This window comes from Phyllobates terribilis, unplaced genomic scaffold (genome assembly GCF_046119375.1).
Source record: "Phyllobates terribilis strain yellow unplaced genomic scaffold, ASM4611937v1 Scaffold_11__3_contigs__length_659146591, whole genome shotgun sequence".
Lineage (NCBI taxonomy): Eukaryota > Metazoa > Chordata > Amphibia > Anura > Dendrobatidae > Phyllobates > Phyllobates terribilis.
This window is the reverse complement of record NW_027362771.1, coordinates 225,323,735-225,395,823: the sequence shown is the minus strand read 5'-3', so window position 1 is coordinate 225,395,823 and position 72,089 is coordinate 225,323,735. Positions and strand designations below refer to the sequence as shown.

The 72,089-nt window shown below is 45.9% G+C and overlaps 1 protein-coding gene across 2 annotated transcripts; it reads right to left on the bottom strand.

The window, feature by feature from the left end:
* Nucleotides 1-45,641: 45,641 nt before the first annotated feature.
* Nucleotides 45,642-71,381, bottom strand: LOC141165955 (hyaluronidase-1-like). 2 transcript variants are annotated; one of them, XM_073652078.1, is made up of 4 exons: nt 71,256-71,381; nt 51,654-52,619; nt 47,714-47,803; nt 45,643-47,624 (listed from the first exon to the last, which is right to left on the bottom strand). In XM_073652078.1, the coding sequence occupies exons 2-4, from the start codon at nt 52,584-52,586 to the stop codon at nt 47,193-47,195; spliced, it is 1,455 nt and encodes a 484-aa protein (XP_073508179.1). In that variant the 5' UTR covers nt 52,587-52,619; nt 71,256-71,381; the 3' UTR covers nt 45,643-47,192. The 2 variants fall into 2 exon arrangements, with proteins under 2 accessions (XP_073508180.1, XP_073508179.1); XM_073652079.1 differs by lacking the exon at nt 71,256-71,381 and having other exon boundaries at nt 45,642-47,624; nt 51,654-52,617.
* Nucleotides 71,382-72,089: the final 708 nt, after the last annotated feature.

Genomic DNA, 72,089 nt, shown 5'->3' with positions numbered 1-72,089 from the left:
GGGTCTGTCACTTTACACTTGGAGGGATGCTCCAGGGTCTCTCACTTTACACTTGGAGGGATGCTCCTGGGTCTCATAATTTACACTTGGAGGGATGCTCCAGGGTCTCTCACTTTACACTTGGAGGGATGCTCCTGGGTCTCATAATTTACACTTGGAGGGATGCTCCTGGGTCTCATAATTTACACTTGGAGGGATGCTCCTGCGTCTCTCACTTTACACTTGGAGGGATGCTCCTGGGTCTCTCACTTTACACTTGGAGGGATGCTCCTGGGTCTCATAATTTACACTTGGAGGGATGCTCCTGGGTTTCATAGTTTACACTTGGAGGGATGCTCCTGGGTCTCATAGTTTACACTTGGAGGGATGCTTCCGGGTGTCTTACTTTACACTTGGAGGGACGCTCCCGGGTCTCTCACTTTACACTTGGAGGGATGCTCCTGGGTCTCTTAGTTTACACTTGGAGGGATGCTCCCTGGTCTCTTAATTTACACTTGGAGGGATGCTTCTGAGTCTCATAGTTTACACTTGGAGGAATGCTCCTGGGTCTCTCACTTTACACTTGGAGGGATGCTCCTGGGTCTCTCACTTTACACTTGGAGGGATGCTCCTGGGTCTCTCACTTTACACTTCGAGGGATGCTCCTGGGTCTCTCACTTTACATTTGGAGGGATGCTCCAGGGTCTCTCACTTTACACTTGGAGGGATGCTCCTGGGTCTCATAATTTACACTTGGAGGGATGCTCCAGGGTCTCTCACTTTACACTTGGAGGGATGCTCCAGGGTCTCTTAGTTTACTCTTGGAGGGATGCTCCTGGGTCTCTCACTTTACACTTGGAGGAATGCTCCTGGGTCTTTCACTTTATACAGGGAGGGATGCTCCTGGGTCTCTCACTTTACACTTGGAGGGATGCTCCAGGGTCTCTCACTTTACACAGGGAGGGATGCTCCTGGGTCTCTCACTTTACACTTGGAGGGATGCTCCAGGGTCTCTTAGTTTACACTTGGAGCGATGCTCCTGGGTCTCTCACTTTACACTTGGAGGGATGCTCCTAGGTCTCTCACTTTACACTTGGAGGGATGCTCCAGGGTCTCTCACTTTACACTTGGAGGGATGCTCCTGGGTCTCATAATTTACACTTGGAGGGATGCTCCTGGGTCTCTCACTTTACACTTGGAGGGATGCTCCAGGGTCTCTCACTTTACACTTGGAGGGATGATCCTGGGTCTCATAATTTACACTTGGAGGGATGGATGCTCCAGGTTCTCTCACTTTACACTTGGAGGGATGCTCCAGGGTCTCTTAGTTTACACTTGGAGGGATGCTCCTGGGTCTCTCACTTTACACTTGGAGGGATGCTCCTGGGTCTCTCACTTTACACTTGGAGGGATGCTCCTGGGTCTGTCACTTTTCACTTGGAGGGATGCTCCAGGGTCTCTCACTTTACACTTGGAGGGATGCTCCTGGGTCTCATAATTTACACTTGGAGGGATGCTCCTGGGTCTCATAATTTACACTTGGAGGGATGCTCCTGCGTCTCTCACTTTACACTTGGAGGGATGCTCCTGGGTCTCTCACTTTACACTTGGAGGGATGCTCCTGGGTCTCATAATTTACACTTGGAGGGATGCTCCAGGGTTTCATAGTTTACACTTGGAGGGATGCTCCTGGGTCTCATAGTTTACACTTGGAAGGATGCTCCCGGGTCTCTTACTTTACACTTGGAGGGACGCTCCCGGGTCTCTCACTTTACACTTGGAGGGATGCTCCTGGGTCTCTTAGTTTACACTTGGAGGGATGCTCCCGGGTCTCTTAGTTTACACTTGGAGGGATGCTTCTGAGTCTCATAGTTTACACTTGGAGGAATGCTCCTGGGTCTCTCACTTTACACTTGGAGGGATGCTCCTGGGTCTCTCACTTTACACTTGGAGGGATGCTCCTGGGTCTCTCACTTTACACTTGGAGGGATGCTCCTGGGTCTCTCACTTTACATTTGGAGGGATGCTCCAGGGTCTCTCACTTTACACTTGGAGGGATGCTCCTGGGTCTCATAATTTACACTTGGAGGGATGCTCCAGGGTCTCTCACTTTACACTTGGAGGGATGCTCCAGGGTCTCTTAGTTTACTCTTGGAGGGATGCTCCTGGGTCTCTCACTTTACACTTGGAGGAATGCTCCTGGGTCTCTCACTTTACACTTGGAGGGATACTCCTGGGTCTCTCACTTTACACTTGTAGGAGTGGTCCTGGGTCTCTCACTTTACACTTGGAGGGATGCTCCTGGGTCTCTTAGTTTACACTTGGAGGGATGCTCCCGGGTCTCTTAGTTTACACTTGGAGGGATGCTTCTGAGTCTCATAGTTTACACTTGGAGGAATGCTCCTGGGTCTCTCACTTTATACAGGGAGGGATGCTCCTGGGTCTCTCACTTTACACTTGGAGGAATGCTCCTGGGTCTCTCACTTTATACAGGGAGGGATGCTCCTGGGTCTCTCACTTTACACTTGGAGGGATGCTCCAGGGTCTCTTAGTTTACACTTGGAGGGATGCTCCTGGGTCTCTCACTTTACACTTGGAGGGATGCTCCTGGGTCTTTCACTTTACATTTGGAGGGATGCTCCAGGGTCTCTCACTTTACACTTGGAGGGATGCTCCTGGGTCTCATAATTTACACTTGGAGGGATGCTCCAGGGTCTCTCACTTTACACTTGGAGGGATGCTCCAGGGTCTCTTAGTTTACACTTGGAGGGATGCTCCTGGGTCTCTCACTTTACACTTGGAGGAATGCTCCTGGGTCTCTCACTTTACACTTGGAGGGATGCTCCAGGGTCTCTCACTTTACACTTGGAGGGATGCTCCTGGGTCTCATAATTTACACTTGGAGGCATGCTCCAGGGTCTCTTAATTTACACTTGGAGGGATGCTCCAGGGTCTCTTAGTTTACACTTGGAGGGATGCTCCTGAGTCTCATAGTTTACACTTGGAGGAATGCTCCTGGGTCTCTCACTTTACACTTGGAGGAATGCTCCTGGGTCTTTCACTTTATACAGGGAGGGATGCTCCTGGGTCTCTCACTTTACACTTGGAGGGATGCTCCAGGGTCTCTCACTTTACACAGGGAGGGATGCTCCTGGGTCTCTCACGTTACACTTGGAGGGATGCTCCAGGGTCTCTTAGTTTACACTTGGAGGGATGCTCCTGGGTCTCTCACTTTACACTTGGAGGGATGCTCCTAGGTCTCTCACTTTACACTTGGAGGGATGCTCCAGGGTCTCTTAGTTTACACTTGGAGGGATGCTCCTGGGTCTCATAATTTACACTTGGAGGGATGCTCCTGGGTCTCTTACTTTACACTTGGAGGAATGCTCCAGGGTCTCTCACTTTACACTTGGAGGGATGATCCTGGGTCTCATAATTTACACTTGGAGGGATGCTCCAGGTTCTCTCACTTTACACTTGGAGGGATGCTCCAGGGTCTCTTAGTTTACACTTGGAGGGATGCTCCTGGGTCTCTCACTTTACACTTGGAGGGATGCTCCTGGGTCTCTCACTTTACACTTGGAGGGATGCTCCTGGGTCTGTCACTTTACACTTGGAGGGATGCTCCAGGGTCTCTCACTTTACACTTGGAGGGATGCTCCTGGGTCTCATAATTTACACTTGGAGGGATACTCCAGGGTCTCTCACTTTACACTTGGAGGGATGCTCCTGGGTCTCATAATTTACACTTGGAGGGATGCTCCTGGGTCTCATAATTTACACTTGGAGGGATGCTCCTGCGTCTCTCACTTTACACTTGGAGGGATGCTCCTGGGTCTCTCACTTTACACTTGGAGGGATGCTCCTGGGTCTCATAATTTACACTTGGAGGGATGCTCCAGGGTCTCTCACTTTACACTTGGAGGGATGCTCCAGGGTCTCTTAGTTTACACTTGGAGGGATGCTCCTGGATCTCTAAATTTACACTTGGAGGGATGCTCCTGGGTCTCTCACTTTACACTTGGAGGGATCTTCTTGGGTCTCATAATTTACACTTGGAGGGATGCTCCAGGGCCTCAAACTTTACTCTTGGAGGGATGTTCCATGGTCTCTCACTTTACACTTGGAGGGATGCTCCTGGGTCTCTCACTTTACATTTGGAGGGATGCTCCAGGGTCTCTCACTTTACACTTGGAGGGATGCTCCTGGGTCTCATAATTTACACTTGGAGGGATGCTCCAGGGTCTCTCACTTTACACTTGGAGGGATGCTCCAGGGTCTCTTAGTTTACACTTGGAGGGATGCTCCTGGGTCTCTCACTTTACACTTGGAGGAATGCTCCTGGGTCTCTCACTTTACACTTGGAGGGATGCTCCAGGGTCTCTCACTTTACACTTGGAGGGATGCTCCTGGGTCTCATAATTTACACTTGGAGGGATGCTCCAGGGTCTCTTAATTTACACTTGGAGGGATGCTCCAGGGTCTCTTAGTTTACACTTGGAGGGATGCTCCTGAGTCTCATAGTTTACACTTGGAGGAATGCTCCTGGGTCTCTCACTTTACACTTGGAGGAATGCTCCTGGGTCTTTCACTTTATACAGGGAGGGATGCTCCTGGGTCTCTCACTTTACACTTGGAGGGATGCTCCAGGGTCTCTCACTTTACACTGGGAGGGATGCTCCTGGGTCTCTCACTTTACACTTGGAGGGATGCTCCAGGGTCTCTTAGTTTACACTTGGAGCGATGCTCCTGGGTCTCTCACTTTACACTTGGAGGGATGCTCCTAGGTCTCTCACTTTACACTTGGAGGGATGCTCCAGGGTCTCTCACTTTACACTTGGAGGGATGCTCCTGGGTCTCATAATTTACACTTGGAGGGATGCTCCTGGGTCTCTCACTTTACACTTGGAGGGATTCTCCAGGGTCTCTCACTTTACACTTGGAGGGATGATCCTGGGTCTCATAATTTACACTTGGAGGGATGCTCCAGGTTCTCTCACTTTACACTTGGAGGGATGCTCCAGGGTCTCTTAGTTTACACTTGGAGGGATGCTCCTGGGTCTCTCACTTTACACTTGGAGGGATGCTCCTGGGTCTCTCACTTTACACTTGGAGGGATGCTCCTGGGTCTGTCACTGTACACTTGGAGGGATGCTCCAGGGTCTCTCACTTTACACTTGGAGGGATGCTCCTGGGTCTCATAATTTACACTTGGAGGGATGCTCCAGGGTCTCTCACTTAACACTTGGAGGGATGCTCCTGGGTCTCATAATTTACACTTGGAGGGATGCTCCTGGGTCTCATAATTTACACTTGGAGGGATGCTCCTGCGTCTCTCACTTTACACTTGGAGGGATGCTCCTGGGTCTCTCACTTTACACTTGGAGGGATGCTCCTGGGTCTCATAATTTACACTTGGAGGGATGCTCCTGGGTTTCATAGTTTACACTTGGAGGGATGCTCCTGGGTCTCATAGTTTACACTTGGAGGGATGCTCCCGGGTCTCTTACTTTACACTTGGAGGGACGCTCCCGGGTCTCTCACTTTACACTTGGAGGGATGCTCCTGGGTCTCTTAGTTTACACTTGGAGGGATGCTCCCGGGTCTCTTAGTTTACACTTGGAGGGATGCTTCTGAGTCTCATAGTTTACACTTGGAGGAATGCTCCTGGGTCTCTCACTTTACACTTGGAGGGATGCTCCTGGGTCTCTCACTTTACAGTTGGAGGGATGCTCCTGGGTCTCTCACTTTACACTTGGAGGGATGCTCCTGGGTCTCTCACTTTACATTTGGAGGGATGCTCCAGGGTCTCTCACTTTACACTTGGAGGGATGCTCCTGGGTCTCATAATTTACACTTGGAGGGATGCTCCAGGGTCTCTCACTTTACACTTGGAGGGATGCTCCAGGGTCTCTTAGTTTACACTTGGAGGGATGCTCCTGGGTCTCTCACTTTACACTTGGAGGAATGCTCCTGGGTCTCTCACTTTACACTTGGAGGGATGCTCCAGGGTCTCTCACTTTACACTTGGAGGGATGCTCCTGGGTCTCATAATTTACACTTGGAGGCATGCTCCAGGGTCTCTTAATTTACACTTGGAGGGATGCTCCAGGGTCTCTTAGTTTACACTTGGAGGGATGCTCCTGAGTCTCATAGTTTACACTTGGAGGAATGCTCCTGGGTCTCTCACTTTACACTTGGAGGAATGCTCCTGGGTCTTTCACTTTATACAGGGAGGGATGCTCCTGGGTCTCTCACTTTACACTTGGAGGGATGCTCCAGGGTCTCTCACTTTACACAGGGAGGGATGCTCCTGGGTCTCTCACGTTACACTTGGAGGGATGCTCCAGGGTCTCTTAGTTTACACTTGGAGGGATGCTCCTGGGTCTCTCACTTTACACTTGGAGGGATGCTCCTAGGTCTCTCACTTTACACTTGGAGGGATGCTCCAGGGTCTCTTAGTTTACACTTGGAGGGATGCTCCTGGGTCTCATAATTTACACTTGGAGGGATGCTCCTGGGTCTCTTACTTTACACTTGGAGGAATGCTCCAGGGTCTCTCACTTTACACTTGGAGGGATGATCCTGGGTCTCATAATTTACACTTGGAGGGATGCTCCAGGTTCTCTCACTTTACACTTGGAGGGATGCTCCAGGGTCTCTTAGTTTACACTTGGAGGGATGCTCCTGGGTCTCTCACTTTACACTTGGAGGGATGCTCCTGGGTTTCTCACTTTACACTTGGAGGGATGCTCCTGGGTCTGTCACTTTACACTTGGAGGGATGCTCCAGGGTCTCTCACTTTACACTTGGAGGGATGCTCCTGGGTCTCATAATTTACACTTGGAGGGATGCTCCAGGGTCTCTCACTTTACACTTGGAGGGATGCTCCTGGGTCTCATAATTTACACTTGGAGGGATGCTCCTGGGTCTCATAATTTACACTTGGAGGGATGCTCCTGCGTCTCTCACTTTACACTTGGAGGGATGCTCCTGGGTCTCTCACTTTACACTTGGAGGGATGCTCCTGGGTCTCATAATTTACACTTGGAGGGATGCTCCTGGGTTTCATAGTTTACACTTGGAGGGATGCTCCTGGGTCTCATAGTTTACACTTGGAGGGATGCTCCCGGGACTCTTACTTTACACTTGGAGGGACGCTCCCGGGTCTCTCACTTTACACTTGGAGGGATGCTCCTGGGTCTCTTAGTTTACACTTGGAGGGATGGTCCCGGGTCTCTTAGTTTACACTTGGAGGGATGCTTCTGAGTCTCATAGTTTACACTTGGAGGGATGCTCCTGGGTCTCTCACTTTACACTTGGAGGGATGCTCCTGGGTCTCTCACTTTACACTTGGAGGGATGCTCCTGGGTCTCTCACTTTACATTTGGAGGGATGCTCCAGGGTCTCTCACTTTACACTTGGAGGGATGCTCCTGGGTCTCATAATTTACACTTGGAGGGATGCTCCAGGGTCTCTCACTTTACACTTGGAGGGATGCTCCAGGGTTTCTTAGTTTACACTTGGAGGGATGCTCCTGGGTCTCTCACTTTACACTTGGAGGAATGCTCCTGGGTCTCTCACTTTACACTTGGAGGGATGCTCCAGGGTCTCTCACTTTACACTTGGAGGGATGCTCCTGGGTCTCATAATTTACACTTGGAGGGATTCTCCAGGGTCTCTTAGTTTACACTTGGAGGGATGCTCCAGGGTCTCTTAGTTTTACACTTGGAGGGATGCTCCTGAGTCTCATAGTTTACACTTGGAGGAATGCTCCTGGCTCTCTCACTTTACACTTGGAGGGATGCTCCAGGGTCTCTCACTTTACACAGGGAGAGATGCTCCTGGGTCTCTCACTTTACACTTGGAGGGATGCTCCAGGGTCTCTTAGTTTACACCTGGAGGGATGCTCCTGGGTCTCTCACTTTACACTTAGAGGGATGCTCCTGGGTCTCTCACTTTACACTTGGAGGGATGCTCCAGGGTCTCTCACTTTACACTTGGAGGGATGCTCCTGGGTCTCATAATTTACACTTGGAGGGATGCTCCAGGGTCTCTCACTTTACACTTGGAGGGATGCTCCAGGGTCTCTTAGTTTACACGTGGAGGGATGCTCCTGGGTCTCTCACTTTACACTTGGAGGGATGCTCCTGGGTCTCTCACTTTACACTTGGAGGGATGCTTCAGGGTCTCTCACTTTACACTTGGAGGGATGCTCCTGGGTCTCATAATTTACACTTGGAGGGATGCTCCAGGGTCTCTCACTTTACACTTGGAGGGATGCTCCAGGGTCTCTTAGTTTACACTTGGAGGGATGCTCCTGGATCTCTAAATTTACACTTGGAGGGATGCTCCTGGGTCTCTCACTTTACACTTGGAGGGATCTTCTTGGCTCTCATAATTTACACTTGGAGGGATGCTCCAGGGCCTCAAACTTTACTCTTGGAGGGATGTTCCAGGGTCTCTCACTTTACACTTGGAGGGATGCTCCTGGGTCTCTCACTTTACATTTGGAGGGATGCTCCAGGGTCTCTCACTTTACACTTGGAGGGATGCTCCTGGGTCTCATAATTTACACTTGGAGGGATGCTCCAGGGTCTCTCACTTTACACTTGGAGGGATGCTCCAGGGTCTCTTAGTTTACACTTGGAGGGATGCTCCTGGGTCTCTCACTTTACACTTGGAGGAATGCTCCTGGGTCTCTCACTTTACACTTGGAGGGATGCTCCAGGGTCTCTCACTTTACACTTGGAGGGATGCTCCTCGGTCTCATAATTTACACTTGGAGGGATTCTCCAGGGTCTCTTAGTTTACACTTGGAGGGATGCTCCAGGGTCTCTTAGTTTTACACTTGGAGGGATGCTCCTGAGTCTCATAGTTTACACTTGGAGGAATGCTCCTGGCTCTCTCACTTTACACTTGGAGGGATGCTCCAGGGTCTCTCACTTTACACAGGGAGAGATGCTCCTGGGTCTCTCACTTTACACTTGGAGGGATGCTCCAGGGTCTCTTAGTTTACACCTGGAGGGATGCTCCTGGGTCTCTCACTTTACACTTAGAGGGATGCTCCTGGGTCTCTCACTTTACACTTGGAGGGATGCTCCAGGGTCTCTCACTTTACACTTGGAGGGATGCTCCTGGGTCTCATAATTTACACTTGGAGGGATGCTCCAGGGTCTCTCACTTTACACTTGGAGGGATGCTCCAGGGTCTCTTAGTTTACACGTGGAGGGATGCTCCTGGGTCTCTCACTTTACACTTGGAGGGATGCTCCTGGGTCTCTCACTTTACACTTGGAGGGATGCTCCAGGGTCTCTCACTTTACACTTGGAGGGATGCTCCTGGGTCTCATAATTTACAGTTGGAGGGATGCTCCAGGGTCTCTCACTTTACACTTGGAGGGATGCTCCAGGGTCTCTTAGTTTACACTTGGAGGGATGCTCCTGGATCTCTAAATTTACACTTGGAGGGATGCTCCTGGGTCTCTCACTTTACACTTGGAGGGATCTTCTTGGGTCTCATAATTTACACTTGGAGGGATGCTCCAGGGCCTCAAACTTTACTCTTGGAGGGATGTTCCAGGGTCTCTCACTTTACACTTGGAGGGATGCTCCTGGGTCTCTCACTTTACATTTGGAGGGATGCTCCAGGGTCTCTCACTTTACACTTGGAGGGATGCTCCTGGGTCTCATAATTTACACTTGGAGGGATGCTCCAGGGTCTCTCACTTTACACTTGGAGGGATGCTCCTGGGTCTCTTAGTTTACACTTGGAGGGATGCTCCTGGGTCTCTCACTTTACACTTGGAGGAATGCTCCTGGGTCTCTCACTTTACACTTGGAGGGATGCTCCAGGGTCTCTCACTTTACACTTGGAGGGATGCTCCTGGGTCTCATAATTTACACTTGGAGGGATGCTCCAGGGTCTCTTAATTTACACTTGGAGGGATGCTCCAGGGTCTCTTAGTTTACACTTGGAGGGATGCTCCTGAGTCTCATAGTTTACACTTGGAGGAATGCTCCTGGGTCTCTCACTTTACACTTGGAGGAATGCTCCTGGGTCTTTCACTTTATACAGGGAGGGATGCTCCTGGGTCTCTCACTTTACACTTGGAGGGATGCTCCAGGGTCTCTCACTTTACACTGGGAGGGATGCTCCTGGGTCTCTCACTTTACACTTGGAGGGATGCTCCAGGGTCTCTTAGTTTACACTTGGAGCGATGCTCCTGGGTCTCTCACTTTACACTTGGAGGGATGCTCCTAGGTCTCTCACTTTACACTTGGAGGGATGCTCCAGGGTCTCTCACTTTACACTTGGAGGGATGCTCCTGGGTCTCATAATTTACACTTGGAGGGATGCTCCTGGGTCTCTCACTTTACACTTGGAGGGATGCTCCAGGGTCTCTCACTTTACACTTGGAGGGATGATCCTGGGTCTCATAATTTACACTTGGAGGGATGCTCCAGGTTCTCTCACTTTACACTTGGAGGGATGCTCCAGGGTCTCTTAGTTTACACTTGGAGGGATGCTCCTGGGTCTCTCACTTTACACTTGCAGGGATGCTCCTGGGTCTCTCACTTTACACTTGGAGGGATGCTCCTGGGTCTGTCACTTTACACTTGGAGGGATGCTCCAGGGTCTCTCACTTTACACTTGGAGGGATGCTCCTGGGTCTCATAATTTACACTTGGAGGGATGCTCCAGGGTCTCTCACTTTACACTTGGAGGGATGCTCCTGGGTCTCATAATTTACACTTGGAGGGATGCTCCTGGGTCTCATAATTTACACTTGGAGGGATGCTCCTGCGTCTCTCACTTTACACTTGGAGGGATGCTCCTGGGTCTCTCACTTTACACTTGGAGGGATGCTCCTGGGTCTCATAATTTACACTTGGAGGGATGCTCCTGGGTTTCATAGTTTACACTTGGAGGGATGCTCCTGGGTCTCATAGTTTACACTTGGAGGGATGCTCCCGGGTCTCTTACTTTACACTTGGAGGGACGCTCCCGGGTCTCTCACTTTACACTTGGAGGGATGCTCCTGGGTCTCTTAGTTTACACTTGGAGGGGTGCTCCCGGGTCTCTTAGTTTACACTTGGAGGGATGCTTCTGAGTCTCATAGTTGACACTTGGAGGAATGCTCCTGGGTCTCTCACTTTACACTTGGAGGGATGCTCCTGGGTCTCTCACTTTACACTTGGAGGGATGCTCCTGGGTCTCTCACTTTACACTTGGAGGGATGCTCCTGAGTCTCTCACTTTACATTTGGAGGGATGCTCCAGGGTCTCTCACTTTACACTTGGAGGGATGCTCCTGGGTCTCATAATTTACACTTGGAGGGATGCTCCAGGGTCTCTCACTTTACACTTGGAGGGATGCTCCAGGGTCTCTTAGTTTACACTTGGAGGGATGCTCCTGGGTCTCTCACTTTACACTTGGAGGAATGCTCCTGGGTCTCTCACTTTACACTTGGAGGGATGCTCCAGGGTCTCTCACTTTACACTTGGAGGGATGCTCCTGGGTCTCATAATTTACACTTGGAGGGATTCTCCAGGGTCTCTTAGTTTACACTTGGAGGGATGCTCCAGGGTCTCTTAGTTTTACACTTGGAGGGATGCTCCTGAGTTTCATAGTTTACACTTGGAGGAATGCTCCTGGGTCTCTCACTTTACACTTGGAGGGATGCTCCAGGGTCTCTCACTTTACACAGGGAGGGATGCTCCTGGGTCTCTCACTTTACACTTGGAGGGATGCTCCAGGGTCTCTTAGTTTACACTTGGAGGGATGCTCCTGGGTCTCTCACTTTACACTTGGAGGGATGCTCCAGGGTCTCTCACTTTACACTTGGAGGGATGCTCCTGGGTCTCATAATTTACACTTGGAGGGATGCTCCTGGGTCTCTCACTTTACACTTGGAGGGATGCTCCTGGGTCTCTCACTTTACATTTGGAGGGATGCTCCAGGGTCTCTCACTTTACACTTGGAGGGATGCTCCTGGGTCTCATAATTTACACTTGGAGGGATGCTCCAGGGTCTCTCACTTTACACTTGGAGGGATGCTCCTGGGTCTCTTAGTTTACACTTGGAGGGATGCTCCCGGGTCTCTTAGTTTACACTTGGAGGGATGCTTCTGAGTCTCATAGTTTACACTTGGAGGAATGCTCCTGGGTCTCTCACTTTACACTTGGAGGGATGCTCCTGGGTCTCTCACTTTACACTTGGAGGGATGCTCCTGGGTCTCTCACTTTACACTTGGAGGGATGCTCCTGGGTCTCTCACTTTACATTTGGAGGGATGCTCCAGGGTCTCTCACTTTACACTTGGAGGGATGCTCCTGGGTCTCATAATTTACACTTGGAGGGATGCTCCAGGGTCTCTCACTTTACACTTGGAGGGATGCTCCAGGGTCTCTTAGTTTACACTTGGAGGGATGCTCCTGGGTCTCTCACTTTACACTTGGAGGAATGCTCCTGGGTCTCTCACTTTACACTTGGAGGGATGCTCCAGGGTCTCTCACTTTACACTTGGAGGGATGCTCCTGGGTCTCATAATTTACACTTGGAGGGATTCTCCAGGGTCTCTTAGTTTACACTTGGAGGGATGCTCCAGGGTCTCTTAGTTTTACACTTGGAGGGATGCTCCTGAGTCTCATAGTTTACACTTGGAGGAATGCTCCTGGGTCTCTCACTTTACACTTGGAGGGATGCTCCAGGGTCTCTCACTTTACACAGGGAGGGATGCTCCTGGGTCTCTCACTTTACACTTGGAGGGATGCTCCAGGGTCTCTTAGTTTACACTTGGAGGGATGCTCCTGGGTCTCTCACTTTACACTTGGAGGGATGCTCCAGGGTCTCTCACTTTACACTTGGAGGGATGCTCCTGGGTCTCATAATTTACACTTGGAGGGATGCTCCTGGGTCTCTCACTTTACACTTGGAGGGATGCTCCTGGGTCTCTCACTTTACATTTGGAGGGATGCTCCAGGGTCTCTCACTTTACACTTGGAGGAATGCTCCTGGGTCTCATAATTTACACTTGGAGGGATGCTCCAGGGTCTCTCACTTTACACCTGGAGGGATGCTCCAGGGTCTCTTAGTTTACACTTGGAGGGATGCTCCTGGGTCTCTCACTTTACACTTGGAGGAATGCTCCTGGGTCTCTCACTTTACACTTGGAGGGATGCTCCAGGGTCTCTCACTTTACACTTGGAGGGATGCTCCTGGGTCTCATAATTTACACTTGGAGGGATTCTCCAGGGTCTCTTAGTTTACACTTGGAGGGATGCTCCAGGGTCTCTTAGTTTTACACTTGGAGGGATGCTCCTGAGTCTCATAGTTTACACTTGGAGGAATGCTCCTGGGTCTCTCACTTTACACTTGGAGGGATGCTCCAGGGTCTCTCACTTTACACAGGGAGGGATGCTCCTGGGTCTCTCACTTTACACTTGGAGGGATGCTCCAGGGTCTCTTAGTTTACACCTGGAGGGATGCTCCTGGGTCTCTCACTTTACACTTGGAGGGATGCTCCTTGGTCTCTCACTTTACACTTGGAGGGATGCTCCAGGGTCTCTCACTTTACACTTGGAGGGATGCTCCTGGGTCTCATAATTTACACTTGGAGGGATGCTCCAGGGTCTCTCACTTTACACATGGAGGGATGCTCCAGGGTCTCTTAGTTTACACGTGGAGTGATGCTCCTGGGTCTCTCACTTTACACTTGGAGGGATGCTCCTGGGTCTCTCACTTTACACTTGGAGGGATGCTCCAGGGTCTCTCACTTTACACTTGGAGGGATGCTCCTGGGTCTCATAATTTACACTTGGAGTGATGCTCCAGGGTCTCTCACTTTACACTTGGAGGGATGCTCCAGGGTCTCTTAGTTTACACTTGGAGGGATGCTCCTGGGTCTCTAAATTTACACTTGGAGGGATGCTCCTGGGTCTCTCACTTTACACTTGGAGGGATCTTCTTGGGTCTCATAATTTACACTTGGAGGGATGCTCCAGGGCCTCTCACTTTACTCTTGGAGGGATGTTCCAGGGTCTCTCACTTTACACTTGGAGGGATGCTCCTGGGTCTCTCACTTTACATTTGGAGGGATGCTCCAGGGTCTCTCACTTTACACTTGGAGGGATGCTCCTGGGTCTCATAATTTACACTTGGAGGGATGCTCCAGGGTCTCTCACTTTACACTTGGAGGGATGCTCCAGGGTCTCTTAGTTTACACTTGGAGGGATGCTCCTGGGTCTCTCACTTTACACTTGGAGGAATGCTCCTGGGTCTCTCACTTTACAATTGGAGGGATGCTCCAGGGTCTCTCACTTTACACTTGGAGGGATGCTCCTGGGTCTCATAATCTACACTTGGAGGGATGCTCCAGGGTCTCTTAATTTACACTTGGAGGGATGCTCCAGGGTCTCTTAGTTTACACTTGGAGGGATGCTCCTGAGTCTCATAGTTTACACTTGGAGGAATGCTCCTGGGTCTCTCACTTTACACTTGGAGGAATGCTCCTGGGTCTTTCACTTTATACAGGGAGGGATGCTCCTGGGTCTCTCACTTTACACTTGGAGGGATGCTCCAGGGTCTCTCACTTTAAACAGGGAGGGATGCTCCTGGGTCTCTCACTTTACACTTGGAGGGATGCTCCAGGGTCTCTTAGTTTACACTTGGAGCGATGCTCCTGGGTCTCTCACTTTACACTTGGAGGGATGCTCCTAGGTCTCTCACTTTACACTTGGAGGGATGCTCCAGGGTCTCTCACTTTACACTTGGAGGGATGCTCCTGGGTCTCATAATTTACACTTGGAGGGATGCTCCTGGGTCTCTCACTTTACACTTGGAGGGATGCTCCAGGGTCTCTCACTTTACACTTGGAGGGATGATCCTGGGTCTCATAATTTACACTTGGAGGGATGCTCCAGGTTCTCTCACTTTACACTTGGAGGGATGCTCCAGGGTCTCTTAGTTTACACTTGGAGGGATGCTCCTGGGTCTCTCACTTTACACTTGGAGGGATGCTCCTGGGTCTCTCACTTTACACTTGAATGGATGCTCCTGGGTCTGTCACTTTACACTTGGAGGGATGCTCCAGGGTCTCTCACTTTACACTTGGAGGGATGCTCCTGGGTCTCATAATTTACACTTGGAGGGATGCTCCAGGGTCTCTCACTTTACACTTGGAGGGATGCTCCTGGGTCTCATAATTTACACTTGGAGGGATGCTCCTGGGTCTCATAATTTACACTTGGAGGGATGCTCCTGCGTCTCTCACTTTACACTTGGAGGGATGCTCCTGGGTCTCTCACTTTACACTTGGAGGGATGCTCCTGGGTCTCATAATTTACACTTGGAGGGATGCTCCTGGGTTTCATAGTTTACACTTGGAGGGATGCTCCTGGGTCTCATAGTTTACACTTGGAGGGATGCTCCCGGGTCTCTTACTTTACACTTAGAGGGACGCTCCCGGGTCTCTCACTTTACACTTGGAGGGATGCTCCTGGGTCTCTTAGTTTACACTTGGAGGGATGCTCCCTGGTCTCTTAGTTTACACTTGGAGGGATGCTTCTGAGTCTCATAGTTTACACTTGGAGGAATGCTCCTGGGTCTCTCACTTTACACTTAGAGGGATGCTCCTGGGTCTCTCACTTTACACTTGGAGGGATGCTCCTGGGTCTCTCACTTTACACTTGGAGGGATGCTCCTGGGTCTCTCACTTTACATTTGGAGGGATGCTCCAGGGTCTCTCACTTTACACTTGGAGGGATGCTCCTGGGTCTCATAATTTACACTTGGAGGGATGCTCCAGGGTCTCTCACTTTACACTTGGAGGGATGCTCCTGGATCTCTCACTTTATACAGGGAGGGATGCTCCTGGGTCTCTCACTTTACACTTGGAGGGATGCTCCAGGGTCTCTTAGTTTACACATGGAGGGATGCTCCTGGGTCTCTCACTTTACACTTGGAGGGATGCTCCTGGGTCTCTCACTTTACATTTGGAGGGATGCTCCAGGGTCTCTCACTTTACACTTGGAGGGAGGCTCCTGGGTCTCATAGTTTACACTTGGAGGGATGCTCCAGGGTCTCTCACTTTACACTTGGAGGGATGCTCCAGGGTCTCTTAGTTTACACTTGGAGGGATGCTCTTGGGTCTCTCACTTTACACTAGGAGGAATGCTCCTGGGTCTCTCACTTTACACTTGGAGGGATGCTCCAGGGTCTCTCACTTTACACTTGGAGGGATGCTCCTGGGTCTCATAATTTACACTTGGAGGGATGCTCCAGGGTCTCTTAGATTACACTTGGAGGGATGCTCCAGGGTCTCTTAGTTTACACTTGGAGGGATGCTCCTGAGTCTCATAGTTTACACTTGGAGGAATGCTCCTGGGTCTCTCACTTTACACTTGGAGGAATGCTCCTGGGTCTCTCACTTTATACAGGGAGGGATGCTCCTGGGTCTCTCACTGTACACTTGGAGGGATGCTCCAGGGTCTCTCACTTTACACAGGGAGGGATGCTCCTGGGTCTCTCACTTTACACTTGGAGGGATGCTCCAGGGTCTCTTAGTTTACACTTGGAGGGATGCTCCTGGGTCTCTCACTTTACACTTGGAGGGATGCTCCTAGGTCTCTCACTTTACTCTTGGAGGGATGCTCCAGGGTCTCTCACTTTACACTTGGAGGGATGCTCCTAGGTCTCATAATTTACACTTGGAGGGATGCTCCAGGGTCTCTCACTTTACACTTGGAGGGATGCTCCAGGGTCTCTTAGTTTACACTTGGAGGGATGCTCCAGGGCCTCTCACTTTACTCTTGGAGGGATGTTCCAGGGTCTCTCACTTTACACTTGGAGGGATGCTCCAGGGTCTCTTAGTTTACACTTGGAGGGATGCTCCTGAGTCTCTCACTTTATAGTTGGAGGGATGCTCCTGGGTCTCTCACTTTACACTTGGAGGGATGCTCCTGGGTCTCATAATTTACACTTGGAGGGATGCTCCAGGGCCTCTCACTTTACACTTGGAGGAATGCTCCTGGGTCTCTCACTTTACACTTAGAGGGATGCTCCTGGGTCTCATAATTTACACTTGGAGGGATGCTCCAGGGTCTCTCACTTTACACTTGGAGGGATGCTCCTGGGTCTCATAATTTACACTTGGAGGGATGCTCCTGGGTCTCATAATTTACACTTGGAGGGATGCTCCTGGGTCTCTCACTTTACACTTGGAGGGATGCTCCTGGGTCTCTCACTTTACACTTGGAGGGATGCTCCTGGGTCTCATAATTTACACTTGGAGGGATGCTCCAGGGTCTCTCACTTTACACTTGGAGAGATGCACCCGGGTCTCTTAGTTTACACTTGGAGGGACGCTCCCGGGTCTCTCACTTTACACTTGGAGGGATGCTCCTGGGTCTCTTAGTTTACACTTGGAGGAATGCTCCTGGGTCTCTCACTTTACACTTGGAGGAATGCTCTTGGGTCTCTTAGTTTACACTTGGAGGGATGCTCCTGGGTCTCTCACTTTACACTTGGAGGGATGCTCCCGGGTCTCTCACTTTACACTTGGAGGGATGCTCCTGGGTCTCTTAGTTTACACTTGGAGGGATGCTCCCGGGTCTCTCACTTTACACTTGGAGGGATGCTCCAGGGTCTCTTACTTTACACTTGGAGGGATGCTCTCGGGTCTCTTAGTTTACACTTGGAGGGATGCTCTCGGGTCTCTCACTTTACACTTGGAGGGATGCTCCAGGGTCTCTTAGTTTACACTTGGAGGGATGCTCCCGGGTCTCTCACATTACACTTGAAGGGATGCTCCAGAGTCTCTTAGTTTACACTTGGAGGGATGCTCCAGTGTCTCTCACTTTACACTTGGAGGGATGCTCCTGGGTCTCTTAGTTTACACTTGGAGGGATGCTCCCTGGTCTCTCACTTTCCACTTGGAGGGATGCTCCAGGGTCTCTTAGTTTACACTTGGAGGGATGCTCCCGGGTCTCTCACTTTACACTTGGAGGGATGCTCCAAGGTCTCTTAGTTTACACTTGGAGGGATGCTCCTGGGTCTCTTAATTTAGACTTGGAGGAATGCTCCTGGGTCTCTTAGTTTACACTTGGAGGGATGGTCCTGAGTCTCATAGTTTACACTTGGAGGAATGCTCCTGGGTCTCTTAGTTTACACTTGGAGGAATGCTCTTGGGTCTCTTAGTTTACACTTGGAGGGATGCTCCTGGGTCTCTCACTTTACACTTGGAGGGATGCTACCGGGTCTCTCACTTTACACTTGGAGGGATGCTCCTGGGTCTCTTAGTTTACACTTGGAGGGATGCTCCCGGGTCTCTCACTTTAAACTTGGAGGGATGCTCCTGGGTCTCTTAGTTTACACTTGGAGGGATGCTCCCGGGTCTCTCACTTTACACTTGGAGGGATGCTCCTGGGTCTCTCACTTTACACTTGGAGGGATGCTCCTGGGTCTCTTAGTTTACACTTGGAGGAATGCTCCTGGGTCTCTCACTTTACACTTGGAGGAATGCTCTTGGGTCTCTTAGTTTACACTTGGAGGGATGCTCCTGGGTCTCTCACTTTACACTTGGAGGGATGCTCCTGGGTCTCATAATTTACACTTGGAGGAATGCCTCTGGGTCTCATAATTTACACTTGGAGGGATGCTCCTGGGTCTCTCACTTTACACTTGGAGGCATGCTCCAGGGTCTCTCACTTCACACTTGGAGGGATGCTCCCGGTCTCTCACTTTACACTTGGAGGGATGCTCCTGGGTCTCTTAGTTTACACTTGGAGGAATGCTCCTTGGTCTCTTTAGTTTACACTTGGAGGCATGCTCCTGAGTCTCATAGTTTACACTTGGAGGAATGCTCCTGGGCCTCTTAGTTTACACTTGGATGCTCCTGGGTCTCTCACTTTACACTTGGAGGGATGCTCCAGGGTCCCATAATTTACACTTGGAGGGATGCTCCTGGGTCTCTCACTTTACTCTTGGAGGGATGCTCCTGGGTCTCATAATTTACACTTGCAGGGATGCTCCTGGGTCTCTCACTTTACACTTGGAGGGTTGCTCCTGGGTCTCTCACTTTACACTTGGAGGGATGCTCCTGAGTCTCATAGTTTACACTTGGAGGGATGCTCCTGAGTCTCATAGTTTACACTTGGAGGGATGCTCCTGGGTCTCTTAGTTTACACTTGGAGGGATGCTCCTGAGTCTCATAGTTTACACTTGGAGGAATGCTCCTGGGTCTCTTAGTTTACACTTGGAAGGATGCTCCTGAGTCTCATAGTTTACACTTGGAGGGATGCTCCTGGGTCTCTTAGTTTACACTTGGATGGATGCTCCTGGGTCTCTTAGTTTACACTTGGAGGAATGCTCCTGAGTCTCTCACTTTACACTTGGAGGGATGCTCCTGGGTCTCATAGTTTACAGTTGGAGGAATGCTCCTGGGTCTCATAGTTTACACTTGAAGGGATGCTCCTGAGTCTCATAGTTTACACTTGGAGGAATGCTCCTGGGTCTTCTAGTTTACACTTGGAGGGATGCTCCTGAGTCTCATAGTTTACACTTGGAGGGATGCTCCTGGGTCTTGGAGGGATGGTTCCTACTTAAGGTCTCAGCAGTTTCCAAAAGGATTATTATAAAATTGGCTGTTAATTGTTTGTTTAGGCTTTGACTTGTGCTTTTATGTTGTGGCCTCCACATGCAGCTGCAACAATGGGCACGTGTGCTGACCGATAACAATACTGCATGCCAAATTTTGCTGCCTCTAGTTTCTTGATGTGGTTTTGGCTGAAGCCACAACATAAATCCCTCATATTTATTTTGAAGGCCAATGTAATTTTCACTATGGAGCCGTGCTTCTACCTCTCGGTGCTCAGGTGTTGCTGCACACTAATCATGTCATGTAAAAATAAAGTGACGGCCACCTCATTATTTGTTACGCTTTGCTTATATTCCGCAGCACTTTGCATATATTATAATCACTGTTCCCATTGGGGCTCACAATCCACATTCCCTATCAGTATGTCTCTCGAGTGTGGGAGGAAACTGGTGAACCCGGAGGAAACCCACACAAACACGGGGAGAACATACAAACTCCTTACAGATGTTGTCCTTGGTGGGATTAGAATCGAGCACTGCAAAGCTGCAGTGCTAACCACTGAGCCACCGTGCTGCCTTGTAATTGTGTGATAAAGTAAAGTTGGCTGCTTGTATGTCGCCTTTTTTATGGTAAGCACACCCAAACCTCAGTTTATTATCTTTATTGGACAATCCCTTTAAACAGTATTCATGAGTAAAGCAAATTTGTTACCAGCTGCCTAATGGCTGCCACATCAGTCACACGTAATTTCATGTGCCGCTTATAGGCAAGCTTTAGTGACATTAACCACAATCACGAGTAGGTGTTACTGGGATAAATCATCACTCAGTGTCCCCTTATAATAAACATTTGTTTGGGTCACGTGATGGACACACAGGTGCATTGCTCATTGCAAGTTCTGATTTCTTATAGCCACACTGTAATGAGTCCTACACCTGTGTGTTCTTAACAAAATCTGGACAGGTTTTAGGCTAGGACTATACAGTGATTTTGGCTGCGACATCTATCGCACTGCCAAGGTTTTCTCAGTGCCTCTGTTACATTACAGCGCAATACAAGTGCCTGGGGTGGCATTGCGGTCCCGAAGGTTCTGCGACAAGCAAGTCGCAAGAAGTCCAACCTTGTCAGATTTGGAGCAATCTGTACAAAAATCAGAATCAGAGTGTCAGAGATACAGCACCAGACTTGAGCATGATGAGTAAAGCTCAGTTTGTTTTTTTACTACTCACGGAGCTTATCGGGAAAAAATTCTGAAAGAGGACAGTTCTATTTTTAAAAAAAAGCTCTTATCTTGTGATTTTGCTTTTGGGTGTGCTTTATTCTACAGGCTTCAATGAGGAGCCTAAAAAATGCATGTAAAAACCCATTAAGTTTTTAGTGTAGAATCCAAATGTTTCTGCCCCCCAAAAAACGCTGTGTCAAATCTGCACAAAAAAACACATTATAAAAGAGGATAAACGCAATAATCACTGCTATTACGTACCTTTGTACGTAATCTGCAGATATCTGCAAGCAAGAACGCAGTTGAAAAACAGTGTTTTCACACGTGGGTAGATGGCTTAAGGTCACATTTTCATCTCTCCTCCCAAAAAGCTTATTTCCCCTCTACCGTGCAACAAAAACCACTGAGGTGGGAACTGATCCCATAGCTTTCAGTTGTTGCGCTGGACCCTTCACGATGCCAAATCATAAAACAGCATACGCTGGGGAAGTTTAATCAACACTACTTCTTAGACACTGCAAACTTAGACTATACAGAATGCGTCAGATGTATCACAGTGGTTCATGCAGTTTGATCAATCTGTTTGGTCTATGTTTTCACCCCCTATTAGTCGGCTTACTTTGAGCCAGAAATATGCTCCACAATTTTGAAGCATTGTGTTGCACGTTAAACTACGTACTTTTTCCAATAAGCGACTCCCTCTAATCGGACAAGTCAAAAAGTGTCCAAAACACATCATACATGTCGTGCAATTACAACAGAATTCTTACACATTTAGCTTGATAAATAGCCCCCATTGTGATTTTTGTTTCTATCTCACCGGTTTTGCAGTACAAACTTGGAAAGAAGCCAGACGACAACTCGTGCTATTTTGACAGCAGTTGAAGCACCCAAAAAACTGCTCCTAGGACATGATTCATCAGTGTTTTCAATACTTTTCTGGCATAAAACACCCTGAAATGTCACTACTTTTTAGCACAACTTTAAGTTAAACTTAGCAGCTTTTGTCGTTTTTCGTCATTCCTGGCCAGCTTGGCCAAAGTGAGTGGAGTTTGGACGGGGCATGGTGAGGCCAGTCCGGCAAAATTTATGCTACTTTCCTGTGTCACTGCTGATGTCTGGCGGTGGCACACGTTGTAAGATACACCTAATTTATTAAGTGGCGATCTCCCCTTAGTTACAGTAGGTGCATCTTGCTCCAGTGCTCCCTGCACTAAGACTGGAGAACAAAATCGGGCCAATATTGTGCATGACTTTCTTTGTAAAGCTGTTTTCCTTTATATGATGTTTCAAGAAAACTGACCCTGACACCACGGATATATGGAAGCTCAGCTCAGTTACTGTGACAAATATGTAATGTTACATTCTAGTTAACCCAGTTTATTAGTGTGTCCTATCTTCAAGCAATGTGATGACCTATTAATTATGCAGCACATTTTATTTTGACTTAGCTCATACGTTTTTATTTTGGTTTTCATCCCTTTGTTGACAGTGAGCAAAGACTGTGAATTTGATGGCCTTACATCATGTCTTACTACACCCACTTCACTCATGCAGTAGTTATGTTATGATCTGGTTATAGCCTAGTTGCAGAGTACCTCCTCCCATGCAAAAACTATCTGTAAATCGAAGGCCCTCTAATGTCCAATTTTGCAAATTGGTGAAAATTATATTCTGGGTTTATTCAGAGTTTGTTCAGAGCCAAGGGCAGCATATGCCTGCTGAAGTCCTGAAATGTACCACACAGACCATGCTTCTATTGTTTTACCTTGGGAGTAGTCATACAATATTTTGGTATATATTGAGGAGCAAAGGCTGGTATAATTTTTAATACGTTTCCAAAGTGGTACATTTCTTTGGATTGGGATACGCTAGGGTCATTAACCCCACCATCTCTCTCAGCTGCTTTCATGTTTTTGGTGCATTGCAGAGGCAAAGTGAGAAAACTGGATGTGGAAATACTATACAGTATATAACCAGGTCTGAGTGTCTTTATTATCAATACTTTTCCTTAGTCTGGAATCAGACGAGCGTATAGCTAATGATATGCTATGCAATATGCTAATGACACTCGGCTCCCGCTCTGCTGTGAGCGGGAGCCGAGTGTCAGTGCTCCGTGCTCCGATCCTCTCACATGAGAGAATCACAGCACAGGTGCGGAGGAGACGGAGAAATTAATTTCTCCATCTCCTTCATTGCCTGTCTCGGCGTATATTAGACTGCACTGGGATGACATCCCAGTGCAGTCCAGTGTGTCACACTCACCTATAGACTTGTATGGGTGTGTGTGAGCAGAGTCTCGCTGCAAATCCCAGCATGGTGCAATTGTTCTATCATGCCAAATTGATTAATCACAAATGTGAGCTGCCCCATAGAATAACACTAATTAAGTGCATTTTTTATGGAAATATCATCCTTCAAATAAATGGAAATTTTAATTAGACCAAATCGCTGGAGTCTCCTCACTCGCTGGATTTTGGTCTGAAGTTGTATAGAATAACACTGGTCTGAGTGCTATGCGATGTTTTATCGCATAGCACTTGGCCGTGTTATATGCTCATGTAACTCCAGCCTTAGAAATGCACTCGTGGTATATGAACATGTTCACACATTAATTTGATGTATGATATTGATGAGCAACACTAATACTGGTAAAATGACAAAAAAATGTTTTCTTACAAAGGAAAAAAGTCACAGATAATATATAACACAACCCATTGCTGCATCCATTGTATGATTCTTACCTCAGCCCTACTAACTTATAATGGGATCTGTTTGACATCTCAGTTGCATATATTCTCAGATTTGAATGACATAATAGCAATGTGTGCATTGTTATTTTTTTTCCATTGAATTGACAGACAAGTTAACATAATTCAAAGGACTGTTCAAAAAAGAGGAAGAAGCCATAAAAAAGGATTAGCTGCACTTCCTAAATCTAAATTATATTTTATTTTTATACTTTATTATAAAGCAAATGGCCCAGAGGAAGCCACGGGCCAGCTTACCCTCAAGGGGCATGGCTAAGTGGCTACCTGGTTTTTGCTAGAGTTCCTGATGTTGGAGTTAGGCTTGAGCTGCAGTTAGCCACCAGGTACTACTCCAAGGGCAGTCCCCGATACTGTAGCAGCTGACCTCAAGGGTCAGAATCGTAATCATGGACTCAGAGTCACTGGCAGGACAGGATTGGAAATCACAGGTAGATTAGATGTTAGAACTTGTTCAGACAACACAGACTCTGGGTCACCAAATAGGATGGACACTGGTGCTAGTTCTGTGACAGCAGGAGCGGTCTCAGGTTCAGATGCCACAGGAGTGGTCTCAGGTTCAGGTACCGCTGAAACAGTTACAGGTTCAGGTACCCAGCAAGAAATCTCTGCAGAAGAAGTGGGGCATATTCTCCTTGGATTCACACAATCTTTCTTGGAGGCCAAGAAAGAGGTCCACTAGGAAAGGTTTTATTCCTCACTTTCATGGTAAGGATGCGTCTCACCACCAAGTAATAGACAAGATGCGCACTCAGCAAATATGGAGGTGCCGGCCGGACTAGAGAATTCAAAATATTCAAGTAGAAGATAATTAGCCACACGCTCAGAAGATTACAATAGTGTTTATTTTTATTTTAACATGACATCTTCCTTCACCACATCGTTGGATATCAAAACAAGCGATGGTGGGTAGAGCAATATGTTTATGTTTTGACCCAATCTGGGTCTTTCTCAGGCAACGCTATGTCCAGTGTAGTGCGGCGATGTTCACACTTTGCAGTAATGAGGCAGTGACCCGAGGAAAGTCCAACTTAAACAGCTTTATTCAGCAAAAACTCCATGCAACAACAACCGTTGCCGGGGGCGACTGCAATGCTGTTTCACTCCAAGGTGTGTCAGAAGCTTGACCGTCCTGGGCTGTGTGTTCCCTTTACACTAGCCTCTATAGCACAGAGCCTCCTGTTCTACAGTCTGCAAAACCAAAGACTGACACACTCAAACCTTTGCTGCAGGTTTTAAACAGGAATCTGTGGCCATGAGCCACCTGTAAGACCCGGGCTGGAGAGAGTGGACCGCCCCACTGCCATTCCTGTAGTCCACTCCAAGAATAAAAGCCCATGCCGGGTTGTACCAAATCTGTCTTAGACAACTAATTTGACCAAGTCCAAACTTACTTTTATTCTGCACTGCAATCACAGCTAACTCTGACTGCAATGCACTCCAGCGGGTTTAATATGCCTCTATGCACATTCTAGGAGAAACATACCATCCCTCGCATATGATTCCCATCACTGCCTCACAAACCCCCCCCCCCTCTGTTCCAACTTGTGGGGTTGAACACTTGTCACCATACAGGGTGCCCATGACAGGGCATCTGCATTTCGCTGCGACTTTCTAGCCCGATGTTCCACCGAAAAACTAAAATTTAGTAGGGACAGGAACCATCTGGTGACCCGAGCATTCCTCTCCTTTGCGTTTCTCATCCAGACGAGGGACAAATGGTCCTTAACTAAGCAAAACTGTCGCCCGAGCAAATAATAGCGTGGGAACTCCAAGGCCCACTTAATTGCCAAGCACTCCTTCTCCACTATGCTATAATTTTTGTCTGCCGGGGTAAGTTTCCTGCTCAAGTAGGTGACCAGATGTTCTTCTCCGTTCACCTCTTGCGGCAGTACCACACCTAGGCCTACCTCTGAGGGCATCAGTTTGCACGATGAAGGTTTTCTTGAAGTTGGGGCTGATGAGGACCGGCTGTCCACAAAACACCAACTTCATGGACTGGAACGCTTCCTCTGCTTGAGGGTTCCACCAAACCATTACCGACTTCTTACCTTTTAACGGATCGGTTTGGGGCGCCGTTCCCCCAGGTTAGTTATAAATCGTTGGTAGTACCCAACGATGCCGAGGAACGCTCTCACTTGTTTAGTACTCACGGGCTTGGGCCAGTTTTGAATGGCCTCGATCTTGTTTATTTGGGGTTTGATAACCCCATGGCCAATCACGTACCCCAAGTACCGGTCTTCCTCGAGGTCTATCGCACATTTTTTTGGGTTCGCTGTCAAGCCCGCTACTCTGAGCGAATCCACTACTGCTTGTACCTGGGACAAGTGGGTCTGCCAATCAGTACTAAAGATGATAATATCATCCAAATATGCGAATGTGCACTTCTGATGGGGCTCCAAAACTATTTCCATCAGCCTCTGGAATGTAGCCGGGGCCCCATGTAACCCAAAAGGCAAGACGACATAGTGATAGAGGCATTCTGGTGTTATAAAGGCTGTCTTCTCCTTCGCCGATTCTGTCAGAGGCACCTGCCAGTAACCCTTGGTCAGATCGAGCGTGGTGAAGTACTGGGCCTGCCCCAGTCTCTCAATCAGCTCATCCACCCGGGGCATTGGATAAAGGTCAAATTTTGACACCTCATTCAATTTTCGGAAGTCGTTACAAAACCATAACGATCTGTCCGGCTTCGGAATCAGCACAATGGGACTAGCCCACTCACTCCTGGATTCCTCAATTACCCCTAGTTTGAGCATTTGTTTTACTTCTGCTGCAATGGCTTGCCTCCGGGCTTCGGGTACATGGTACGGTTTTATTCGCACCCTCACCCGAGGCTCGGTGACAATGTCATGTTGGATGTAAATTGCAAAGGACTCGCACAGGCAATCGTGTGCTCTGAAGAAAAAAAGAGTTCCATATAATGTATAATGTATACAGTTGTGCCGAAGGATCTTATACATTATAATGTCATGTTGGATGACAGAAGTATGGCCTGGCAGTTCGGGGAATACGTCCCCATTCTGCTGCACTAATTTCCGAGCCTCTCGCCGCTGATGTTTAGTGAGAGCGTCACTTATTTTTACCTCTCCTCCAGCCTCCTCCGGTTCCGGTGTCGGAGGATCCACAGATGATATGATCGGAGTCGCCTCTATAATCATACATTCCCGGTCTTTCCAGGCTTTAAGTAAATTTACGTGGTATAACTGTTCGGGTTTCCTCTTCCTGGGCTGTGGCCCTTTTATTATATGTGCAACTCTGCGCTGCCTGGGCATCCATTAGATGCTCTTTTACTATAGGCATGACCGCCGTGATCCAATCCTGCATATTTGCCACGTGCTCAATTACAGTCTTATGCAGAGTCGGCTCCTGTTCCGACATCTCTTTGGCTATGTCCAGCAGACCCCAGGGATGCCTGCCGTACAGTAGCTCAAAGGGTGAGAACCCCGTGGTAGTCTGTGGTACCTCACGAATGCAAACATTAAATAGGGCAGTAACATATCCCAATCCCTCCCATCCTTGGAAACTACCTTTTTTAGCATGGACTTGAGGGTTTTATTAAATCGCTCTACTAGCCCGTCGGTCTGTGGATGGTGCACCGACGTCAGCAACTGTTTTATTTTCAGCAGATTACACAGTTCCTTCGTCACCTTGGGCATAAAAGGAGTCCCCTGATCTGTAAGGATCTCCTTAGGCAGCCCAAGGCGACAGAACTTGGCAAGCAGCTCCCGTGCAATAAGTTTAGCCAAGGTATGGCGTAGCGGAATGACTTCTGGGTAACGGGTTGCATAATTGACGACCACAAGTATGTGTTGGTGGCCATGAGCGGACTTTACAATGGGCCCCACCAAATCCATCGCAATCCGTTCAAAAGGTACCTCTATAACTAGCAGAGGTACCAATGGGCTACGGAAGCTTGTGGTGGGTGTGGTCAGCTGACATTCCGGGCACGACTCACGATACCTCTGTACGTCAGCGTAAATCCCAGGCCCAAAGAACCACTGCAAGATGCGCTCTTGCGTCTTTTTAACCCCTAGATGCCCCCTCCCCCAGCAGGTGTGTGTCGGCCATCTCGAGTACCGCCCGACGGTGTGACTGTTGCAATACTACTAGTTGTTCCACGACCTCATCCCGGATCTTATCAACCCTATAGCGTAAATCTTGGTTGACCGCCATGCGTGGAAAGACAGTCTCTGCACCCGGTTGCTGAGCCACCCCATTTACCTCTATTACCATTTCCCGTACCTGGGTCAGGGTAGGATCCTGTAGCTGAGCTGTCTCAAACGCTCCGTGGGACACTTCCAGCTCTGGGATCGATGGGGTCTCCTCGACCTCTCCTTCCAATACCTCTAGGGGAAACCTATCGGGTTCACACTCTGTCCCTAGGTTGGCGACCCCTATGGCAGGTATCTCTGACTCGGGATCTTCGGGTTCTGCACCCGGACACACTTTTTTTCTGGATGGGTTAATCTTACTCTCCCACAAGGACCAAAACAGTGGCAAATCTCTTCCCAGCACAGTCCCGTAAGGAAGAGTCTTTACCACTCCAACCACATGTTTAACCTCTCCACACGGAGTGGAAAAGGTAACCTCCGCCGTCGGATACTCGCGGAGTTCACCATGAATGCATATGACCCCCACTTTCCCCCCAGTGGGTTCCAACCCACAGATCAATGACCCATGGAGGAGGGTAACTAGGCTCCCTGAGTCCAAGAGAGCCTCCGTTCGATGTCCATTAATGCGCACTTGGCACAGATGGAGATCCCCTGTTGGTCCGACAGGGTCCGCGGTGCAGACAGTCCGAGCATACATAGACAACCTGTTAAACCCGCAGTCCATGGGTTCACCAGTCAGGGGGCAGTTGGCAGCCATATGTCCTGGCCCTTGGCATCGCCAGGACCTAATAGCGGTGGCACCGCTAGACCTTAAGACCGATTTATGGGAAACTGGTCTCCTGCCACCCTCACTCCAGGGTACCCCTTCAGTGTGGGCTTGGTTCTTACTGTCCCCAGCAGAGGGACGTGACCCTTTCCCAGGCTCCGGGGCTTGCAGTCCTGGGTGGCTGTATGCGGCTCAATCAGGCTAACCACCTGGTCGAGATTACTTGGGTCCCCTTGCCCCACCCAACGCTGTATGGCTGCTGGCAGAGTTCACACCAACCAGTCCACCACCAACCTCTCTACCATTTGGGCTGGACTCAAGGTCTCAGACTGGAGCCACTTTTTGACCAACTGCAACAAGTCATATGCCTGAGACCTAGCAGGTCGGGACTCCGCAAAGGACCACTGGTACACGCGTTGGGCTTGGGCTCGCACATAAGTATTAACCCCCAGTTCTGGGGTTAAGACTGACACACCCAAACCTTTGCTGCAGGTTTTAAACAGGAATCTGTGGCCATGAGCAACCTGTAAGACCTGGGCTGGAGGGAGTGGACTGCCCCACTGCAATTCCTGTAGTCCACTCCAAGAATAAAAGCCCATGCCAGGTTTTACCAAATATGTCTTGGACAACTAGTTTGACCAAGTCAAAACTTAATTTTATTCTGCACTGCAATCACAGCTAACTCTGTGACTGCAATGCACTCCAGCAGGTTTAATATGCCTCTATACACATTCTAGGAGAAATATACTGTCCCTAGCATATGATTCCCATCACTGCCTCACACCAGTTATGCCAGGTACATGAAGTAGCTGTAATGTGCGCAGACCACAATAGTGTGGCTTCCCAAGGAGGGCATAAGGCAGGGTGCCAGAGGGACTGGGTATAGAGCGCAATGTGTGCTGTCTGTGATGAAGGCACACTATTGTGTTCAGAACACATTACATAGTTACTTCATGTACCCGGCATAACTGGACACAGCGTTGTTTGAAAAAGACCTAGGTTGGGTCGAAACATAAACATATCGCTCTACCCATCATCGCTTGTATTAATATCCAACGGTGTGGTGAATGATGATTTCATGTTAAAATAAAAACTAACACTATTGTAATCTTCTGAGAGTGCGGCTGATTATCTTCTACTTGCTTCTCTCCACCAAGACATCCTCAGAGCAGACTGAAGTGGGCGTCGTACCACGATCCTTGAATTGCACGACCAGCAACCACCTTGGAGGAACGCAACAAAAGTTGCGGTTCTTCCTCTTGGTCGGTGGGTAGGAAAGACCTGGAAAGCGCATCCACCTTGACATTCTTGTCAGCCGGCCATTTGAGAATTGAACATACCTTCTCTGGTTTCATCTTCACAACGGTGTCCACGAAGATACGTCTTTGAGGATGTGAGGATCCCGGGAGAAGATCTATGGAACAACCGTCTAATTTGTGTGGAGGCAACGTCTCCACTTGTTTCCTATCAAAGAAGTTAGCGCGTGACCAGTCGGTGGATGCCAGATATGGCAGAGAAGATTATGTCACCGGCTGCCGAACTAGACGTACAGGGACCAGGCACCTCTCGTGACACAACTGTCCCCAATGAAGCACCTCACCAGATCTCCAGTCCAGAACGGGTTCATGAGTTCGTAGTCATGGAAGGCCCAGGGGAAGTGGATGTAGCAGAACAGACAACACATAGAAAGCAATCTTCTCTGTATGCAGCATTCCTACTCAAAACTCCACCTGCTTGGTAACAACTTGAACGACTTCAGATAGGGCCTTTCTCTTGATGGAGGACACCCTCAAAGGACTCTGGAGGTGGCAGATGGAAATCTGACACCAATCCAACACAGCTTGCTGCAAGAAATTTCCTGCAGAATCTGAGTCAAGGTAGGTTGTCTCAATGGACCTGCGCCTCCACATGATACGCCTGCACATTCAGAGTCAACAGTGGAGAGGAATTACTCTCATCCAGAATGGCCTCTCCTACAGACACTAGGCTTTGGAGGCTTTCCAACTTCTCAGGACAAGAATGGATGAAATGTTCCGTGCTATCACAGTAGTAGCACAATCCCTTGGCATGACGGTATTCCTGCTGCTGCTCAGCCAGCTTAACTCGGTTCACCTGCATAGGTTCAGTGAAGACAGTTGTCTCAGAAGGCTGGGGAACAAAACTAAGCCAGACGAGATGGTTTCCTTTCACGTGTCACCTCTCTGGACCGTTCCTGGAACCTGAGGTTGATCCAGATTGCCAAGGAAATAACGTAGTCTAGTGTAGCAGGGATGTCTTGACCAGCCAGTTCATTCTTAATACTTCTGGACAATCCATCCTAGAAGGCGACTACCAAAGCCTCATCATTCCAGCCAAGTTCGGAAGACATCGTGCAGAACCGGACGGCATACTGGCCCACAGTCTGACCTCCCTGATGCAGTCTAAGAACGGAAGATGCAGCAAAAGACACATGTCCTGGCTCATCGAATACCTTACGGAATGTTCCCAGGAAGGCCTGTAAATCGGAGGTCACAGGATCCCCTCTCTCCCACAAGGGGTTGAGCCATGCTAGAGATTCTCCTCCTACTGGTGGGACATCAGGAATCTCACTTTAGCCCGATCAGAGGGAAACTGATGGGTCAACATTTCATAGTGCGCATGCACTGGTTAAAAAAACCCAAGACACTGCTTGCGGTCCCCGTCGTAACGTGTCAGATCAGACAGACGATGACCAGCTCCAGATGCATATGTTGTTGGCTGAGTACTCACTGCCGAGGTTGCTGCAACTTTGGTTGGAGCTGATGAAGCAGCCGACGTCAAGGCATCTAAATAGGTATTCACTGTAGATAGGGCAGAATTTTATCTTGCTGATATTGTTGACAGTCCTCTCATGGTACAACTCCGAGAATGAAGGGGTTTGGGGATCAGCGGGGTCAATCGCCTGAGCAAATTGTCATACTGGTGGGTGGTGGACCCACTGCGCCATGGACTGGCTTATCCTGGAGTTGCATGGTTAAGCGGCTACCTGGTTTTCGCTAGAGCTCCTGATAGTGGAAATAGGCTTGCTCTGTAGGTAGCTGCCGGATAGCACTCCAAGAGCAGTCCCCGATACTGCAGCAGCTGACCCCCAAGGGTCAAAATTGCAGTCACGGACTTGGAGTCACTGGCAGGACAAGATTCAAAATCACAGGTAGACTAGACTAGATGTCGGAACCTGTTCAGAAAACATGGATTCAGGGTCACCGGTCAGGCGGACACTGGTGCAAGTTCTGGTGCCACCGGAACAGTACAGGTTTAGGTGCCGCTGGAGTGATTTCAGGTTCAGGTACTGCCAGGGAGATTACAGGTTCAGGTACTGCCGGATCGGTACAGGTTCAGGTGCCATTGGAGTGATTTCAGGTTCATGTACCGCCGGAGCGGTTGCAGGTTCAGGTACCATCAGAGCAGTCTCAGGTTCAGGTACCGCCGGGGCGGTTACAGGTTCACGTACCACCAGAACAGTTTCAGGTTCACAGTTCAAATGGAGAGAGAGAAAAATCCTCCAGCGAAAAAAATATATGAAATATCAAATCTTTATTAATCCATCATGGGACGATGAAAAAACATGCAGACACCTCTTAGACATCCATGGAACACAGACCGACGCGTTTCGCTGATTTGTCTTAAAGGGAATCTGTCAGCAAGTTTTTGCTATGTAATCTGAGGACAGCAGGACATAGAGGCTGAAACATAGTATTCAAGGATATGTCACTTGTCAAAGTGTGTGCTGTTGTTTACTAACAGTGAAGGCTTTATCACTAAAGCCCCCATCACACTAAGCTAGATCGCTAGCGAGATCGCTGCTGAGTCACAAGTTTTGTGACGCAACAGCGACCTCAGTAGCGATCTCGCTACGTTTGACACTTAGCAGCGACCAGGCCCCTGCTGTGAGATCGCTGGTCGTGTCGGAATGGTCTGGACATTTCTTTGATCGTTGAGGCCCCGCTGGGTAGCATGCATCGCCGTGTTTGACACCTTACCAACGACCTTGTTAACGACCCAGACAGAGAAACACATAGGCGTGCATCGTTATACAGATCGTTACGGGTCGCCGCATCGTTGCTGCGTCGTTGGGAAGATCTGACTGTTTGACATCTCACCAGCGACCACATAGCGACGCAGCAACGATCCCTGACAGGTCGTATCGTTGTCAGGATCGCTGTAGCGTCGCTTAGTGTGACGGGGCCTTAAGAGATTAACATTGCTGGACTACACTAGTCCGGCAACGCCCCCTCCTGTGATAAGCAGCTCACTGTCTATGGACATTGTATATGGAGAGCCTGGTGTGGGCAGGAATAGCTTTCTAATTTTTTCATTTTAAAGCTCAAAACTCTGATTGTGTCACAACTGCTGCACCCAGTAATCTAAGTGATACACCATTGGATTCAGCTTCTCTTTGCCTACATTATGCTGCTCTCACATGAGGTAGCAAAAACTGGTGACAGAATCCTTTTAATAAAGATTTATATTGTTAAAGTTTAGGAAATGTAACCGATCTTTCATACGCATCTTCCCTCTTTTTCAAATTGTATGTGTTTAACAGGTATTTTGGTAAGCACTTCATCAGTTGAGCTTTGTTGTTGATCTGTTGGCACTAGTACTATGTACTGTGCAATGGATCTGACAGTGTACTATGTTAGATGGGATGGTGAAAGAAAACAGGAGAAACACATTACCTTCAAGATGGGTGTGTAAACCCAGGTTAGTCTCATCCCACTTCACTATATGCTGACACCCAGTCTTATGCCTGGTCACTGCACAAGCCCCTTTGACCAAAGTTTTGAGGCTGACAATTTTTGGTTTTCAAAAAGTTTGCTATTCAGTGTTTTTAGCTCTTATGCTGACATATTTTTGTGATATACTAAAGTACAATTGTAAACATTTGACAATTTTCTCTGAGGGAGCCACCTTCAGACTGTTTGGGACATCTGGAGGAATGATTGTCCAGACAAGAAAAGGTGAACCATTAGAATATGAGGTCAATCCTCAAAAATCAGGTGGACAAACAAACACATAGAAATTATGATAAACTCCAAGAACTAACTAGACAAGAACGGGTGGTTGCCATCATTCAGGATTTGGCCCAGAAGATGATATCCAGCATGCCAGGCTAAATTGCAGAAGTCTTAAAAATAAGGGTCAACACTGTATATATTGGGTCTTTGTGTAAGCTTGATATATTTATCAATAAAAGTATAAATACTTATGAAATGCTTGTAACTGTACATCAGTAACCATAGAAACATCTGATTAAAAGACCTAAAAACATTTAAGCAGCAATCTTTGTGAAAAGCAGAATTTGTGTCAGTCTCAAAAGTTTTGACCATGGCTGTAGGTCCGATTACAAGAGGAACCAGCTGCAGTGACCACTTCAGAGGGTTTGTAATATCTGAGCATGAAGTATGGAGAAAAATACTGAACCTTGAGCGCAATGTTTTGGGGAAGTCCAGATTGGACACAAAGTGGATATACTTAGTAGTGTTGTGCGATCTCGCGCTGCTCGAGTATTTTCGACGTGCTTCGCATCTATACTCGAGCCACCACGGCTGCATTTGTCACGGCTGTTAGACAGCTGTGACACATGTAGGGATTGCCTAACAAACAGGCAACATGCAGCCGCGGTGGCGCGATCATAGATGCGTAGCACGTCGAAAATACTAGAGCAGCGCCCGAGCATGCTCGGTGAAAGGGTTCACCTAGCACGCTCGCGCAGCACTAATCCTGAGATGTCACTTTATAGGGAATATAAAATGTTACTGAAAGTATAAAAAACAGAAGACTGCCATAAAATTGCATGGTTTTTATTTTTCTAATTATACGCCTATTGTTTTTATACTTTTGAGTAACACGCTGGATCCACTATGTATTCCATCTGGAATTCCCCCAGCTAGCATCTCAGCATTTTTCTTCAGACTTCATGTTAATGTGCTGTTTGTTTTTTAACAGAAACCACTACATAAGCATACACAGAGTTTTGTATAACTTGCTTTTAATACTCCTAGAACAGAGAAAAAATAGCTTTGTATTTGTGAATTTCACTGGGTTAGATAAAACAAAGTTACTGTCCAAACCTGTTGATAAGAGCTTTGCTGGCACCTCCAACCTGCGCTGCTGCTATTATTGTCCACTTTATGGAAAACAATCATCATATGTAATAATATTATCCCCTCCATCATTCAATGACAAGGAGTGCATTGCTAGTAACTGCCTGTACTGGTAATCATGTTAAAGGGAATCTGTCACCAGGTTTTTGCTATCTAATCTGATAGCATAATGTAGTGGCAGAAACCCTGATTCCAGCGATGTGTCACTTCCTGGGCTGCTTGCTGTAGTTTGTATAAAATATAGGTTATCACTGGAGGAGTACTTAGCCTGCAGCCAGGTAGTCCAACCCGGTCCCCACCACTGATCGGCAGCTATCTGTTTATGCACAAGTGTACACAGAAAGCTGTCAATCAGTGGTGTGGACGGGGTAGTCGAGAGCTGGTAAATCTGTAGCAGAGCAAAGAGATTTTTTCAAAATGACAGCAAGGAGCCCAGTAATTGATACATCATAGGAATCGGAGTCCCTGCCCCCACATCATGCTGCTTTCAGATGGGGGGGTAGTGAAAACCTGGTGACAAATTCCCTTTAAATAGGCATATAATATCTAAAGATAAAATTCACAAACTTAGTAAAACTGCATTTTTGCCATCGTTGTGGCCACCTACGCTACATTTGAATGCAACCTATAAACACCATATTCTTGCATGAGATCATTGCTATAACTTATGTAAATACTTCCCTGCTCAATGGGTATGTTAATAGCTAATTATAATATTATTTGTGCATTTTTCACAAAGGGTAACAGATAAATGGCACAACACAGAGTTCTAAGAAAAAATGCCCCATAGTTCTACCTCATGGGGAATGCAAGGCAGACAAGTCAGAAGAGATGACAGATGTATTTTCTATGCAATGAACAACAGTCCTCCTTTAGGCCTCTTTAATAGGTATATTAGTTTCTTTCAAAAATATGGTAGATCCATCAACATTAACTGAAAGATTTCAGAGTTCAAGAGATTAGGCAGGATTCTAAAAAAAAAAAACAATAGCTGCTTCCCTTCAGAAATATTGCATCTGTCCATGGACTGTGTCCGTTACTCTAGATGGGCTCCCTAGGACTAAGTGGCTATACCACTCACAACCTGTGGTCAGATGTGGTGCTGTTTTTGGAAGAACACAGCCATGATTTTCTAATCCTGAACTACAACTTTAAAAGAAAACTATAAATTGTTAAAAATGTATCGCATGACTTCAATACATGTACTTATTTTCCTGAAGAAATGTTACATGACAATTTTATATTATGAATCCCAAACCAGACAGTGATATATTAGTGAAATTTACTCTACTGTATATGACTAGTAACAGGGCCATTATGAATCGTGTGTGCCTGAAATGGTTACGCATACTTTTAGGGAGTGCCAAAGATTAGTACGGCTAAACTGCTTAAATTACATGTCACTTCCTATAATAATGAACTAGTTTACACCTTTACTCAGTGCATTATCATAATGTGAATCATAGAAGGGAGCTATAGTTAAGAATGGTAAAATATTAAAGGGAGCATGTCACCTCGGAAAAAGATATTCACCTGGAATTATAGGGTTAATCAATGGAGCTCCAGCGACGGACGTCACTTAACACAGCACTGCCATCTCTACATCTTCTCCAACACTCTGTGGTCTGATACCCATGGGTGTGTTTGCTGAAGGTCTCCATTAACTGAAACGTCATGTATGATATACAATATCTATGAGGACCACTGGAATAAAAGTCTCATGTTTTTTCACCATACTCACCTAAGAGTGTTGGATCTTTCTTACTACTTTTGACTCTTCCATGAAGGCCATATTTGTGCAAGTGTTTCTGAACAGTAGAACAATGTATCACAACTCCAGGGTCTGCTAAATCTTTCTGAAGGTTTTTTGCAGTCAAGCGGGGGTTCTGATTTGCCTCTCTAGCAATCCTACGAGCAGCTCTCACTGAAACTTTGCTTGGTCTTCCAGATCTTATCTTGACCTCCACTGTTCCTGTTAACTGCTATTTCTTAATTACATGTCGAACTAAGGAAGGGGCAACTTGAAAACACTTTTCTATCTTCTTATAGCCTTCTGCTTTGTAGGCCGCACCATTTTTATATTCAGAGTGCTAGGCTGCTGCTTAGATGAACCCATGGCTGCTGTTTTTTGCCACAAGGTTAGAGGAGGCTGTTTTTCTTCATGCCTACATAGGAATTGTGCCAGTCACAACTCCACCACATGAGCGTAATCAGCAGTCTCCTACTTTCCCTCAATAGGGCATCAACTTATTGAGCGCCATTTAAAACTTCTAGATTTATTCATATGCCAGCATACTGTATGTCATGTCATGTCGAGCCTGGATCTTTCGCCGCACATGACAGATGATTTAATCAGCAACCATGAGTCTCTAACAGCCATGGGTGGAGTAGAGCCTGTTAGATTCCGCTGTCAATCTCTGACAGCAGCATTAATATGCGTAGACAGGGGCACGCGTCGTGATGAGATCGCGGGGCGGCAATGGGTTTTCATGACAGCTGAGGGTCTGCTGAAGACCCGTGTGCCTGTCATTACTATCCTCCTGTGAAAGTAAACCCATGACTGGTGTTCATAGGAGATGGTGATTTTCACTATACATAGCTGTGCTGATGCACTACTATGTATAGCCCAAGCGATTGGATGATTGCAGCTTCAAGTACAAAAGGGGGACTATGAAATCCAGTAAAAAGTGGAAAAAAAAAACTTTTTGAAAATATAAAAAAAAAAGAAAAAAGTTCAATTCACCCCTATTTTGCCCCATTAAAAATAAAGCAATAAAAAATACACATATTTGGTATCGTTGTGTTCTTAAAAGTCTGATCTATCAAAATATAAATACATTAATCCGATCGTTAAAGAGTCTAATAAAAAAAAATGCCAGAACTATGTTTCTTTTGGTCGCTACATCAATGCACTAAAATGTATCTACTCCAAAAATGGTATCAGTAAAAACGTCAGCTCGGGGCACAAAAAATAAGCCCTCACAGTTCTCTTCAAGCAGAAGGGCTACAGCCAAAAAATATACTGCTCAAAAAATTTAAGGGAACACTCAAATAACACATCCTAGATCTGAATGAATGAAACATTCTCATTGAATACTTTGTTCTGTACAAAGTTGAATGTGCTGACAACAAAATCACACAAAAATCATCAATGGAAATCAAATTTATTAACCAATGGAGGCCTGGATTTGGAGTCACCCCCAAAATTAAAGTGGAAAAACACACTACAGGCTGATCCAACTTTGATGTAATGTCTTTAAAACAAGTCAAAATGAGGCTCAGTATTATGTGTGGCCTCCACGTGCCTGTATGACCTCCCTACAACGCCTGGACATGCTCCTGATGAGGTTGCGGATGGTCTCCTGTGGGATCTCCTCCCAGACCTGGACTAAAGCATCCGCCAACTCCTGGACAGTCTGTGGTGCAACGTGACGGTGGATGGAGCGATACATAATGTCCCAGATGTGCTCAATCGGATTCAGGTCTGGGGAACGGGCAGGCCAGTCCATAGCTTCAATGCCTTCATCTTGCAGGGACTGCTGACACACTCCACCCACATGAGGTCTGGCATTGTCCTGCATTAGGAGGAACCCAGGGCCAACCGCACCAGCATATGGTCTCACAAGGGGTCTGAGGATCTCATCTCGGTACCTAATGGCAGTCAGGCTACCTCTGGCGAGCACATGGAGGGCTGTGCGGCCCTCCAAAGAAATGCCACCTCACACCATTACTGACCCACTGCCAAACCAGTCATGCTGAAGGATGTTGCAGGCAGCAGATCGCTCTCCACAGCATCTCCAGACTTTGTCACGACTGTCACATGTGCTCAGTATGACCCTGCTTTCATCTGTGAAGAGCACAGGGCGCCAGTGGCGACTTTGCCAATCCTGGTGTTCTGTGGCAAATGCCAAGCGTCCTGTACGGTGTTGCGCTTTGAGCACAACCCCCATCTGTGGACGGCGGGCCCTCATACCACCCTCATGGAGTCGGTTTCTAACCGTTTGTGCAGACACATGCACATTTGTGGCCTGCTGGAGGTCATTTTGCAGGGCTCTGGCAGTGCTCCTCCTGTTCCTCTTTGCACAAAGGCAGAGGTAGCGGTCCTGCTGCTGGGTTGTTGCCCTCCTACGGCCCCCTCCACGTCTCCTGGTGTACTGGTCTGTCTCCTGATAGCGCCTCCAGCCTCTGGACACTACGCTGACAGACACAGCAAACCTTCTTGCCACAGCAAACCTTCTTGCCACAGCTCGCATTGATGTGCCACCCTGGATGAGCTTCACTACCTGAGCAACTTTTGTGGGTTGTAGAGTCCGTCTCATGCTACCACGAGTATGAAAGCACAATCAATATTCAAAAGTGACCAAAACATCAGCCAGAAAGCATTGGTACTGAGATGTGGTCTGTTGTCCCCACCTGCAGAACCACTCCTTTATTGAGTGTGTCTTGATAATTGCCAATAATTTCCATCTATTATCTATTCCATTTGCACAACAGCATGTGAAATTGATTGTCAATCAGTGTTGCTTCCTAAGTGAACAGTTTGATTTCACAGAAGTTTGATTTACTTGGAGTTACATTCTGTTATTTAAGTGTTCCCTTTATTTTTTCGAGCAGATAAAACTTTCAATGTGAGATTTTTGAGAAAAGAAAGAAAAATAACAACAGAAACTCCCATGGGCAGAATGATAGAGTGCGGTATATTACGGTAACTGCTATGGCAGCCATTGGAATTTTTTTTTAAAAAAGCTTCTTCCAAAAATTGGATACATTTAGCTCTATGTAATGAAATTAAAGCCTTGGTTGGGAATAACTAAAATTTAGTTACCAGAGCACCCAATTTGGGTGACCTCTACATCAAGAGTGAGTACGTAAGAAAAAAAACATATTAATCCCTTTGGTTTGAAAGACCATCCACTTGGAATGCATAGGTGTGTGGGTGTTGCTCTTAGGCCACGGCCCCACTATCAGTATGTGGTCAGTATTCAGTCAGTATTTTTTCTCAGGAATGGGAGCCAAAACCAGAAGTGGGTGATAAATGCAGAATTGGTGACTTGTTTCTATTATACCTTTTTTTCTGATTGTTCCTCACCTGGTTTTTGCTCCCACTCCTGAGAAAAAATACTGACTGAATACTGACCAAATACTGATAGGGGGGCTGTGGCCTTACTGTGATTATGTTATGAAATCCAATACCTTTGCTGATTCTTCTGGTCATTTTTGTTTTTTAAATTGTAAACCTACTATGGCAAGGGTGCTTACCAGTTTTTGTTCATACTGTAATATTGAACCAATCCGAAGGGCCGCACAAAAATTTAAAGGGGTACTTACATGAATATATCAGCAGAACCAAGTTTTGAGAAGGATGTAAAGAGTTTCTGCTCAAATAAATCAATCTGAACACACCCTAATTTACACTGAGTTTTCAGAGCAGAAACTCAACCAAATCCGCCTCATAATCTCAAAACTAAGTTTTGAGGATTTTTCAGTTTTAGCATGAAGCAGAGCCAGAACCACCGTTAGTACAGGAATTCATCACCAAGCTTAGTACAGTGATCAATTGCAGTTTTAGGTCAACCCCATATGCACTTGTATCACGTAAACCTGCAACGCCCAGTATGTCCTTAACAATGGTAAGGAGATACTGGGAGTTGATGTTACCAGCCATCATCAAACAGTTGATCATACAGAAACCACAGCACTGATGAGACAAAGGATGGAATACAAAGAAACATTTACATCCAGGGGCCATATAGGGGACATCTTCTCTGATCATTTCCACCCTTTTGTCTCCACGTAGTACAGATGCCATGATAAGATTTCATGCCCAGTGCTCGTCTCTGCAGACCTCCCTCTTCTCCATCTTCAGTAGCATTTACCCACTTGGTGCCCTTAAAAATAAAAATATCATTATACTGCCCCATAAACATAAATATATCCCATGCTCCTCCCAAAAACAAATAATTGCCCCTCAGTGTGCTTGTCACGGGTATGTCAGACAGTCGTCCTGCAGTTGGTTGCAGGAGATCTCTACGTTTGGCATTACAGACATCTTCTTAGAGGCTGGCTGTCTCTAGAACCCAGCGACTACCTCCCTCTGGCTAATTAGCTCTCTAGCCTGGGTGTATAAATACAGTTATATGAAAAAGTTTGGGCACCCCTATTAATCTTAAGCTTAATGTTTTATAAAAATTGGTGTTTTTGCAACAGCTATTTCAGTTTGATATATGTAATAACTGTTGGACACAGTAATGTTTCTGCCTTGAAATGACGTTTATTGTACTAACAGAAAATGTGCAATCTGCATTCAAACATAGGTGTTGCAAAAACACCAATTTTTATAAAACATTAAGCTTAAGATTAATAGGGGTGCCCAAACTTTTTCATATAACTGTACCTGGTGTGTCTGAGAGGGAGGTGCCGGTGATATTCATTACTACTTGTGAGGCTTTAGCAAGAGCAGTACTTCATCCTCTCTGGAGCTTGAGCCCGTGTGAGCCTTTGGAGTCGTCAAAAGATAAGCAATCCCCCCCTGTTTGATTACCCTTGTTGTCTATAGAGTTTAGTGGAGATCGACTAGTGCTCATCTCGTCCCTTCCCTAGCCCTAGCCATACGCCAGAGAAAGTCAGGGCGAGGCACTCTTGCTGAAGAGGCAATATAGGGACGGTAGTTGAGACAGGGTGACACTAGACCAGACTAGGAGGTCTCCACTCCCCCCTTTCCCTAGTGTCTGGGCTTCCTTTCCCTTTTCCCTCTGTGTCGCACTAAGTCTTTCCCACACCTTGCATGACACATACACAGTCCCATGTGTGATGTATTGTATTCACACTTGAGTCACAGGATCTAAATTGATAAGCTATACTCAGCTTAAGGCCACGGCCCCACTGTCAGTGTTTGGTCAGTATTCGGTCGGTATTTTTTCTCAGGAGTGGGAGCCAAAACCAGGAGTGGGTGATAAATGCAGAATTGGTGACTTGTTTCTATTTTATACCTTTTCTCTGATTGTTCCTCACCTGGTTTTGGCTCCCACTCCTGAGAAAAAATACTGACTGAATACTGACCAAATACTGATAGTGGGGCCGTGGTCTAAAGCAGTGGAGCACATGGGATGGCTATGACCACACTGCTCCTGGGGCACGCTCAGAATACAGTTATGAATTTATTGTTTTGAAATATAAAACATAATAGTATTCTGCAGGTTAACAGACAAATGTTGCTTATTAATAGAAGCAGTTTTATGGAACACACACGCACACATATAACAATGAGCCAGCACCCATATTGTTAATACATGCATGTATCCATATAAGTAATTTATTCTGTACAAAGGTACACATTGATATGTTCCTTGGAATATTTACATAAAAAGTTTTTAAAATATACCAAAAGTCATATAAATATGACTTTTCTCATCTAATATATATAATCGTTTTATCCCGTCTGTCTGTCTGTCTGTCTGTCCTTCTGTCCAGGAAATCCCGCGTCGCTGATTGGTCCGGCCGCGGCCAATCAGCGACGTGGGATTTCAGAAAAAGATGGCGGCCGTTAGCGGCTCATCTGCCGCACGGAGGTCAGCGGCGATGCAGCCGGGAGATGACCAGCGCTAGCCGCTCATCTCCCGGCTGCTCGCAGTAGAAGTATCCCGACCGGCGGCGCCGCTGACCTCCATGCGGCTACCGACGGCAAGTGTGAAGGGAGGACCGGGGAGCGGCGCCGCAGGTCGCGATACTTCTGCTGCGAGCAGCCGGGAGATGAGCGGCTTCTCGCAGTAGAAGTACCCGCACAGGCAGCGCCGCTCCCCGGTCCTCACTAATACGATTTGCTGATTGGTCGCGGCCGCCAGCTCATGTACTAGAGTCACCTATATGCCTCATTAGTAGTTATACAAGTTGTATTACAGAATGATGTATGGCTGAATATATATTTCTATAATTATTATTTCTGAATATGTTATATGAGCCAGAAGTGGAACGGAGTGAATCATGAGGTGATGTTACTATGGATGGAGAGGTAGCACATTTATAGGCCTTAGGCCTTAAAGGGAATGTGTCACCCCCCTGGGCGATATCAGACCACTACTATGGCCATACAGGTGATAGAAAAGTAAATCTATACTTACCCGTATTGCCAATAGCAGTGGTCTGATTCCAGAGAAATCTTCTTTTATAAAGTTTCTTCTCCTGAGGCTTAGCGTCCGGGGGACGCCAAGCAAACCCCTCATATCTGCTTATTATGCAGCTAAATCCCCGCCTCTGGGCTAAATTATCATCTTTCCCCCCTCCCTGGCACGTCACAGGGCCCTGTGACGTGCCCTGCTGTCCTCCCTGGCGCGAATGCACAAAGCCGCTCCCATTGAGCGCGCTTTGTTTCTCCCGGGCCCGCACTTAGCCGCAGCCCTTGTATCCGGACGCCAAGCCTCTGGAGAAGAAACTTTATGAAAGAAGACTTCTCTGGAATCAGACCACTGCTATTGGCCATACAGGTAAGTATAGATTTACTTTTCTATCACCTGTATGCCCATAGTAGAGGTCTGATAACTCCCAGGGGGTAACAGATTCCCTTTAAGGCACATACGGTATACAGCATATACTATTGCCACACTGTTTATGGTTTACTGTAGGCGATAGTTTATGCGGCATTGCAGAAAACTAATGCTGAGGCAATATACTTTTAATTTCTGTCTTATATTACAATTCTAATTCATATTTAATACTGAAGGGTAGTTTATCAGGCTGCTTGTCTAGCATTTTGTCATCCAAAATGTAAAAATTCTTTAGAAGCTAAAGCAGGATAAAAGTTTGTTAATGACTTTTGTTTTCAACTTAAAGGGAATCTGTTAGCAGGTTTTTGCTACCTCATCTGAGAGCAGCATAATGTAGGTAAAAAGACTCTGAATCCAATGATGTATCACTTACATTACTGGATGCAGCCGTTCTGACACAATCAGAGCATTTAGATTTAGAATGAAGCAGAGCTGAGAAAACTAGCCCCGCCCACACCAGGCTCTGTATGTACAATGTCTATAGACAGTGAGCTGCTTATTAGAGGAGGGGTTCTTGCCAGACTTGTCCTGCAATGTTAATCTCTTAGTAATCTCTTACTTCACAGCTAGTAAACAGCATGCACTTTGACAAGTGACACATCCCTGAATTCTGTGTTTCAGCTTCTATCTCCTGCTGTCTTCAGATAACATAGCAAAAACCGGCTGACAGATTCCCTTTAAGTTGCATTTACACGGAAAAATCTTTCAGTGCAAACAGGCTGCTGATTATCCGATAAACGAGAAAAACGCTGGTTCATCAGAAGTAATCTTTTGTGCAGTGCAAAAGATCATCGCGCATAGGCTGCACATTAACTGATTTATTAGTCACTTAATCCTGTTTTCACTGCCAAGTGCACATTGTTTACTCCTGTCTCTGTTTGTAAACAGGATTTAACAACTGCCAATCAGTATATGTTTACCGATCGGCGGTCAGTTAGTGCGTGTAAATGGACCCTTAGGCTGTGTGCCCACTATGTGTTTTTTAAGCGTTTCCGCAGTGGCAATTCCACCGCAGAAACGCTTTGGTAGAAGGCCTGCCATGTTCCCTAATGATAATCCGCACGTGCTGTGCACATGCTGCGGACATTTCCGATGTGGATTATAATTGCAGAAAAATCCACAGCACTACCATTTATTTTGCATACCATAGTACCTGTAAAAAAAAAAAAGAATTTAAAATAAAAAAAATACATTATACTCACCTTCTGATGGCCCCCGGTCTCCTTAGCGATGCGTCCTGGCTCCCTGGCGGCTCGCGATGGTCTAAAAGGACCTTCCATGATATCATTTAGTCATGAGACGGGTCACACGACCACTGACATCACATGACCTGTCGCGTGACCTGTCACATGACTAAATGACGTCATGGAAGGTCTTTTTACACCACCGCGAGACACCGGGGAGACCGGACGCATCGGATAAGGAGACCGGGAACCATCGGATGGTGAGTATAATGTTTTTTTTTTTTTTTTTTTTACCATTTTTATTCTTTTTTTTAGCTAACTTGGTCACACTATATAAAATCCATGCCGGTTGCATGGATTTATATAGTGTGACCAAGTTGTCAAGCACTTTCCAAGTGATGCTAAAATCGCCTGGAAAGCGCTTAACAACCCGCATGCGAAATCGCATGATCAAAACTCTTCACTTCCGCATGCATTTTTTCTGCCAGGGAGATGCAGAAACGCTCAGGAAAAAATCCGGAGCATTTCTGCATAGTGGGCACATAGCCTAACAGAGGTACTGTTATTTTCACTTTTGTTATTGCTGCCACTCTTTTAACAGAAAGTCCAATCATATTTATTGTCAGTTTCTGAGAAACGAATTCAGCTAGCTATTATTTGGAAGTATGCCCTATCAATAAAGTGAAGGTTTACAATTAATTAGGCTATTTTCACGTAACATTTTAGGCATACGTGCAATGTATACTCTCGCACATTAAAAGGCAGCCATGACATCTGTAACCTCAGAAGTCCATTGTTTTAAAGCATTTATGTTTAAACCTTAGAAACAACATTATCAAGGAAAAAGTGTATATTAAACATACTGTATAGGTAAGTTTTATTTTACAATGGCTTCCTGGAGCATCCATTTAACTAATACTTCCTAGCATATGCATTAAACATACAGTATGTCTAAAATGAAATGTAACAACAATACTGGTTCTGCAAAACACCAGTGTCTGAGTAAGTTAAAGGGGTATTCCCATCTCCAAGATCCTATCCCAATATGTAGTAGGTGTAATAATAATAATATTAGCAAATACCTCCAATTAGAAATGTAGTATGGTTTTTCTGATTCTCTGTGTCACTTATCTCATTGGCAGGCATTGCAGGACCTTTGGTATCCATGGTTACAACCATTGATATAGTGAGTTAGCTCATTGCTGATGGCTGTAACCATGGATACCTAAGGCCCTGCAATGCCCTGCACATGAGGAAAGAGACAATGAAAAAATGGAAAACTATACTACATTTCTAATTGGAGGTATTTGCTAATATTATTATTATTACACCTACTACATATTGGGATAGGATCTTGGAGATGGGAATACCCCTTTAATTTGATAAGCGAAGCAAGTAAATAGTCCTTAACGAGGACCATTATCCAAACATTAAAAATTTTACCTATATGAGCGGTAAGAGTGACAGCTAAACTTCTGCAAGTAAATGATGTCTGATTAAAGAAACACTCCCATCAAAATTTTTAGCATCTTAACCCCTTAATGATCGGAGCATTTTCCATTTTTTTGCTCCCCTTCTTCCCAGAGCAGATCGCCCATTTTTGCATTTTATTGCAATGTTACGACGACCAAAAAAACGTAATTCTGACGTTTAGAATTTCTTTCTCGTTACGCCGTTTACCGATCGAATTAATTATTTTTTTATATTGATAGATCAGGCGATTCTGAACGCGGCGATACCAAACATGTGTATGTGGCTTTTTTTAATTATTTTATTTTGAATGGGGCAAAAGTGGGGTGATTTAAACTTTTATATATTTTTTATTTTTTTAATATTTTTAAAAACATTTATTTTTACTTTCTGCTTGCTTCAATAGTCTCAATAGAAGCAGCAGCAGTCCGATCGCCTCTGCTACATACAGGCGATGAGCAGATCGCCTGTATGCAGCAGAAATGCTCATGTGCTATGAGCAACGCCCATTAGGTGGCGCTCATAGCAATTGAGACATGACAACCACAGGGGTCTGCTGCAGACCCCGGGTTGTCATGCTAACCCATCGGTGACCCGCGATCATGTGACGGGGTCACCGATGGGCGGAGCTAATGCCGCACTTCCGGTGCGGCGATGTTAAATGCCGCTGTCAGAGATTGACAGCGGCATTTAACTGGTTAACAGCCGCGGGTGGATTGCAATTGTTGCAGGCACATGTCAGCTGTAAGAATCAGAACCAGGGGTTATGACGTGGTGCGTACTATTACGTACCACATCGTAAAGGGGTTAATATACAGTATTGCAATCTTCATATTATATGGCAATGTGTACTTACAATTGCTCATTTTCCCTTCTACCCAGCTAATTCTTCTCTTTTCCTTTATGTCTATGACATCACATGATTAAAAACTGACTAGCTGAATCCTGCTAAGCTCTATGTAGAAACAGGAGGTCAATTTACCCTGTACTAGTCATCACTGCAAAAGTCCCAGGCAACGGGGAGGGGTGGAGCAGCTGAGTCAGGAGTTGAAGAGGGGGATGATAATTGCAGGGAAAAGAGACTTTCTGTTTCTACATAGAGGAGAGAAAAGAGAAGAATTAGCTGGGTAGAAAGGCAAAATGAGCAATTGTAAGTACACAGTGTTATATAATATGATGACTGCAATATAATAAGAGGATAAAAATTTGATAGGAGTGCTTTAATCAGACTTCATTTACTTGCAGAATTTTAGCTCTCACTCTTACCTCTCATATATGTACATTTTTCCTTTTTGGGTAATGATCCTCTTTAAGGGCTATTTTCTTGCCTCACTTATCAAATTAAAAGTTGACAGCAGAGTCCTGTTGGGTAATAGCAGAACCATCATTTTTGTGGAATATTTGTATATTTGACAGTTTGATCATTCACTAAATTAATTGTAAACTTTTAATAAAATAATAGTTTGGAGAAGCACACAGAAAAAAATGCTGAAAGTATGGAATGGTAAGCCAGATCCGTTATGTGAGATTTCCGATTTCCAATTTATGTCCTCAAATTGTGGGAATTCACAGAACATCCCAGTCCAACCTTCAAAGCACTGGCACACAAACTTCTGCTTCATGTATTGGACATCTTCCTTTCCATGGTACCCAGTCACATAATGCCCCTTACCAGACAAATGGGGCTTAATTTTAAAATTGTTTGGATTCAAGTGTAGATAAGCTGCTGAGTTTTGATTCTTTCTTACACATCTCCCATTTTTGTTACATAAGACCTTACTACAAAGTTTAGCAGCCTTGGTCACATTGACTATGTAATGTCCAAAAGGTCCATCAATAAATTTCTTCACTAAATTGCAGCTGTCCTATAAAAAAAAAACAAGATGGTACAAATTGAATAAATAAATAATCTCTTTGATGAAGTTCTCAATTTTTTTCTGATCAATATTCTTACCGCTGTGCTGGAATATTCACTGCCTCCCCACAGTACAACACCGGCTGCACCCATTGCTGCACTTTCTCCAATTGTGTGTACTAAGTCAATCTATAATAACCAAAATATGACATGTCAAAAAACAATTCCGTATCTATTATAATGTAAATTGCTGGTTACATATTACATATATGTACAGTTATATGAAAAAGTTTGGGCACCCCTATTAATCTTAAGCTTAATGTTTTATAAAAATTGGTGTTTTTGCAACAGCTATTTCAGTTTGATATATGTAATAACTGTTGGACACAGTAATGTTTCTGCCTTGAAATGAGGTTTATTGTACTAACAGAAAATGTGCAATCTGCATTCAAACAAAATTTGACAGGTGCATAAGTATGGGCACCCTTATCATTTTCTTGTTTTAAATACTCCTACCTACTTTTTACTGACTTACTAAAGCCCTTTTTTTGGTTTTGTAACCTCATTGAACTTTGAACTTCATAGCCAGGTGTATGCAATCATGAGAAAAACTACTTAAAGTGGCCACTTGCAAGTTGTTCTCCTGTTTGAATCTCCTCTGAAGAGTGGCATCATGGGCTCCTCAAAACAACTGTCAAATGATCTGAAAACAAAGATTATTCAACATAGTTGTTCAGGGGAAGGATACAAAAAGCTGTCTCAGAGATTTAACCTGTCAGTTTCCACTGTGAGGAACATAGTAAGGAAATGGAAGAACACAGGGACAGTTCTTGTTAAGGCCAGAAGTGGCAGGCCAAGAAAAACATCAGAAAGGCAGAGAAGAAGAATGGTGAGATCAGTCAAGGACAATCTTCAGACCACCTCCAGAGAGCTGCAGCATCAAATTGCTGCAGATGGTGTCACTGTGCATCGGTCAACTATACAACGCACTTTGCACAAGGAGAAGCTGTATGGGAGAGTGATGCAAAAGAAGCTGTTTCTGCAAGCACGCCACAAACAGAGTCGGCTGAGGTATGCAAAAGCACATTTGGAGAAGCCAATTTCTTTTTGGAAGAAGGTCCTGTGAACTGATGAAACCAAGATTGAGTTGTTTGGTCATACAAAAAGGCGTTATGCATGGCGGCAAAAAAACACAGCATTCCAAGAAAAACACTTGCTACCCACAGTAAAATTTGGTGGAGGTTCCATCATGCTTTGGGGCTGTGTGGCCAATGCCGGCACCGGGAATCTTGTTAAAGTTGAGGGACGCATGGATTCCACTCAGTATCAGCAGATTCTTGACAATAATGTTCAAGAATCAGTGACAAAGTTGAAGTTACGCAGGGGATGGATCTTTCAGCAAGACAATGATCCAAAACACCGCTCCAAATCTACTCAGGCATTCATGCAGAGGAACAATTACAATGTTCTGGAATGGCCATCCCAGTCCCCAGACCTGAATATCATTGAACATCTGTGGGATCATTTGAAGAGGGCTGTCCATGCTCGGCGACCATCAAACTTAACTGAACTGGAATTGTTTTGTAAAGAGGACCGGTCAAAAATACCTTCATCCAGGATCCAGGAACTCATTAAAAGCTACAGGAAGTGACTACAGGCTGTTATTTTTTGCAAAAGGAGGATCTACTAAATATTAATGTCACTTTAATGATAAGGGTGCCCATACTTATGCACCTGTCAAATTTTGTTTGAATGCAGATTGCACATTTTCTGTTAGTACAATAAACCTCATTTCAAGGCAGAAACATTACTGTGTCCAACAGTTATTACATATATCAAACTGAAATAGCTGTTGCAAAAACACCAATTTTTATAAAACATTAAGCTTAAGATTAATAGGGGTGCCCAAACTTTTTCATATAACTGTATAATGCAATGCACATGTCACTGTACATGATTGTATACCATAAAACAACACATTTTTTTTTGACTGTGTGCATTTTGGATGTCATAAGTGTTTTTGGCAAAAATGATATATTTTGCTTAGAAAGCTGTCCTGTTTCCATTTGTGTTTATTTAAAAGGAAGACTGATGCTTCCCGTACTCTTTATATGACTCCAGTCTTTTAGGGATAATATATGCCAATGCTACATGGCTGTTAATGAGTATAATTTATATCTATGAATTGTCAAGGTGATGCGTGGTGTTCAGACTTGAGGCGAATTAATTCACAGTACCAGGTCCGCTGAACAATTTAGCAATCTGTGGCCCCCGGACGGGAGCCCTGAAGACTGCCTCTTATCTGACAGCCTCCCAGACTCCTCTTTAGATTAGTCAACTCAGTGCGGAATGACGCACATGTAATGTTGCGCCAGGCCTGGTAATTTAGAGAAGAGCCGCAGATGCCATCCAACTTAGTCAGTAATTGTTATCCTAAAGATAAATCTAATTGTGATATCTGAAACTGCCCATATATCTGCAATAGCTGTCATACAGCTGCCATGTGACACCTTTAATGGGGTTGTCCTCTTTTAGAAAACTTTCTTCCATACGCTGCTATAGTTATAAAAATCAACACTCAGTATTACTTATTCTCCATGGGCCCAATACAGGCTCTATGCCATTTCATCGGTTGTTTGGCTGCAGTGGAGACATCATGTCAACAGTACTGCAGCCAATCACTGTGCTAAGCAGCTTGTGCAGGCTACACGGGTAGAGTTGCTATGCTCTGCGATTGTCTGCAGTGCTGTTGTCACAACTTCAATGCTACAACCAAACAGCAACAACAGAGGCAGCTGCAGAGAGCTGGTGCTGGATTCGGGAAGGCAATTTAATATTTATGTTGTTTTTTAATAAGTAAATCAGCATATGAAATAAAGTTTTCTAAAAGTGGTCAACTACTTTAATGTGGCAGCCTTAAGAGTGTTTTCCAGTTTCACAAACTCCCTGTCCCCAAGCAGAATTTGCTGTAAAAAGCAAACTGTTTTTATTCACCCTCCACGGGTGATGTGCTGAGTCTCCGCCACTGTTGCCGATATCTTTTGTTATCTGCAGCGTTCTCAAGACAGTCGCTGAGCTCAATAATTGGCTGCAGCGCTGTTGACGTGATGGTAGCACTGCAGAGAATTACAGACACAGGAAACAGTGGCAAAGACTAAGGGCTGGATCTGAGAAGAGTGAGTAAAGAAGTTTTTTTTTTCTTTTTAAACAAACTATGCCTGGGAACAGGGGTTTTCTGAAACCAGAAAATTACTTTAACACCTTATAAATAACATATATTAGCATGTATATGTAGCAATATAGTTCTAGTTCTCTTTCTCTCTGAAGAGACAATATTTCCCAGAGGAGCATTGCAAGGCTAAAAAGTCTCCTCACCTTGGCATGTCAGGCTTGACATGTCACTTTCCGCAAGGATAAACGTTACCCCTTGGATCCCAGTCAGATGCCTCTCACCCAGCCAAAGCAGATCTCACACTTCGCACTGACGAGGGGCAGAACCCCAAAACACAGTGTCTGGAAATTGAGATTTTGGTTTTGCCCATTATCCTAAGTCACGTGAAAAGTCTCGTTAGAGAGTTAATATTGACTTTTAGAATTGCTATTTCCTGTAGGTGGCACTAGAGTTCTAGTCCTCTTCCTCTCTGAAGAGACAATTAAATCTATAGGAACAATTTGCAGAGTCATAAGTAAGGTGGCCATACACACCTATTTATCCAAAAGCCATTCCTATGAACCCCTCCCTCCGAACACATGCATGCTCAGTCAATTGTGCATAAAATCTCAAGGCACATAGAGGAGAGCGCAAGACTTGTCTAATGGGTGCTGATCTACCTTGAGAAAAAAAGATTAAACATTATAAAATCTAACATGCTTGATGCCAATTTCACCTGACATGTGCCACTGTAGAAAGAGGCACCCAAGACACAATACATGGCTGGTCATAATCAGCAGGTTCTCGGAATGTTTGTATTATTCATATGCCAACAATTCTTATTTTCATATCCCAATTCATGTGCAAACTGACTAATAATGCACTTACCTGAGATAAAGTATAAAGCGTTAATGAGTAAAAAGGCCTTGCATATGCATAAATTGGCAGTTCATATGGTCTTTTTGACATTGAGGCAACTCGAGTTGCTTCTTTAAGACGATGATGGACAAATTTTTGACCATTTGAGCTTGACTGAAGAACATAGTCCAAATAAATGGAAGGGAAAAGTGCACTGCTATATTCCCACATCCAATGCAGGTAGTCATTGCGCTTTATTTCAATTGTTGGACATATTCCTGTATAAGAATGAGGATTCACCTTATAATCATAATTGTAGCAATCAGGAAACAGGTAGTAGCCCCAAAGGCCTTGTGGTCTAATCTCCTGAGCTAGAATAACAGAATCTCTCATGAAGCTCATTGCAGCAGCGTCAAATTCTTCCTTAGCCTGTTTTGTGATTAAGTTCAAAGGCCAATCTGGATGGCGAGCCTGTACCAACATCATTGATTTATTTCTGTAGATGCTTTTAATTCCCCAGTTTCTATCCCACTGTGGTCTCCAGTTCTCCCAGTCAATAACTCCAAGGCCATGGAAATCCTTAGCTGGTATTCGGTTAATAATATCTTGTACGGCCTTAGTAAAATGCTTCTCGAGGCTTCCATTTTGTGGCACACCACCATGTACAGACTCCCCATCATCAGTAACATATGGGTAATATCCCAGGTGAGTGTGATAAAATATTGTTACATTTTGACCGCTCAAGGTTTCATTGGGGTTAGCAAGTATATCAAAGACGGTGAGATCCAAGTCAATTTTATATCGCTGTTTGCATTGCTGTGTAGGTGCATTCCAAATTGCAATAAAAGGTCTGTTCTGCAAAATAGGTGGTTTTGCTTGTTTATATCTCTGGCCATGGCTAATGCTAATGAGGATAGTTGCAGAAAACCACAGTAGGCACAGGTGGATGCCCGACTTCAACATTTTGCCACACTTGGATGTTAGATATAAAATTACCTTCATAAGTAAAAAAAAATGCAAATTTTAATATAAGGTAATGAAATATTGGAACACGTGTAAAGTAGCTTTGTGCATTTTTTCTTTTTAATAGCAGACAACATCAAACATTTGTATTGCGCTTATTTCACAATGCACTCAAAAGTGCATACAGAGATGGGACAGCTGAAGGATTGAGGCTGTGTGCCCACGTAGCATTTTTCAAGCGTATATGCTGCGGAATTTCCGCAGCGTAAACGCTTGAAAAACGCATGTATATCCGCACCCCATGGTCCCCAATGGGATTCCGCAAGTTCTATGCACATGTTGCGGATTTTTCCGCAGCGTTTATGCCGCGTTCAAAAATCCGCAGCATGTCATTTAATTTTGCGTTTCCGCAAGCGGAATTGCCTTTGTCCAATGCATAAAAAACGCAAGGCAATTCCGCATGTGGAAAACGCGTGATAAACGCGCGAAAAATGCGCGATAAACGCGTGCGGAATTCCGCATGCGTTTTTCCGGGAGAGGACTTGCATTTATGCAGCAGAAATTTTCTGCTTCATAAATGCAACGTGGGCACATAGCGGTTGCGTGACCATCACATGACTAAATGACGTCAGCACAGGTCCTTTCAGAACACCGCGGGACGCCGAGGACAGAGGACGCCACCGGAGAAGGTGACCGGGGGCCACCGGAGAGGTAAATATAATGTTTTTTTTTATTTTTTACGTTTTAATTATTTTTTTACTAATAGTACCCGGGTCGGATGAGAGTCTCCTCTTCTCCAGACCCGGGTACCATCCGCGCATTGAACCGCATGCATACATGTATACATGCGGATGTTATGCAGTTCAATGCAAGTTAATGGTGGCGATTTCGCCGCGTTTACGCACAAGAAATGGTTGTGCTGCGGATTTTTCCGCAGCGGAAATTTCCGCAGCATGCGCACAGCACATGCGGATTATCATTGGGAAACATGGCAGACAACTTAACATGCGTTTTTAATGCGTTTTCGCGGTGGAAATGGGGCTGTGGAAATTAAATTTGCATCGTGGGCACACAGCCAAAGAGTATAATATGTGACTTTGGGAAACCTCCATTTTGCATGATGTGTTCAATTGGGTATCTACAGTATTTATGAAGGGTCAGTGATAAATGTGTGCCTGCATGGTAAAGAGTGGAGCTCTGTTTGTTTGTTTTTTTAAGGGAACCTATCGTATAGAAACGCTATTGCAGGTTAGTAGCGTTCTGAAGCTGTGGAGCAGCTGCAGTGAAAGCCTGGCTACTGGGAATGAATGAACTTTAATCCCCTCGGCAGCCTCAGGCTTTCAGTCATAGAGGTGCGGCTTCAGTCACAGGTCAGTACATAGTGAGCGGTGGCTGTAACCACTCCTCAGCACTGACTGACAGACAGTTTTGTACTGACGCACTGCTAAGCCGTGCCTTTATGACTGAAAGACGGAGGCTTCTGGGAAGAATAAAGTTTATTTCCTCCCTGCAGCCGAGCTTTCAGTGTGCTGGACACATGGCATCTGAATGCTACTAAACTGCAGATTGACCCTGTATCTGCAGGATAATAGTGTTTTTTTCACATGACAGGTTTCCTTTAATGACTTTTCATTAAATAAGAAGCAAAAAAGTGTTTTTTCTTGTACCTAGAAACCTGGTGCTTACACTACACAATATTTTAGTGACAAGCACATAAATTATTACAGAGTGATGTACAAGCTCATAGACATCCTATTGGACCAGTACACTTTTCTGTGCATATGCAGGATCTCAGTGCTTCTGCCTGCTAAGCAGTGGGCTGCAGTGTTTTTTTGGGGGGAATCTGACACCTTGTTTTTGCAACCCCATCTGAGAGAAGCATGATGTAAAAGAAATAATGGAGAGATGGGGTTCACTGCGCTGCCAAAGATACCACTAGAAGACACCAGGAAATACCGGATATTTCTGTGAGGTTTATTGTCAACACATTTCAAAGTTAACAAACTTCTTCATCAGGTATCATGGGCATACTGCGATAGAGGGGTCAGAAGATCACGGCGTCTGGCTACACGTGCACCTGCACTATTTGAATCTGCCTTACCTTCCAGTTAGTTGTGTAGATTTCCCTTGCTCTGTTGTAGCAAGGATTAAACTGTTTTGTTTGTCTCCTAGAGCTCTCCATGCTGAGTTATCTTAGCTGTTCTGATTTCCCCACTCCCCTCTGGTATAAATACTCATCGCTTAGCTTGAGTAGTAGCCAGTCATAGCTTGTTATACCCTTGGAGTTGGTTTGTGAGCTGTGAACCGTAGAAAGAGAAGCCATTTAGGAATCGTCTCTGGATATTGCTGTTAGGAAGTTTGTCTGGTGTTTTCCTTCTCCTTATCTCCCTTTTTGGTTTGCCTCACCCTTCCTCTCCTGTTATATACCTTTCCTTATTTTGGGTGTGCTGAGTGATTGCTGTTTTCTTTACTCTTGTATATTTCCCTTTATGTCTGTATTATAGAGCAGGACTAGCCTTCCTGCTGCCCAACGCACTAGCTAGGGCCGTGCTCAGGGCCCTAGCTGTACGAAATTGCTGCAGTCTAAGGACGTGCGCAGGACAAGATTCAGGGATGCCCCTTTATTCTTTCCCAATCTCGCCATGTGCTGTCTCCTTAGTGGAGTGTGACATAATAATAATCTTTTTATTTATATAGCGCCAACATATTCTGCAGCGCTTTACAATTCAGACAATTTACAGACATTATCGGCACTGTGCCCATCGGGGCTCACAATCTAGTATGTCTTTGGAGTATGGGAGGAAACCAGAGAACCCAGAGAAATCCCATGCAAACACGGGGAAAACATACAAACTCCTTGCAGATGTTGTCCTTGGTGGGATTTGAACCCAGGACCCCAGCACTGCAAGGCTGCAGTGCTAACCGCTGAGCCACCGTGCTGCCCTGTGACATCAGGACAAACCACAAAATCTGCATATTATTATTTATTATTATAGCGCCATTTATTCCATGGCACTTTAAATGTGAAAAAGGAGGTATACATAGCAAAAACAAATACAAAAATCTTGAACAAAAAAGCAATGGCAACTGGTACAGGAGGAGAGAGGACCCTGCCTGTGAGGGCTCACAATCTACAAAGGATGGGTGAGGATACAGTAGGTGGAGGTAAAGCTGGTCACGCAGCGGTGTGGTGGAGTGAGGGTTACTGCAGGTTGTAGTCTTGTCGGAAGATGTGGGTCTTCAGGTTCCTTTTGAAGGTTTCCACGGTAGGCGAGAGTCTGCTATGTTGAGGTAGAGCGTTCCAGAGTAGGGGAGATGCACGGGAGACATCTTCTATGCGATTGTGGGAGGAGGAGATAAGAGGGGAGTAGAGAAGGAGATCTTGTGAGGATCGAAGGGTGCGTGTAGGTAAATACCGGGAGACTAGGTCACAGATGTATGGAGGAGACAGGTTGTGGATGGCTTTGTATGCCATGGTTAGGGTTTTGAACTGGAGTCTCTGGGCAATGGGGAGCCAGTGAAGGGATTGACAGAGGGGAGAGGCCAGGGAGTAGCAAGGGGACAGGTGGATTAGTAGGGCAGCAGAGTTTAGGATAGATTGGAAGGGTGCAAGTGTGTTAGAAGGGAAGCTACAGAGCAGGAGGTTGCAGTTGCAGGCGGGAGATGATGAGGGCGTGCACTAGTGTTTTTGCCGAATTAAAGTTGAGGAATGTGCGGATCCGGGAGATGTTTTAGAGTTGGAGTCGGCAGGAAGTGGAAAGGGCTTGGATATGTGGTTCGAAGGAGAAATTAGAGCCCAGGGTTACCACAAGGCAGCGAGCTTACGGGACTGGGGAGAGTGGACAGTCATTGATTGTCAGATGGGGGGGAAGAGTGAGATGGGAGAAAGATGATGAATTCAGTTTTATCCATGTTAAGTTTTAGCAATCTAGCAGATAAGAAAGATGACAAAGCGGACAGACATTGTTGGATTCTGGTTAGTGAGGAGGTGATATTGGGTCCAGAGAGGTAGATCTGTGTGTCATCAGCATCAGCGTATGTGCAACAGCCAACATTTTCAAGCTGCTTGAGCTTTTGTGTTTCACACAACTCTATCAGGTGAGAATTTCCCAGCACCCTGATCCCTCTAATACACAGGATAAGATCCTATTGCGCTATTGTTTTTCCAGCTGTTCTTCAATCAGCATGATGTAGAAGCAGAGACCCTGATTTCTGCGATGTGTCACTTACTGGGCTTCTGGCACAGTGTGGGAAAGACTAAGTGCAACACAAAGAAATGAGGGGAAGGAAGCCCAGACATTAGGGAAAAGGGAAGTAGAGACCCCTAGGCAGATCTAATAACACTCTGCCTACCCTACAGCCCCTATATTGGTTCCACACCAATTGCCGAGCAGGAAACCTAAGCCCTGTGTATCCCTAGAGCTAGGTCCTGGATATGGAGGGGGTTAAGCACTGGTCAGTCCCCACTATAAACTGGAAACAACAAGGGAGACAAACAAAGGGGGAGAAACTTAGCTTGAGCAGTCTCCAGAGAGATGACACCATATGTCCTTCAAGGGCACCAGACAGGAAGTTAACTGACTGCTGTAGCTCCAAGCCTTCACAAGGGAAATTGAGAAGCAGACTGAGAGTTTATAAGCACCCTAACCAAGGTGTGTCAATCAGAGCAGGAGGGAGGTTGCCGCTGGGTCCAAAAGTCAGAAGGATTAAGAAGGAGTCTGCAATGCAAAACGCAGAGACGTTCTGCAGCCAGACGCAGAGCGACTGTCTGTTTCATCTGACACAGCTTCTTGCTGAAGTTTTGATAAAATCACTGTTTTCCCTGCTGCAAATATAACAGCACTCTCAATGCTGAGCTCTGTATAACCATGTCCACATAACTGTTTGGCAGATTTCTGTGCACTCTGTGCATATGCAGAAAGCTGCCAATTAGTGTTGGTGGTGGGGTTATACCGAGGGCATGGATATGGAGAACTTCATGGCATCACGATTCCTAGTCCTCTAGTGATAAAATTACTGTTTTATCAGCAGTAGGTTATTAAAACTACAGCAAGCAGCCCAGTAAGTAACACATCACTGGTATCAGGGTCTCTGTCTCTACATTATGCTGCTCTCAGAGTTGGTTGAGCAATCAATTTAGGTCTTTGGACTCGGCAACACATATTAGAAACAGAAAATAAAACAGGAATATTTGCTTGATCTAACATTTTAAGCTCAAATATTGCCTTATGTAAAAGGTCTTTATGTTTTGCTATAGTCTGTTTTTTAAAGACTGTTGACAGGAGATAAAAGTGCATAGCTCCAGAAAAACATATAAAAGGCTTTTTTGTTACTTCTGTATTGTGTTGTGTGATAGTGTCTAGCAGTATTTGTTAGGACGTCGTTAACATTCACAACACATGCATTTATATGTTACAATGATCACATAAGTGAGATCCCTTATTTGCCTCCACCTTCCTGCTGCTTTCTTTATTGACGATTAGCAAATGCCTATACACAAAAATAGATGTACTCCCTACAAATAAATAAAACAGGAACATTTGCTTGATCTAATATTTGCACATTTAGTGGTTTATGTAAATGGCCTTTATATTTTGCTACTTTCTGTTTGACCTGCATTTGTGTTTTGACAACTGCTATTTCAGATTCTGTTAACTAGCTTATAAGTTGTGGAGACTGTTTCTTAGAAAGATATCTGCCCTACCTGACTATAAAAATAGGTCACAAGGGAAATATGTTTTTGGCATTCGACACTATAAAGTAAAAGGAATCTGAACCTGATGTCCACCAGTTCTGAACCACATGGAGAACAGATCATGTTATACCTTAAGAATAAGGTATTTTAATTAGTTAATTGTAAGATCAATGTTCTCAATATTTAAACTAACATAAAGTAGAATTCCTTTCCACTTCTTTTAAGAAAGAAAAAGTGCAGACATGCTAACACAGTTGTACCTTTAATCATTAGACAATGCTAATTCATTTATTTGTAATTTGAATCAAATGCATTCAGTCCTATTGCATTTTTTTACTGCACAACACCAATGTATTGTTTCGTGGGTTAGAAAATGTTACATTTGAAGAAAAAGATCTTTATATATTGATTTTTATTTTTTTTTATTTTTCAATGGTTAACATATATTGTAATTTGGATCTAGATTGCTGGCACTATTTTTTTTTTATAAAGTGTTAGATAAAAATAGCGGCTGTACAAATAAATGGGTTATTTCTATTTAGTTTATCATGAATTTCATAACTCGAACTTCGTTCTGAACAGAAATATTTCCAATTATGTAGACAGTGGCAGGCCACGCCACTGCTATAGAGCCCGTGAGCCAGGGGGCTGCACCAGGCCCCGTCTCTGCCCATTAGCATCCGCACTGCCCAGCTGCCCGCACAGAATGATGGGGTGGAAGCGTCGGCTGATGCTCCCTCCTCCATCATCATTGCTCGCGCTGACGGCCGAGGGGGGCCCAGTGTTAGTAATGATGATGAAGGGATTGCCTGATATACAGCCACGAAAAATGCTGCCGCTGGGGTGAGAACATGTCACACGAGCACCTGCGATACTTGGTGCATACCCGAGCACCCTAGGCAAACTTGAGTAACGAGCACTTGCGCTCATCACTAATAAGAATATTAAAGGAACTGTTCATAGAAAATGTGTGCAACTGTCCAATTAATATGTATAAAAATTATAGAATCCATGTGCTTGCTTCCAGAACATATCATTCAAATGAACAAAACTGGTTTCAGATGCAGAAATTTGTGCAATAATTCTGCTGCATGTATACATTTACGTAGAGTAATGAGAGGCAATAATTTTACCATTTGTAATGCACTAGAGGATATATAAACCCTGGTAGATTTGAGACAGGTGTGAAAGGCGTGAGGCCTGTTCCCTGTGTGTGGGACACCGTTAGCCTGGAGAGGCCTAGTGAGGCCTAGAGAGGCCTGGTGAAGCCTGAAAGGCTGGATGTTAGCTGTGTAAACATACCAGTAGCCTTTGAAGGTACGAGGCCCGGAGGCCCATCTGGGAAGCCGTAAAGCCACAGCGGTGGCAGAACAAACCTGAAGCAGCTAAAACCCGGCAAAGGTAAAAACACTGATTGATGTGGACATTTATGTTGTTGCCTTGCTGAGGGCTGTATCTGGAGCCAAGTGGACATATCTGTCACTTGAAAGGCTCTTGGACATTATGTGTGTGATATGTCGGCGAGCCACCGAGATGGACTCAGTAAGAAGCAGTTATGAAGTATAATAAACTGCTGGATTGTGAAATACGGGAAAGGTGTTGCCTGGTGTGCTTTAATTGACCCGATGAAGTGAGTGTTCCCCAGCATGATGACTAGCGCTGCCTTACACATTTTACCCACTATCACTGCAGAAGTCAGTTAGCTATCCTGATAAGATCATTCAAGTTTTTACTTATTATCTATTATTTTTGTTATTAAATGTATTAATATAATATTAATCACCAAATAGACCTCTTTACCTTAGGATATGTTACAGTCACCTAGTGGGTGCTAGTTCACCAAATGACTAGTACCCTGAATCCTCAAATAGGAGGCCACAAGAGGGCATGCGCTGTGTTTTAAACAAAGTGTAACAATCAGCACCAGAAATCTTGTACATGAAAAGTTACATGGAGCAAATCATGTAATTCCCCTCTATTATATAACCACCTAATGAGTTTTAAGTAAACAATATGCACGAAAGCTTTCCTTCACATTCAGGCATGTTAAATTACAAAATTACAGAATGCCTGGTTCTTTCACCTAATGTATGTCTCCAGGTACTTTTAATCCCTTAGCAAGGAAGAAAAAGTTGCGTTCCAGCTCCCAAAAAAATTTTTGGGCAGTTTTTCGTATAAAAAGTTAGTTTATTTGACAAATGCTAAAAACAGCATGGCACTAGGCATAATTTCAAGGAGAAAAAGCGACACGTTTCAACCGCACACTGCGGTCTTAGGGTGTGTGCCCACGATGCGTTTTTGGTGCGTATTTGCAGCGCGTAAACGCTCCAGAAACGCATTGCACACCTTAACCCATGACTTCCTCTGACATTCTGCAAGTTCTGTGCACATGGTCCGTATTTTTTCTGCTCAGATTTTACTCGCAGAAAAAATAAGGACATGACCAATTCTTGTGCTTTTCTGCATGCGTATTTGCCTATACAATGCATTAGAAAAACGCATGGCAAATATGCATGCAAATACGCGTCAAATACGCGTCAAAAACGCGGTTTTTACATGCGTTTTTCTGCCAAGGAGATGCAGAAATGCTCAGGAAAATTTCTGCTTCATTTCTGCATCGTGGGCACTAAGCCTTAGGGTATGTGCCCACGATGCGGAAATGAAGCAGAAAATTTCTGCTTCATTTCTGCATGTCCTTTCCCGGAAAAACGCTTGCGGAATTTGGCAAGCGTTTTTCGCGCGTTTTAGAAGCGTTTTGGACATGCGGAATTGCCTTGCGTTTTTTATTGCATTGACAAGGCAATTCCGCATGCGTAAACGCAAAATTAATGGACATGCTGCGGATTTTTGAGCGCATCAAAAACGCTGCGGAAAAATCCACAGCATGGGCATTGAAATTGCAGATTCTCATTGGGGACCATGGGGGGCGGATTATCAAGCGTTTCACAAGCGTTTACGCTGTGGAAATTCCGCAGCATATACGCTTGTAAAACGCTACGTGGGCACATACCCTCAGTCTGAGCTAATCTCCAAACAGACATACATAGATTATATACATTGATACACCAATGAAAACAGAGTGTATGTGGTTGAAACGCGTTGCTTTTTCTCCTTGAAATTATGCCTGTTATTAGCATTTGTCAAATAAACTAACTTTTTATACGAAAAACTGCCCCAAAATTTTCTTTTCTGGAGCTGGAACGCAACTTTTTCTTCCTTGCTATTTGAGTCTGATCAGGACGGAGTTCCGTGCTACTAACTGATTCTGACTGGTGTGCTGACTTTTGTTAATATTCTGCACTTTTAACCCCTTCACCACCTTGGGATTTTCCGTTTTTGCACTTTCATGTTTTGCCCTCCTTCTTCCCAGAGCCATAACTTTTTTATTTTTCCGTCATTATGGCCCTGTGAGGGATTGTTTTTTGCAGGACAAGTTGTACTTTTGAACGACACCATTGATTTTACCATATAGTGTACTGGAAAGTGGGAAAAAAATTCCAAGTGTGGTGACAATAAAAAACAAGTGCAATCCCACAATTGTTTTTTTTTTGTTTTTTTTTTACCATGTTCACTATATGCATAAACGGACTTGCCATTATAATTCTTCAGGTCATTGCAAGTTTGCATATACCAAACATGTATAGGTTATTTTTTTATTTAAGTGGTGAAAAAAATCTAATATTTGTAAAAAAAAAGGCGCCATTTTCCAAGACGTCTCCATTTTTTGGGATCTGGGGCCTGGTGAGGGCTTACTTTTTGCGCGCTGAGCTGACAATTTTATTGATACCATTTTGGAGTAGATATGATGTTTTGATTGCTTGTTACTGCATATTATTGCAGTGTTTCTGCGACCAAAAAAACATAATTCTGACGTTTTGATTTTTTTCTCGTTACGCTGTTTACCAATCGGATTATTTTTTCTTACATTTTGATACATTGGGCTTTTATGAATGTGGCGATACCAAATATGTTTATTTTTTATATTATTGTTTTATTTTGAATAGGGCAAAAGAGGGGTGATTTGAACTTTTATATTTTTAAACTTTTTTTTATATTTTTAGAAACATTTTTTTCACACTCTTTACTTGCTTCAATAGTCTCCTTAGGAGACTTGAAGCTGCGATCTTCTGATCGCTTGTGCTACACATAGCAGGGCTTGAGCCCTGCTATGTGTAGCAGGAATCATACTCTCCTATGAACGCCGTCCACAGGGAGGTGTAGCACCCTGAGGATTCGGCTGCTACAGGGGTATTGCACCTCAACCCAGAGGTGTGATATTCCACTCCCGGGTAAGGATGGAGTGTGGACCTGAGCTCGGTAGGCTGCATGCACTACACACATCCCATTTCCGAGGAGCAGGCCGACGGTACTCCCACTTAGAAATGTGCAGGTACGACCGAGTCTGTTCCTGGCTGGAGTGGGAGGGGGGTGGTACATCCCAAGTAGTGTAGGGGCAGATAGGGGGAGCAGCCTGGGTAAAGATAGGAGCTCATTGGGTGCTGGTCACCTGAGCTCACACATAGAGGGAGTATATAAGGTGGGCACCATCAAAGATCAGGGTCAGTCTGTCAGAGTCAGTAAGAAGCAGAGGTCCAGATGAGCCTGCAGAGAGAGAGTGGAGCAGAGAAGGAAAGACCCAGAGAGGGAAAAAGCAAGGACTCTGAGAACCCAAATTCAATCCCCGGGTGAAGAGTTGGCAATAGGGTACCGGATCCCAAACTGGTGGGGGCTTAAGCACACCTCAGCCAGAGACCGGAGGCCGTGGGCAGGATCTGCCACGGCCACCCACCACATCCACCCTGAAGGCAAACCGCGTGTAGGGTCAGGGAACCTAAGGCCAAGGGTCTCCCAACAGAAGGCCCGAGGGAGCTGGACCTAGGTGGATCCCTGGTGGGGACGGCCAGAAGAAAGGACAAGAAGGAGGGCTCAGGGACACGCTCCGGACTTGTTTGGGGGTTTGCTGAATCCAGGACCTGGTGGACGCAGCACGGCTCGGGTGGTCACTTGAAGCTGGAGTGACCGGAACATCAGCAGTGAGTAAATACCCTAAACTGCACAACCCGACTCTGTCTTCACTTAACATCTATGCTGCACCACCACAACCCCCATCCTCTGCACCTGACCCCCTGAGGCTATACCCCACCCGTTGGGGGTTATACTACCAAAAGCTGCACCAACACCATCAGCCTCAGCGGACCCTGCTGCAGCGGCGGCCATAGTGACCGCAATACAACGGGTGGCGTAGTCGACATTAAGAACTTTATAACATCTGTAGGACTGCCACATACTCTGAGCTTGACACCCTGGGCACGGACCGGGTCACAGCCACTCGGAAGACTACAACTCCCATCTGATCCGGCTCCGGATATTCCCCTAAAGAATATGGCCCAGGGGGTGCGTCAACTTTGGCGTAGTCGGCAGGATTACGTGCCCGCAACACCCGGGTACTGCGTGCCTGAAGAAAAGAACAAGTTTACCTCAAAAAGAAGTCTCCTGCCGGTTCCGGAGGGTCCCCGCCATCGGACTCCATCACAGGTCGATTCCCGCCGGTTGTCCGCCATTAACAGCTTTTTCCCGCCATCTGCAGAGTTTCCCGCCACTGGGAGACGATTCCCGCCATTTCCAAAGGTTTCCCGCCTTGGAAGAGCGGACGCCATTATGGGCGTGCCAGAGGGTGGCAAGAGGCCACCTCCCATCGTGGGCCAGGACCGAAAATGGCGCCAAAAGTGGAAACCGCCCCCACCAACAGAGACTGTGATGCTAGAGGTGTCTGTCAGCGTGAAAGAACAGCCCCTGGAGCTGACAGTCACCAAGTGGCCCCGGGACCGCCCTCGAGGTGGGAGGAGACGAAAGGAGAGAACAAAGATGGGTGTCGCTTGGAGCAGTCTGGAGCGAGCGCACCCGGAGGCAAGAAGCCTGGAGAAGAGTTTCGGAGGAGCTTACCCGGAGATGGCGAGAAAGCAGAGCAGCACCGGCCCGTTGGCCAGGAGCCTGCTAGAAACAGAGGAGGGAGAGCAGTGCAGCACCGGCCCGCTGGCCAGGAGCCTGCTGGAGACAACAGAAGGAGAGCAGAGCAGCACCGACCCGTTGGTCAGGAGCCTGCTGGAAGCAACGACCCCACTAGGCCTAGTGGAGGTCCTAGCACAGCTCCCCCGAGACCGGGAGTGTGCACAGACCGCTCTGGAGGGCCTCGCAAGGAGGATGGCCCGGGTGCAGCGAGAGACGTTGGCGGCGTGGAGCCGTGAGATGGCCCAGCAGACCGAGACCTGTCAGCGGAGCACGCCACCCGAGACGAGGAGACAGACCGCCTCTGAGGATGGCGCGGGAGGACTGAAGGCCGGAGACGGCGCCGAGAAGGGAGCCGAACGAAAGGAGGCAGGTAAAGGGGACGTCTCTACCCCAAACCGGGAAACCGCGCACCTGCCCCAGCTCCCCGTCGCAGAGCCCGAAGTATCCCCTGCCGTGCCTGTCGCTGCAACGTCACCGCCGCAGACTAGGCCTCAAACGGGAGCCGCGACCCCTGTGACGTCACACGCCTTGACCCCGAGCGTGACCAAGCAGGAAGTACCACCAGCCTGGTCGCAAGGCCTAGTACCCCCGGGCGCCGCAATACCAACAGCGCCCCCTACCTCCGCGGAGCCCCCGGCCTGGTCGCAGGGCCAAGTAGCCCAGGGTGCCGCCGTCCTTACGGTGCCCTTCACCTTCCAGATACCCCAGGCCTGGCCGCAAGGCCCGGGCAACCCGGGCGCTAACACCACTGCGCCCATAAGACCAAGAGTGCCGCATCTGGGAGAGGACCTGTTTACCCAACACACGTGCCCGGATGGGCAGCCTTTCATCTGGCCCCAGGAATATCATGAACTGGAACGGCAGAGGAAGGCTGGGGCCATGTGTGCACCCCTGATCCCGGCTCCAAAGCCCGTAAAGAGGATCTCGCCCCCGCTAGAAGAAGCGCAGTTTGAGTGGGACCCCACCGGAGAAGACCTCATGGGGTTCACTCAAGAGACTCGGGCAGCCGCAGCGGAGCGTGCTGAGTGCTGCCGCCAGCAGCTCGAGGTCTTTGAGAGGGAGCGGAGAGAGAGGCGGGTCCGGGAACAGCAAGCTCAAATAAGGAGCGCGGAGCAGAAGAGCCGGGCCAGGAGAGACCCCCGTGCAGCGCATAGTCCCCGCACCACCGGGACTGTGATCAAGTTTAACATGCAGCATGGGTGGGGCTTCATCCGAGACCACCGCACCCCAGGCGACGTCTTCGTGACCAGGAGAGACGTTGAGTCCCACCTACCGGAGGGACACAGAGGTCGTGACCTTTACATCGGGGACGAGGTCACCTTTACCCGGCACAAGTGTGCCAAAGGACCCTACGCCCTCCATGTGCATCGCCTGACGGAGGAAGAGCTGCGGTGTGAGGAGGAAGAACAAGAGGACCCGGACGGGTCTGAAGCTAAAGGTAACCACAAAGAAAGAGCAGGAGGACGTCGTCGTTAAGTACGGCAGAGTAGAGGCTGTACATAGTTACCTGTCGGGGTACCAAAGAAACTGTTGCTGATAATATAGTCCCCGTTGGGACCAGCATGTGTGAACTGTTTACCCGTTTATCCCTTAAATCCCACTGACCGAGGACTGAGAGCGGTCATTCCTCCCTAATACCTGGCCGAGGACTGAGAGCGGCCATATCCCTTGTAAATAGTTGCGCGTCCTAAAGCGCCCCTACTGGTTTTATAGGAAAGCCACGAGTTTTTCAAGAAAAGACTGTCGCACTTTACCCGGTCACACGTTGCACAGTGACCAGAGGAGGAGCCAGAGGCGACGAGAATGTTATTTATATGAAAAGTTTTCTGATATATATATGATATTTTATATGTTTTTACTATGTTGTTTATATGAAAAAAATTTGTATGTTTTGTGGTGTTTTGTTCTTACAGCCCGAGGACGTGCTGTGATTTACCAGGGGGGAATGTAGCACCCTGAGGATTCGGCTGCTACAGGGGTATTGCACCTCAACCCAGAGGTGTGATATTCCACTCCCGGGTAAGGATGGAGTGTGGACCTGAGCTCGGTAGGCTGCATGCACTACACACATCCCATTTCCGAGGAGCAGGCTGACGGTACTCCCACTTAGAAATGTGCAGGTACGACCGAGTCTGTTCCTGGCTGGAGTGGGAGGGGGGTGGTACATCCCAAGTAGTGTAGGGGCAGATAGGGGGAGCAGCCTGGGTAAAGATAGGAGCTCATTGGGTGCTGGTCACCTGAGCTCACACATAGAGGGAGTATATAAGGTGGGCACCATCAAAGATCAGGGTCAGTCTGTCAGAGTCAGTAAGAAGCAGAGGTCCAGATGAGCCTGCAGAGAGAGAGTGGAGCAGAGAAGGAAAGACCCAGAGAGGGAAAAAGCAAGGAATTCAATCCCCGGGTGAAGAGTTGGCAATAGGGTACCGGATCCCAAACTGGTGGGGGCTTAAGCACACCTCAGCCAGAGACCGGAGGCCGTGGGCAGGGTCTGCCACGGCCACCCACCACATCCACCCTGAAGGCAAACCGCGTGTAGGGTCAGGGAACCTAAGGCCAAGGGTCTCCCAACAGAAGGCCCGAGGGAGCTGGACCTAGGTGGATCCCTGGTGGGGACGGCCAGAAGAAAGGACAAGAAGGAGGGCTCAGGGACACGCTCCGGACTTGTTTGGGGGTTTGCTGAATCCAGGACCTGGTGGACGCAGCACGGCTCGGGTGGTCACTTGAAGCTGGAGTGACCGGAACATCAGCAGTGAGTAAATACCCTAAACTGCACAACCCGACTCTGTCTTCACTTAACATCTATGCTGCACCACCACAACCCCCATCCTCTGCACCTGACCCCCTGAGGCTATACCCCACCCGTTGGGGGTTATACTACCAAAAGCTGCACCAACACCATCAGCCTCAGCGGACCCTGCTGCAGCGGCGGCCATAGTGACCGCAATACAACGGGTGGCGTAGTCGACATTAAGAACTTTATAACATCTGTAGGACTGCCACATACTCTGAGCTTGACACCCTGGGCACGGACCGGGTCACAGCCACTCGGAAGACTACAACTCCCATCTGATCCGGCTCCGGATATTCCCCTAAAGAATATGGCCCAGGGGGTGCGTCAGAGGCACTCATAGCAGATTAGCAATGACAAGCACGGGGGTCTCCTGCAGATCCCCGGTTGTCATGCTAACCCATCGGTGCCCCGCGATCATGTGACAGGGACGCGGATAGGCGGAGTTAGTGACGCGCTTCCGGTACGATCATGTTAAATGCCGCTGTCAGTGATTGACAGTGGCATTTAACATGTTAACAGCCACGGGTGGATCACGATTCCACCCACGGCTGTTAGGGGCACATGACAGCTGGTCAGATCAGATCAGATTGAGGGAGGTGACCTATGATGTATAGATACGTCATAGGTCATAAAGGGGGTTAAACGAGTTTTCTCAAGTTCTATTTAGGTAAAACTGCAAAGTGTATATAAAAGCAAGCAACTTTCCAATTTACCAGTAATAAAAATTCTCTTCATTCTCAAGGACAGTTGGATTATTTATTTCATACCTCTACAGCTCGCAGCTGGCATCAGCATTAAAATTATGTAATAGCTGTGGTATTGCAGTACTTAGTATAGGTTATCGAACAATAGCAAGTTCAAGTTCCACATGGGAACTAAAAAAAAAATAGAAATCAAATCACCCCTCTTTACTCCCATTATAAATAAATATTTTTTAAAAATAAACATTTGTTATTGTCATGTCCAAAAAAAAGTCTGGTCAATCAAAATCTAAAATTATTCAAACCGTACGTTAAATGGTGAATGAAAAAAAACATCAGAATTGCTGTTGCCGCACTCTCTCCCCTCCAAAAAGAAAATGCAATAAAAAGTTATCAAAATGTCGTACGTACTCCGAAATGGTATCAAAGGAAACCTCAGCTCAGTGTGCAAAAAAAACTTCAGCCCGCTCCAGGACAGAAAAATAAAAAAGTTACAAGGTTTTTTTTACCCCATGGATACCATTCTGACACCTCTCAATCAGCCAAACCAGAACTCACACTTTGCACTGACGAGGGGCAGTACCCCGAAACACAGTGTCTGAAAATTGAGATTCTGGTTCTGGCTTTTATCCTAAGTCATGTGATTAAGGCTCATTAAAGGGTCACTATTGACTTTTAGGATTGCTACTTCCTGTAGGTGGCACTAGAGTTCTGGTCCTCTTCCTCTCTGAAGAGACAATTTGCATATTTCTCAGAGGAGCATTGCAGCTTTAAAAGCCTCCTCACGGTGACATGCTTAACATATCGCTCTCCACAAGGAGAAATGTTACCCCTTGGATACCGGTCTGACGCCTCTCACCCAGCCAAACCAGAACTCATACTTTGCATTGATGAGGGGCAGTACCCCGAAACACAGTGTCTGCAAATTGAGTTTCTGGTTCTGGCTTATATCCTAAGTCATGTGATAAGGCTCGTTAAAGGGTCACTATTGACTTTTAGGATTGCTACTTCCTGTAGGTGGCACTAGAGTTCTAGTCCTCTTCCTCTCTGAAGAGACAATTTGCAAGTTTTTTTTTTACAAATTTCTGAATTTTTTTCTCCAGTAAAATCACAAAAATACTGGACAGGTTTCGTATCACCATAATTGTACTGACCTGGAGAATCGTACTGCCAGTCACTTTTACCACACAATGAATGCTGTAAAAACGAAACCCAAATAACAATGGGAGAATTGCATTTTTTTCTACAATTTCACAGCATCATATTTTTTTCACATTTTTCAGTACATTGTATGTTAAAATGGATGGTGTGATTCAAAACTGCAACTTGTACCGCAAAAAATCAAGCCCTCGCATGACTATGATGACAGAAAAATACAAAGTTATGGCTCTTAGAACAAGGGGAGGAAAAACAAAATAACAAAAAAAAAAAAAAGTGGGTAAGTTGTAGCTGCATCTTGAATGAGATGGAGCTGCAATACGCTGCAATAACAAGTAAGTCTACTACAAAATAGATAGAAATGCGCCTGTTAATGAGGGATGGGGCACTCACTGAAGTGCTACGGCTATTTTAATCAGTTGATTGGAGTAGGTGGGTGGGAGTGGGAGATGCCCACCAAATGATATAAATTGCCAACTCTAAAGTCATAAATATAAAATTAAAGTCAGCTGAACCAGTCGATTTTGGCAAGAATGGGTGACTACCTGATGTGTATGGGGCCTCCCCACTTTCCTCTGACACATGCCGTCAGAGGATAGAAGGATTGGGTAGTTTAAACACTCAACCATACTATTCTCCCGGGACATAATCTCTGGCAGCGGCCTTCTCTCCTTCCCTTGTGGGAACACACAGCTGTTTTACTAAAGGTCCATTCACATGGACCGACCAGTGGCACAATACGACCACCAATCGGTAAACTTTTACAGATCGGTGGTCTCTTGTATGCCTGTTTACATAGTAAGAACAAAGTAAACTATGCACACTGAGTGATCTATATTATGTTGCTTGGTGCACATAGTCTGCCTTAGTTCTTGGCAGAGCGAGTCCTGTTTACACAGGATGATGAACAGAATAGAATGATGATCTTTTGCGATGCACAAAAGATCATTTCACCCGATGAACAAGCCTTTTTGCTTGTTCATCGGGTAATCAGCAGCCTGTTTACACTGCAAGGTAGTCGTGAAAGGAGTGTTTTTAACAATGCTCATTCATGATTATCTTACACTGTAAATGCCCCTTAAGAAAAGCATTCATGTGTATGGGGGGGGGACTGCAGATATACAGCCACTTTGTGTTTAGGCACTTTGAGAATTAGCCATCAATATCAAAGTCCCGAAAATCCCTTTTAAAGCATCTAATAGTTATTCTAATTGAAAAACAACCATTTCACATCCATTTGAACAACATAAAAGTTCCATTTTCTTTATCAAGGTGCAGATAAGGATATGAATAATAAAACACTTGAAAGTTTTCATAATTGTATAGTCATTATACATCTTACTGCATAAAGGTTATGTAGTTAAACCAAGTTGTCACAAGTTGTCAAGAATTGTTAGAATTCCAACTTCCTACGTTACTAATTGTAATGTCAATAATGACCAAGTATGAACAAATATATGCCAGCTGAGTTACGTAAGTGAGCTACAGAAAAACTCCCAAGGCACAGTATAAAGTTTTGTTTTGCCCTAAATATTATGTTCTGCCTATATATCTATAGGTGGCTCCAATCTGGAACCAGTTTTGTCCTAATGTATATTTGCATTTTACCAGGAAAAACAAAACATTGCCTAATACAGTTGCACAACACATGGCATTTAACAGTTACAGGGGGTAACACAAATTCCGAATTATATGACCTTGTGGCTAAAGCCATACTGAACTCATTAGTGACAGCACAAAAGAGAGCCACAAGAATCCATGCATTGAAAGACAATTAAAATAAAAATTTAAGACGAAAACCAAAGAAACGGCAATATATTTACAAACTAAGAGATAACTAGTATTTGCAATGATAACTTTGTATTTAAATTGTTAACATTTGAACTATGGTTATATAAAATATGCTGGACAAAATGGATTGTGACCACACTATAGCAAAAATAGTAACAAAAAAAATACAAGTATATACAAGTATACGGTTCATTGGAAGGTTGTATTTTGCATATTTTAAACTGTCCATACACATAGGATATTTGTCTGCAGACCAAAGGTAGATCCAGCTAAATTTTGGTAGTTCTGTGAATCTGAAGTCTGTGGTGGCTATAAACATAAGATATTACAAAAATAAGGTCGATCTGTACTGGTCTACAGATAATTCTATTCTGTAGATGACTAGCCTTAGTGTATATTTGAGTGTACTATTTATTTCTCCTTTTTTTATGCCTGTATATTACATGTTGTCTGTATCTAGAAGTCTGTAAGATCCTATTTTTTATATCCATGTTTCTATATAAATGAATGTGGATAGAGCTTACCTTCCCTGTCAGTGATGGAAAGGTTGCCAGAGACTGCCTTCACTGTAGTAATATTGGTTTTGAGGTCTGCCTCTTTTTTTGTCATAAAGGGTGTGTGTTTAGTTAATGAAATCCAACTGGAGAGGCAAAACACAAAAAATATATCAAGATCAGGTTTCAAAGCATCCTTAATGGCTTTACCACACTTCCTTTGCTGCAAGTAGACATAGACTTTGCTCTTTGATAACTTATCAAGTGATTCAACCTTGCTCAAAACTAAAGGCTTGTTTGAATATAACAGCTATTTTTACAACGTAAATTAATTTTAGCATTTGTAACAACTCTTGCTTAATGTAAATATTAATAATCTAGAATAATGTTATTGCTTATCCTCAAAAATAAAAAAATATATTTTCTGGTTATATAATTTACTGTGATGCTGGCTCCCTCTTGGTGGCCACCCACTGAGGCAGTACAATTGGGACACTTTACATTTGCTTTGTTGCATATGTACAATTCATTTCATTATCTGAATGCTGGAAGTACTTCTTGCTGTGTTCCTGATTAAAGGGGTTGTCCACTACTTTCACATTGATGCCCAATGTATGATCGGCCGGGGTCCCGCACCTGGCACCTCCGCCGATCAGCTGTCATCAGCGCCAGCGGCCGCCGGCCGGAAGTACTTACTTGCTGTGGTTGGCCGTCAAGTTGCAGTGGCTGGCGCTTGTTACTGCACATCCGTCTCCTGTTCAATTCAATGGGAGGCAGATGTGCAGCACCCCACGGCGGCCACTACAACTTGACGGCCAAGCACCGCAGGTAAGCACTTCCTGCCGTCGGTCTCCGCCGACACCA

Excerpts from the sequence above, each read along its gene's own strand:
- LOC141165955 (XM_073652078.1), bottom strand. The coding sequence starts at position 52,586 with ATGTTGAAGTCGGGCATCCACCTGTGCCTACTGTGGTTTTCTGCAACT. Across the intron at positions 47,804-51,653 it reads CGCTTTATACTTTATCTCAG|ATTGACTTAGTACACACAAT; the intron begins GTAAGTGCATTA and ends TGGTTATTATAG. Across the intron at positions 47,625-47,713 it reads GTGAATATTCCAGCACAGCG|GACAGCTGCAATTTAGTGAA; the intron begins GTAAGAATATTG and ends TTTTTTTTATAG.